We start from the raw sequence: 72,089 nt of genomic DNA, 5'->3' as shown, positions 1-72,089 counted from the left end.
ACCTCATCTGTGGGAAAAATATGTACACTTGTGTTTTCCTACTAATCTTATTTGTTGTGATCTCAAACACTCATTCAACTGTTGGGCTATGGTTAGTTAGTCTATGTGTCACTCTCACCCCACTTACAATTGATTCTTACCATTGTGTTTATCTTTATAAACTTATAGATGAAAGATGCCTCCTCGCAAATCTCCCAGGAATAACCCTGCACCTCCACCTCCTCCTCCTCCGGTTATCGATAGTGCAGCCCTAAATGTTGTCGTAGCTGCAGCAGTGGCAACTGCCATGGCTCAGTATCACTCTACTGATGCCAGCAGATGTGGAACCCCTGTTGACTCAATTCCTGCTGAAATCCCTGTGCGCTCGAGAGAGTGCTCCTACAAGGATTTCACCAACTGCAAGCCAAAGTCCTTTCAGGGAACCGGCGGAGTCATTGCCCTCTCACAATGGTTCAAGAATACTGAAACAGTCTTCGAAATTTGTTCGTGCCCTGCTGCGAGCAAATTCAAATATGCCGCATGCACCTTTGAAGGAAAAGCCCTGACGTGGTGGAACGGCCACGTAAAAGCACCAACTCTCGTAGTGGCGAATGACATGGGTTGGGAAACCATGAAAGACCTCATGATAGAGGAATATTGCTCGAGGGGCGAAATCCAGAAATTGGAGCAGGAGCTGTGGAGCCTAACCATGAAGGGCTCCAACATAGTCGCATATACCGCCAGATTCAGCGAACTGGTGGCCCTCTGCCCCAATATGGTTCCCACTGAAAGGAAAAAGATCGAGAGGTATATATGGGGGCTAGTGCCTCCATATCAGGGGAATCTCCTATCATCAAACCCTGCTACCTTCGACAGTGCCAAGCGACTGGCACAGCAACTCATTGACCATGGAGTCAAAACCCCTGCAGCAACAACAACTCTAGCCATCTCGAAACCCTCCAAACCCGCTGACACTAAGCGGAAGTTCTGGGAGGAGAAGAAGTAACAGCGAACTGCCAAAAAGCAACAAATTGCGGCAGTGCATGCCGCAATAACCCCTGATGTTGCTACTGCTCTGGTGGGACAGTATGCTGGAAGTTTGCCTAAGTGCAACAAATGCAACTACCACCACAACGGCCCCTGCTGTGAAATGCAGTGCTCTAACTGCAACAAGAAAGGACACACAGTCCGTTTATGTAAATCTCCGGCGAGGCCGATCACCCAAGTCCCCGGCTCTGGCGTGAGCCAGACCTACTGTGGATGTGGCGAGGCAGGCCACTATAAGAGGGACTGTCCCAATGCGAAGAATGCTGGCGGAGCAGGGTACTAGCAATAGGCCATCGAGAAGCAGTTGCTGACCCGACGGTGGTGACTGGTACGTTCCTCCTCGATAACTCCTATGCATGCATTTTGTTCGATAGTGGAGCGGAGCAAAGCTTCGTGAACCACAAATTTGCTCGCATGCTTAAACAACAATCCCACACACTTAAAGAACAATTCACAGTAGAAATGGCTAATGGAAAAACTGCAAGCACGAATAGCATATACTTAGGTTGTACCCTAACTCTAGATAACCATTCATTTCCAATCGACCTTATGCCGATCTCGATTAAAAACTTCGACGTTATCATCGGCATGGATTGGTTGAGTCTTCATTGCGCCGACATCATGTGCTACGAGAAAGCAGTCCGTCTAAACCTCCCGTCTAATGAAACTCTTATCGTCTACGGCGACAAACCCGGTGCGAGTCTTCGTATTATATCAAGTATTCAAGCACATAAGTATATATGTAAAGAATACCATGCATTCCTTGCTCACGTTGTCGATATGAGCCTCGAAACGAAAGAGTTGAAGAACATTCCAGTAGTGAACGACTTTCCTGACATCTTCCCAGAAGAACTACCAGGATTACCTCCGCAACGACAGGTCGAGTTCAGAATCGACTTAGTCCCAGGAGCTACCCCAGTAGCCAAGTTGCCCTACCGATTAGCACCAGTACAGATACAGGAACTATCTGTTCAACTTAACGAACTGCTCAGCAAGGGCTTTATAAGACCAAGTTTCTCGCCTTGGGGAGCACCGGTCTTGTTCGTTAAGAAGAAAAACGGATCATTCCGTATGTGCATCGACTACAGAGAACTCAACAAACTAACGGCCAAGAATCGTTACCCTCTGCCTCGCATAGACGATCTATTTGACCAACTGCAAGGGGCGAAATACTTTTCCAAAATCGATCTAAGATCCGGATATCACCAGTTATGAGTTCTAGAGGAGGATGTTCCAAAGACAGCCTTCCGAACTCGTTACGGACACTACGAGTTTGTGGTGATGCCATTCGGATTGACCAATGCGCCCGTAGTTTTCATGGATCTGATGAATAGAGTATGCCGACCTTACTTGGATCAGTTCGTCATTGTCTTCATCGATGACATCCTGATCTACTCCCGAAGTAAGGAAGAGCATGGTGATCACCTGCGACAAGTTCTAGGAACTTTACGAACGGAAAAGCTCTATGCGAAGTTCTCTAAATGTGAAATTTGGATCCGAAGAGTCGAATTGTTAGGACACGTGGTAAGCGAAGAGGGAATCCACGTGGACCCATCCAAAATTAAGGCCATTGAGAACTGGTCAGCACCGAAGACACCTACAGAAATTCGTCAATTTCTAGGTCTCGTTGGCTACTACAGCAGGTTCATACAGAACTTCTCCCGGATTGCAAAACCTCTTACAACACTGACCCAGAAAGGCGTGGCCTTTGACTGGGAAGAGAAACAGGAGAGAGCGTTCCAAACGCTCAAACGAGCTTTGTGCACTGCACAAATACTATCCCTCCCCGAAGGGATAGAAGACTTCGTAGTCTATTGCGATGCATCGAATCAAGGGCTCGAGTGTGTTTTGATGCAGCGAGGTAAGGTCATTGCCTACGCCTCGAGAAAGTTGAAGACACACGAAGTTAACTACAAGACCCACGATCTTGAACTAGGAGCAGTTGTGTTTGCTCTGAAGATCTGGAGACATTACTTGTACAGAACGAAAAGCACTATCTTTACCGACCACAAGAGTTTACAACACATATTCGATCAGAAGGAGTTCAACATGAGACAATGACGGTGGGTCGAGCTACTCAGTGACTAAGAATGCGAAATTCGTTATCATCCGGGTAAAGCCAACGTAGTAGCAGACGCCTTAAGTCGGAAGGAATATTCTGGTCGAAGAGTCAAGTCGTTGACAATGACTATCCATTCACACTTGTCTAAGAAAATTCAGGCGGCCTAGCTTGAAGCCATGAAACCTGAAAACGTGACGAGTGAATCCATTAGAGGAATGGATAAAAATTTAGAAGCCAAGGGTGGCGGAGCCTTATATTTCATGAACCGGATCTGGACACCGAAGCACGGTGGTTTCCGAGACTTGGTCATGACTGAGGTGCACAACACTTGGTATTCCGTCCACCCAGGTTCAGATAAGATGTATCTAGATCTTAAAAAGTTATACTGGTGGCCTAATATGAAAGCAGAGATTGTTACCTTCGTAAGTAAATGCCTTACTTACGCAAAGGTTAAGGTCGAGTACCAGAAGCCCTCCGGTTTACTACAACAACCAGTGATTCCAGAATGGAAGTGGGAGCGGATCACTATGGATTTCATAACCAAGTTGCCCAAGACAACGGGTGGACTTGATACCATATGGGTCATTGTCGATAGATTGACTAAGTCTGCACACTTCCTGCCTATCAAAGAAACTGACAAGATGGAGAAGCTTATGAGAACATACATTAGGGAAATCGTACGACTACATGGTGTACCTATATCCATTATCTCCGATAGAGATAGTAGGTTCACCTCAAGATTCTGGCAATCGCTACAACATTCCCAGGGAACAAGGCTGGACATGAGCACAGCCTACCATCTACAGACCGACGGATAAAGTGAGAGGACCATCCAAACACTGGAAGATATGTTGAGAGCCTGTGTGATTGACTTTGGAAAGGCATGGGATACTCATTTACCCCTTGTCGAGTTTTCCTACAATAACAGCTATCACACGAGCATCAAGGCTGCTCCATTTGAAGTCCTCTATGGCCGAAAGTGCAGATCCCCTCTGTGCTGGGCTGAAGTGGGTGATACCCAATTAGCTAGGGGGCAAGTTTCTAACAACACTCTCACAGGCCTGGAAATCATTCGGGAAACGACAGAGAAGATCGTTCAGATCCGTGAACGATTGAAAGCCTCTAAAGACCGACAGAAGAGCTACGCGGATAAGCGAAGGAAACCTTTAGAATTCCAGGTGGAAGACCGAGTCCTTCTTAAAGTCTCACCTTGGAAGGGCTTGATATTCTTCAGCAAGCGTGGGAAGCTTAATCCGAGATACATAGGGCCCTTCGAGATTCTCGAAAGAATCGGCCCTATAGCTTACGAACTCAACCTACCTGACGAACTTCGTAACATACATTCTACATTCCATGTATCTAACTTGAAAAAGTGTCTGTCCGACGAGACTCTTGTAATCCCACTCGACGAGATCGAGATCAACGAGAGCCTCAACTTCGTGGAAGAACCAGTAGAGATCATGGACCGAGAAGTTAAGCAGACTAAGCAAAGTCGTATCCCGATTGTGAAGGTTCGCTGGAATGCCAAGCGAGGACCAGAATTCACTTGGGAGCGTGAGGATCAGATGAAACTGAAATATCCTCATCTTTTTACTTAGTTATTAGTAACTACTTTATTTGTTTAGACTTTAATTTCGGGACGAAATTCCCTCTAACAGGGGGATGATGTGACAACCCGAAATTTCCATTCGGTCAAACCCTAAAGTTAACCACTTAGTATCATAAGTTAATGTCATTATTTCTTTTTTTTAAGAAATATAAAGTTTGTTTGATTATTTTAATATTATTTTTAAACGAAATGGTGAAAGAAAGTGTCGTCTCGGGTTTTGAATTTTAAAAACCGCAAACACTTCGCGTCTTAGAAATTCCCGACCAAACTTTTATGTTTGGGTTGAAAAATCACCCAAAAACCGTGAACTCATACCTATGTATGAGTTTACTCCCCAAAAGTCTAGCCATTTGTGTTTACTCCCCAATTTCACAAAAGAGTAAACTCCAAAAAGGCTTTCAAGTATCATCCTAGATTTTATTCCAAATCTTCAAAGTTGTAAGTGTTCTAACCATTTCAAGTTAGTAAAACACTTAATCTAGTGTTTGTGCCTCTATTCATCCATTCATTTATGTATTTTGTCTAGATTTCCAAAAACACCAAGAACACACACTAAGTGTTCTTGGCCTTTTAGCTCAAATCAAGCCTCCTAATAGTAAGTACTTCCATCATTGAGTGTTATTAAGCTAGTATTACCTTTAAACATCAAGAAATTATGCCAAGAACACAAGGTTAGAGGTGTTCATGGTCCAAGAAGGTGATTGGGCCGTAAACACCATAAAGGGCACCAAAGTGTGCCTAAGTCCCTTGTTTAGCCCTAGTTTGATGTTTAAGACTTACCATGACATGTTTAAACATTCCATTGATGTGTTTAAGCCTTGAAAAACACCAAAGACCAACATTTATAGGTGTTTACGGTTTGGGGATCTCCCAAAACCGTAAACACCCTAAAGTGTGTATAAATGGGTCATTTTCCTTCCTTAGGCCTAAAAACTAACTTAGACAATTACCTAGTTGTGTTAAGGACTTGAAAACATGGAAATACCCTTTTCCATAAGGGTTTACAGTAGTAAACCCAAAGGGAAATGACCATGAGGCCGTAAACTCCTCTAAGGAGTGTTTTTGTTGCCCTAGTCCATTCCAAAGGCCAAACCACTTAGTAGAAATGCTTCAAGAGGCTTGTTAAACCACAAAACAACACATGGTCATTAGGACTAGAGTTTACGACCGTAAACTCTAGATTTTACTGTCGTAAACTCCTTGGGTTATGACCATCAAAACCGTAAACTCCAACGGAGTTTATCCTTGAACTCCAAACACCCTAGCTTTGCCCTACCAACACTTGGATGCAATCCTTGTGATATTTAACACTTGAAACAAAGTGTTTTCAGGTTCTAGAGTGTCCCAACTTATTTTATTAGTTACAATTTGGCTAATTAGTTATATATATGTTCATTATATGACAACTAGGCTCGTGCGTGTGTACAAGTCTTCATTTGTCACCTAGCACAGTACCCGACACTTCAATCCAATCCACATACCACAAGTGAGTTCATACCCCTTAACTAACCATTGAAATACTTTGAAATGTTTTAAATGCTTTAATGGGGGGGAATACTAGTTGAATACTTATAGTTATTACATCAATCACATGTGATTAATAACTACAAAACCAATGATTTTATTACTGTTCAAACTGTTTATCAAACTGTTTTACTTCAAACTGCTTTACAAGCTCTTGTACTTATCAAATACTTTTACTTAAACTTTGTTATACTTATTATAAGTTGCATCCCCGTATATGTATAGTTATATAAGCAATGTTTAAAAGGCTTAGGAAGGCCGTCCGCCCTATTTCCTTTTCGCGTTTGAGATGTGGTCTGGTGGGATATCGGGTAGCCGTCCGAAGGTCGTTTCAATATTAATTATATATCATGTGTACATATATAGTCATAAAAGTTCTTCCATATTCATGCGTACTAGTTACATCATTAGTAAGTTACCATCGGGGTAGCACAGGATCATACTTATACTATTGCTAGATCAAAGAGTCAGTTCATTCATGATTCAGTACTTATTACTATGAGAACATACACATTACATTACTATGAGAACATATACAACTATACTAGAAGAAGAACATATACAACTATACTAGAAAGAGAACATATACAACTATACTAGAAAGAGAACATATACAACTATACTAGATAGACAACATATACAACGATACTAGAACGATTAACAATACATTACATATACATGAATACATTGACATAATTGTGATCCACTGTATTAGAGCATGCCTTAAATCTCATGGCCCGAGTTGTATCCAGAGTCTCTTGGAGGGAGAGCGTGAGTTTGCGTATAGATCTATACTGGATTGACTATCCTACACCTTGCTGCTAGCTACAGCCGGACCTGTAGGTCTGCGGGTGCCAAACGTCATACCTTTTCACGACCTACATTTGTCGTTGTTGCCTAGTCGATAGTATGGTACAGTTAATCACATGATACCTTAATATAAATTCAGTTTAAGGTAGTTAGTACAGCAATAGTTCCCATAATACAACACTACAGTACTATAATAATTTACCCTTACATAAATTTAGTGATCATTACACTTAAGCGTTAATGTACAAACTATATTTTGTTAATGATAGTTACACTTGGGAAAACTACACACTTTTATGATAAACGAACATAAAAAACAGTTACGCCTTGGTAGAAGGCTACTTTTAATAGAAAATATAGGTTTTTCTGAGAGATTCAAACTTTTACAAACATTTACATACTTTTATCACCAATGTTTACAAACTCATGCTTAAAACTACGTTCAAACGTTTTGATACAAACACCGACACTAAAATACTTATGAACTCACCAACTTAATGCTGATTAACTCTTTCAAAATAACTTGTATTCTCAGGTCGTCAGTAGATAGGTACCGAGGCCAGCTTTTGAGAAGATGGAGCGCATCCAAGACTCATCATATTGTTTTGATTTACTTTTTGGTGTCTATAACTGTACGGAACACACTTGTATTAAAATTATATATTTAATGCAATGGATGATGTTGTTTGCTTATTTACTATTATACTGTGTTGTGATACTTTACATGACGTCCTCCATCCCAGAACGTTTCCGCCATTCTTGGTTTTGGGGTGTGACAGTTACACCATAACACGAGTCTAGTTTGCCCATCCGGCCCACAACTTATTTTTGGATTGCTTTTGAGCCCACAACATAAGTATGGGTTACCTTTCTCACCCACAACTTATGTATGGCTTGCTCCCAGGATTTTGTTGGATTCTGCACAAAGTAGTATTTCCTTAACCCAACCACACTATGTCAACACATGCAACAGATAAACATATAACCGGCAAACAGATAATCATGTAGATTTAACAGATCACTCAGCATAGCATCATCCTAATTACCAAGAAACATAACCTAATGGGTTGGCAATGGTGACTTCGGCCCACAAGTACAGTGAGGAAAACTCACCTCATAGTCTAAAAATAGCCAAACATATCACTACTCCAAATATTGCCTCCATAGATCACTTATACAAATGATAGGGCCCAAATCTCAAACTACTATTCAGATTACCCAAAATGCCCTTAAGTCAAACTTGGTCAGGTCTATGGTCAAAATGTCAAAGTCAAAAAGTCAAGGAGTTAACACAGGCGGAGTACACACTGCATTCTCCAACTATACGCCCAACAAACTAGGGTGACTTCCATTTACGAGCCCTCCATTTAGTGTACATTGCGTACACACAAGATACACCCAACGTAGTCGGTCATCTTCAATTTTTCCATTGAGTGCTTATTCCCTAAATTTATTACGTCCAAAACTCAGATCTATTCCTCAAGTAACCTCTTTAACCATCAAGTTTCCAAATTAATGACTTTTCATGGGTAGGAAGTTCTAAAAATCCAAACCCTAACTTACTGCCCAAAACTCAAGCTTCATAACTCTTCCATAGATGGGAGAAAGGGACCAAGATCACATTTTTATGACTTTAAACACTCAAGAACGTCTGAAAGGACAGCTTATTTGGTCTAGAGTAAGCTAAACTTATATAGACTAGGATTATGGGATCAAATGGCACAAAAACTCAAGAACTAGCAAGATCTGATGAAGTATCCATCAAGTTCTAAACTTTATACCTTCCGGAGGTTGCTAGAGAGATGAAAGTTACAGATCCACAAAGCTTGAAGGTCCTCAAATTCTCACTGATGGACTCCTTCTCCTCAAGAACACACAAGAACCACACTAAGGCCTAAAACTCTCACAAATGGGGCTAGGGTTTTGAAATGGCTACTTTAGGACGTGGAGGCTGACGATAAGGAAGACCTTAAGGACTTAAGGTCCGTTAAATACAATCTAAACTCTAACAAATTAGGGTTTGAATGTTGTGGCTCTATGACTTGCATACTCCAGGTACACAATAACATCAAAACATATTCCTCACTTCTAACTTGATCATAACATCTCAATTCATCCAATTCATCACACATTGTTAGCTAGCAAGCAAGCTTACCCTAGGTATTTTATTCACAACAAGAAAACATGAATTTACAGTATATATTTTTCATACAAAATAGAGCATGACATATCATACACGATGCTGATTCAATCATCTATCATCTCCAGTCCGAAGATGATGATCTATATCCAAGTGAGAGACTGATTCGATCATCTGTCATACCTTTTGGAAGGATTTCACCCTTCCCAAACATTGGTTAAGTGTTCATGTTGTGTAATAATCCAACGATGATCTATTTCCAATTTTAAACCTAAGTATGAAAGAATATTGCATTTTGACCCTTAGGTTTGAGAAAGATTGCAAGATTGGTCCATAATGAAATTTTGTTGATTTTAGACAAAGGGTTAGTACGCTAGGCATACGTTGTGTACATTGAGCATACTGGGGCGGACCCTAGTATGCTGGGCGTACACTGCGTACGCAGGGCGTACGTGAGAAAACTTCAAATCCTAAAATTTACGGTTTGGTCCATATATAAGCATCATTATCACCTCATTTCTCATTCCCTCATCAACCTCCATCTAAAAAACGTTCCTCTAGCAAACCCTAAGTGAGAAAAGTGCATTTTGAGCTCATTTGTGTGCGTTAGTGTTGTTCTTGTAGAAAAAGTTGGTATAAGGACTTTGGAGATTGGAAGCAACATGGATAAGGGATTCTCTCCTTATTAGCAACCTCCAGGAGATAAAAAGCTCATAACTTGATCACCCTATCTTGTAGATCTAGCCATTTATTCATTTAGGGAAATTTTAGTCACAAATATGGTGATTCATGAGAATGGCATGCTCATAACCAAAGAATTCGTCCTTTCAGACCTTTTGAGAGGTCTTAAGTCATAAAAATGTGGTCTTGATGCTTAGTTTTTCTCTATGCATGCTCTAGAATGTCTTAAGGAATTAAGAAGTTGGGATTTTGTGTATTAAGAACTTAAGGGACATGCAAAGTCATAAAGTTGGAAAGTTTATGACTTTTAGTGGTATTTTGGCCTTGGATCAGGAATTTGGACATAAAAGCTTAATTCGCTCTTATTTAGAAAATGGAAATTTGAGTGTATTCCCTGCATAATCTGGAGTATGCAGCGCGTACGTGGTAAATCTCCCGAATTCGGTCAAAGCCGGAGTACACCCTGCGTACCTTCAAAGTATGCTCTGCGTACGAGCCCTGAGTTGACTCGACTGGGTTGACTAGGTTGACTTGTGGATATTGACCAGTTTTGACCAAGGGTATTTTAGGAAATGTTATTAATTTAGAATGGGAAATGATTTAACATTTAGGAGTTGGGTTGAGCTAGTTGTGGGAGATGGGAGTTTTTCAGATTGCATTCAGACTGTGAGGTGATTTTTCCTCACCGTATCCATGGGTCAAAGGCATCAATGTCGACCCACTAGATTATTTATCCTGTCAGGATGGTGATTTGATTGTGTCAGTTGTTCGGTTGATCCATATGAGTATTTGTATTTGTTGGCTATGTGTTTATGTTTGTTGTATAAGTCAACATGTTGTATTGGGTTGAGGCAGTCCTGCTTTATGCTATAGGCCAATCAAATCAGGCACGAACCGATAGGCTGTAGGCCCTATGAGGCAGTCCAGTCAATTCGGCGGCCCATGGAGCGGTTTAGATAAGTTATAGGCCATGTGAGGCGGTCCAATCAAGCCAAAGGTTCATAGAGAGGTCCAGATAGGTTGTAGGGCCTGTGTAGCGGTGCAGTCAGGCTGGCTACTCATGTTTGTATGCTTGGTTGTTATGTGGTGTGTTGGTACTTTGGGGGAACTCACTAAGCTTTGGCTTACAGTTTTAGTTGACGGTTTCAGGTACTTCCGATGCTTGTGGGAAGGCGAAGGCATGATCATACACAACTTCCACTTTTTATGTATTCGTGTCTTGGGAAAACTCTGATTTGAAATAATGCTTTTGAAAACAATGACTCCTTTTATAAACAATACTGATTCATGGTTCGTTTTAAAAAAATAAATTTATTATGATTTTTGGAGTGTTACATGTTGTCTAGAACACCTTTTAGGACCAAACCACGCCATTTACCATGGATTTTGTACAATCCACGACGAACACCCATAGTAGAACCCAAAGGAACAAAAGAAACTCAATGGAAGAAATTCATACCTTCAATAGAAACTGAGACAATATATATGTCGAGATAAAGGAAATCAACTCCAATGAACACCACTAAAACTCCACCACAAAAACAATAATCTTCACTTCAACAACTACAACTTCAAAGAAATCATGATCTCAAGACTCTCTCACTCTAGGGTTTGTTGGCTATAAACAAGATAGATTTTCCAGATTTTAGGGTTAGCTTAGCTTAAATACCCCCACAAACTTCAAACTAGGCCCTTAAAGTATTAGAAAATGACCCCTTAGTCCACACACATGACCAAGAATCATTTTCTTACACTTTGGCCTGCCAAAACTTGACAATAATTAATCAATATGAAAGGTTAACTTCACGAAAGAATGTAATAGAAACTAGCCTTGATGACAGAATGGAAAATTTTAGGTCGTTATAGAGCTGGCTAGGACCATATGCCTTATATAAGAAATTACATGATGGAAAATTATATAATGAATTATTTGATTATGACACAAAATTCAATCTTTTACATTCATCTTTATTTTGTAATAAGGGTGTGCACCGCCTCTTGCTTGTATTATAAGAACTAATATATATATATATATATATATATATATATATATATATATATATATATATATATATATATATTATGTGAGAGATGGTTAGAGTATGTGCCTATGATATAACAGATGGATGTTACGCTTAGTATTCTTTAAACCTAAATGACCTCCTTCCATGAGATTGAGGGTTTAAGTCATGTACAGGACATAAGTGGAATATAGGACTAGTTTTACAGTGTGTGGGTCATCATTGCAAAAGAACCTAAAGGGGTTCATAATTAATGTGTACCACACATAAACAAGCTCCAAACACTTACACTACATGCATTGTAAATTTTACAACATAACATGACAAATGTAGTAGATAAGGTCTATGTACATAAATAACCTAATCGGACCTATCTTGATGTTTTATTTTCTATTATAACATAGCTATGTCATAGGATAACACGCATGGCCTGATCAATCTCGTTTAAGGTTTTATGCCAACGCCTATACTTGTCTAAATAAAATTTCCATTTAAGTAACATTTGCAAAGAGACATGAATTCTTGATCGAAAAAGAGTTTTCACACAAACCATAAAGATGCTATACAAAAGGTTAGCACTTTGTTCTATAATATATCATACATGATGTGGATCCCATTAAAGGGGGGCATTTTGGTGTTGTATAGGGGTGGATATATATATATATATATATATATATATATATATATATATGTGTGTGTGTGTGTGTGTGTGTGTGTTTGTGTGTGTGTGTGTGTGTATATATATATATATATATATAAAAGGATATTCCCTTTACTTGATAAAATACAAATCTATAATCGGTGTATGTTATCATTTCTGTTAGACTTAAAAACATGCATAATATACCTCTATCTTGCTTTGGGGTTTATTGCTCTATTTTTCTTCATTGATATTTTATTATTAGATGCAAAATAAAGTATAATTCCATAAAACCATGTGTATCCTAAGGAATAAAACCACACTAACATGTGGCTTGGTATTTTTTGTTGTCCTGAATGTGATGTGATATTGATTATATATCGTTTTTTTAATAGATATTAAATAACTACTAAGCCAAGTGCAGATACTGGGAAACTGAAAGAATGCAAAATATTAAAGAGGGGGAGTGAGAGAGAGAGAGAGAGAGAGATGGAGGAGAATAGATGATAGATAATTCTTAAATATTGTGTGTAAAATATGGCTCTAGTAGATCGAGTCGTACATATACTTTCAAAAACCTTAGTAGATTCCAAAATATGTAGAACTATGATGAAGACAGCCTAAACATGGCTCACCATGTGTTAAATGGATTTGATTATGTTAAATCCTAGTGGTTTGACCTTGATTTCCAAGCAGTGCATTTTGCAGAGGCTTTTTGTTGTAACCCGATTATGATGACATGTACGGAATAGTAAAGATCAAGTGAATCAATCAATCATGTTAAACACCAAGAGTAAATAAAATCGTTTTAAGCTCCATTAGAATAGCAAGATTACAAGTGGGTAATGTAAATTCTCTCACCAAACTAATCTTTCACATGGGTTCCATTATGGTTCTTACATAAATAAGAGTCACCCACTTCCTAATTATAGGAAAGACCTAACCCATTACACATCACAAGTCGGTAAGCCACATTCGAGGAGAACTTTGCACTCTAACATTCTCCTCCTCAAAGCTAGGATTGGATGTCTCGGCTTCAAATTCCAAACAAGATCACGATTAAGACCAACTCCCATTCGAAGTAACATTGGTCTTCAAATCTGAAAAAGGAATATCCAATAATCTTCGAATAACCATTTCAACATTCTCCTCTTTTTTATAATCAACAAATGATTATAAAACTCACAAGGATATGAGAAGCGCTTGAGGAATAAACATGATGAAACTACCCTTGATGTGTGACAAAATGAAACCATGAAAATATTGCATGAAAAACAATCACGAAATATCGAGGAAAAATATTCAAAAGTTGTGAAGATTTCGACTTCTAGGTGAGAGTTGCAAGAAATTCAAATACTGGGTAATAATTGTCAATTTTTCAAATTTTGTAGGGACCAGTTGTGACAAATTACCTTCAAATGTGAAAGTTCACCCCAAATGAAAAACCTGGCATAAAGAGTCAGTTCGCATAAGCTTCAGGGACCAGTTCGAAACTTCTCCTTACTTCACAGAATAATATCCTTAATTCGAAACTGGTTATTTTCTGCCAAAGTGCTGAAACTATTAGGACTCGAATGTGAAATAATGTTTTCTTCCCCAATTCGATCCCAGTACGCAAACACCAGTAGTCTAATTTGACTCCAAAGAGCTACACGTCCGATTCCAAGTCGTTAGAATCCAAGGAACTCCATATACTTTCGGCTTATGTAGGTATCGACTACCGATTTCGACTCCAAGCTCTATTAATCGAACATGAAATTTAACTCTCGACTCGGAGGACTCAAAATAATCACAATCTAATTCGACTTTGACTCCAACGATGTTTGATATGAACGACAACAGTCGAATTCAAACATAAGCTTTTGACCCCAAACCATACCAGTCGAACTCGATACTAATCATCTCCAGTCAACTCCAACCCAATGACTTTTGATTTCGATTCATCAAAAACTCGTTCGACGTGGAATTAATCAACCAACACTAGTAAACTTCAACCCTTCGATTCACTAACGCATTTATCAAAATCTCGTCCTATGAACCACAATCGTATTAACAATTTCGACTTTAATTTAAAAACACAATGAAAGCGATTCCAAAGGAGCATAGATTCCAGTCGACATCGTAACATCAGTTGTTGGGTAATCATCAAAATTAAACCATCGATTAATCATTGAACACATTTCAATTTATGATACTCAAACCCATTTGTTCAACCCATCTGTTCATTTGATTTAAAGCTTACTACTCCTAAAGCAAATTTGTTTCGAAATTTGACAAAATTATGATTCGATTTTATCAATTTCCGTACTCTTCGATCTTGCATTCTTCAAAATCGAGACTTCAACACTCAATTCAAAATCAAAACTTTTATTTTCGACTTCAAACTTCAAAATACTTTCGATACAGTAAAGCTTTATCAATCAAAATTCAAGTGAGCTCAATTTCCTTAACAATTGAACCAAAGCATTGAACTTTCTTTTTTGACTTATGATCGTCATGAGTCTGGCGATTCAAGAAAATATCAAAGAAAGTTGATACTGAATTCACTTTCGATTCACACCTTCAACTAGTCTTGATTTCTAGTAAATCTTAACGTGCACATTCAACTCAATACATATGAAGTTTTGAACTCAGATGACGAAAAACAGAAAGAAGCATAAGGCAAAGCAATTAGAATTTGGGCTAGGAATTGGATGTCTACAGTAACACTTGGATTGTTTTAGGCTCAAGATGGATCAATGAACAGTAGTGCTCAAATCAAATGAATTTTAATGTTTGCTTTCAGTCAAATTGATTGAAAATCAAAAACTAAAAGCGCAAATTGAAAATATAATTGAATTCGAATTTCGAGAAAACCTAAATTGTTCATCATCGGATCTTCAAAAACAAGGTATCAATCTCAACATGAATGTTTCAAAATCTGTTTGAGGATTTGAGAAATCTTCTTGATAATCCTTTCTCCATTTGCATTACTCAAATCAATCATTGAAGATCTTGGTTCCTCGGTTGGAATTAGAAAATTACTCAATTACACATTGTACCACCCATGATGCACATAGTACAATCCATAGAACTTCACATTTTTCCAAGATCTAACTTAATCTTCATAACAATTTTGAGAATCTTCAACAATTTTGGGCTTAGAATTCGAATTCATTGCAACATTTGATGATTGACACTTTGGAACCTAAATTTGCTTCATTGATTTTGGCTTTAACACCATATTTTCATTCATCAAAACGAATTCCTTTAATGACTTCATCTTCTTTCTTTTTCCTCCTTATTTCATGATAAGTTATAATCAAACGATTAAGTAACACTTTATAATTATCATGATCAAGAGCATAACCAATCATCTTTACATGTTCATATTTTGCACCACAACAAAATAGTGAATTTTCTTTAAAATACCCAATTGTAAAACAATAAATCGATCCTTCAAAACTATCTGGATATGGATCATCTCCAAAAAATACAAACTATCTTTCACAAGATTCTTTTTCCATTTCAAATCAAACACGAAAAAATCACAAGAACTTGGATTTTTCTAGAGAGAAAAAATGATTTTGAATCAAATCTCTAGATAGAGAAAGCAAAATTTAAATGAATTCTAGAGAGAGAAAGTGAAAATCACATGAATTATAGAGAGAGAAAATTGAATTTGAATGAAGATCAAAGAACTACTTTGATTTCTAGAATCAAAAATCTCTAAAACAAGAAGAACTTACAATAATGAAGATTCACCGAATCAATATTGTCATCATGGATCAGCTCTCAAAAACATCAAGAACACCTTAAGAATACATGCTCTGATACCAATTGTTGTGACTCGATTATGATGACATGTGTGGAATAGTAAAGATCAAGTGAATCAATCAATCATGAAGAACACTAAGAGTAAATAAAATCGTTTTAAGCTCCATTAGAATAGCAAGATTACAAGTGGGTAATGTAAATTCTCTCACTAAACTAATCTTTCAAATGGGTTCCATTATGGTTCTTACATAAATGGGAGTCACTCACTTTCTATTTATAGAAAAGACTCAACTCATTTCACATCACAAGAGGATAAGTCACATCCAATGAGAACTTGCACCCTAACACTTTTATAATCTTTTATAAGCTTTACCCCAAAGGAAACGCATGGTCAACACGTTGACTGGGTCCATCCTACCTGATCCGCCCCAATACTTTAATAATAAAAGCTTATAATCTCCACACGACCAATGTAAGGTACAAAGTATGCCTAAATCATACCATTTCATAAAGCTCAAATCTCACGTCGTTTAGCTTGACAAGATTCACTCATCCCTTAACCTTCACTAAACCATTTAAAGGCTAAAGGCAATGATCCTTATAAGTCCACTCAAGGTTGTTCCCACCACTTAGATACGACAAATGAACTAGCAAACTTTGTAAGAATATTCAAAATTAAATATATAATATTTTAATTATTCTATATTAAGGTGGGTATTTATGCTTCTGATTTACATAAGGCTATTCATAATTAAATTAAATGTCATATAAAATATTATTATAGTGTTTAATGGGTAATCTAATGTTTTGGCTATAAAATATGGTTAGGCCCTAACATACAAAAAAACACAACAATTTCTTGTTTTCTCTTTGATCCCCATCATCAAAAAATATTTGAAAGAACCAAAGGGGCCTTTTTGAGGAAGACCATCATACACATGTTATTGTTCGTCGTTAAAGTTCTGCATTAAGAATACAACACATCAATATATTTATGGTATGAAGTTCTTTTACATCTTGATGATCTATAATATGGTCCGATCTTGGGTTTATATAGTATTTTATGCTAACAAGTATTATTGAAGCGGCATATTTTTGGGATCGCTAGATGAATACTATTCATTCTTTTCAATCTCGTATTTTTTTTCTGTTTAAGATCGCATTATGTGTATATTTTAAAATTAGCATCAATCGAAACATTTCAAAACATTTCAGTTCTTTTTAGCGGGAGAAGTTTAAGACATTATATCACTAAAATTATTAGAATATACATTTCAATGCATAAGAAAATCATATTCATTGCATTGTAGTTGTAATTAGTATATAGATCACTATGGGTTTTTTTTTGCTATAAATGATTTTTTTTAATTTGTCCTATGTAAGTACATCTATGGAGGTTTTTTTTAGTTGAACTTTCAAATCTATTTGAGATGGTCATGAGGTTTAAACGAGAATGGTTTGGACCTTTTCCTTTTTGAATAATGTATGAGGAGCTCTTTAATGTTTGTTGGTCATCTTTTCTCGAGTAATCGATTCCACAATATATATAGATTCGGTTTAAGAAATATATATAACGATAGTTGATTTTAGTTTAATACATATCGATTGAAGGCAAATGGGCAACAAGCTGCGCCGCTAGCCCTCTCTAGATGGCAAAAACAATTCTTTTGAAAACAACATTTGTGGATCTAGGAGATATGACATTAGAATACATGACCCGTTGGACTCTATTGTAGAGTTTTACCGCCTCTGGTGCAAGAAAACCAAATGTATCGAATGCAAAAGGTAAAAACACATGTTGATTTTCTATACATGCATTCTCGTGCTTTACCACTTTGCACGCAACGACTTTCAAAGCGGCATGCCCTGCTGTGAAACCCCCGCTCCCCAAACCAACAAGAGGAGAAACCCCAGTAAGATCCACGCACGTATGCTTCCCTCCTATCCATCCAAAAACAAAAATGCCAGTCGGTCTAAGTGTGGACCTTCCATTCTGCGGGTCTGTCAAAAAGTTCACTGGCGCTTCTTTCTTCACGGAAATACCAGCACGCCGACGAACATCAAAGACAACATCCCTAACCTCATCATGTTTGTACTTGAAACCAAGGAGCTCTCTATAATGAACCGTGTGTTCCCCAAAGGTATCCAAACATGCCTTGCGGCAAACTGGGCATATCTCATCAATTGGGAATATCGGAATCATGAGGCGGTAACGAAGGATAGTTCGGTACTCCACAGGAGACATATTGTAATGCTTGTGTTTCTGGGCTTGTCATTAATGTTGATATAATAGTCTAGGTTAACCTTTGTAACCCATTTTGAAATAATAGAAGTGTATTATTTAAGTATTATGTGTTTTGTACTTAATTGTGTGACTTAAATAAATTAAGGATAAAAATAAGCGACAAAATAAAATGTTAGATAATCCCGATATCTATGAAGGACGTGGTAGTGGTTGTGACTAGGTTTCCGAATATATAAAGAATGTCGAAATCCGAGTTATAACGAAGAAGTTATGACCTGTCGAAGTTTCGCGACAGAACCGGCACGACACGGAATGACGTAAAATACGAATTTAAGATAGAGCGATATTTAGCCTTAGCGATCTAAACAAAAGTCGTAGAGTTCGTTAAACCGAGAGCGTGCATAAAAAGAATGCCCAAATTTGACTTCGTATCGGGAAGTTATGATTTTTCCGAAGTTTCGACTTAGCAGTATGCAACCCGAATCCTCGATTTGAGATCGAATGATTTTTAGCCGAAACAATCTAAACGAGAATCGAAGACCTCGTTAATAGTAGTGAAACAATAAAAAGATAGGCGAAAGCGGACGTCTGATGAAGAAGTTATGAATTTATAACGGAGTTTTCCTGTCCCGGCCTACTAAAAATAATATAAAAGTAATATATTTATAATATATTAAAAATAAAGTCAAAATTAGCCAACGAAGTCTATATGAGAGTTGTAGAGCGTATTCTCACCTTCGCGTCGATATAAAGAACGTCGAAAACGAAATTCGTATGAGAACGTTATGAATTTCTGAAGTTCGGGCACGAAACCCTAAAACTGTCAGCCACCACGACGTGGTAAAAGTGCCACGACGTGGCAGGAGCTCTGGAGTCTGTCAGACCCACTTGCAATGACGCATGCAGTGACGACCCATCCACCACGATGTGGTAAACCGTACCACGATGTGGCAAAAGCAAATTTTGCCCTATAAATAGATTTGAAGGGACTGCCGAGTTTAGTTGCTCAAATTCTCTCCTCTCACTCATATTACCTCGATTTGCGTGCAAAGAAGTACCCCCGAAGCCTCGGTAACATCCCGATACCCGAAGCAAGTCTCGAAGCTCGAAGATCCCGCGAAGAAAAGAGTTTCCGAGCCGAAGCTCTACCCGTAAGAAGTCCGGTGAGTGAGTAAGAAGTCCGGTGTGTGAAGTGAACCCAGTTTCACCGAAGAATACTACTCTTAGAGCCGTAGTGTTGTCCGATCATCTTCTGATCAAGTGAGGGTGTGGTTACCTTCTTTTAACGCATAATTATGAAGTATTTTATACAAAATACGTGTTATGTGTATATTGTGTTGTTATATGTGTGAATGTATACTCACTTTCTTCTATCTCATAGATATGATTTATTCTCTATGAAATACACGTTATGTATATGTGTCTCATCTGTTGATTGGAATATGTATTGAATGAGAATGTTATATAGGTTTTAAACTATGTATAATAATATATATTGTTATCTACTAATATGTTGGGTAGAACATGGGTAGATAGTTGATGTATGATAAACAGATGAGAGGCCTCGATATTGTTGTTGATCTAGTTATTCAACGGAGTATGGATAACAACCACAGACTCTTTCTAGACAGTCCTGTGGAGCGCTAGTAGGCTCATAACCTGTAGGTGTTGTGAACGATGTGTTCACTGGTGTACTCTCCCCCTCATGGTTGCCTTTAGGACATCTACTGTTGAGGAAACCCCTTTGCATTAATGTCCGTCCCGATGAAAATCCTAGATTAGGTCGCTTGAGATAGATGTTGTTTTAGGGACGTAAGGTGAGGATAACAGGAATGGGTAATCGGGTTATTGTTGGTTGGTGAAATTAAAAATAATTATTTATTGTGGGTTGAAAACCTTATATGCTCACCAGGCTCCCAAGCCTGACCCACTCAGTTTATTTGTATTACAGGTAGTGGCATGAGGGCATAAGATGGATGACTTGCCAAGTTATTTTTGGATTATAGACCTATTGTTTCATATAACTGTTTTAAGGTCTGTAATGTAATGTTTATGCTTTTGGTTTGTTTATTGGAACATGACAATCCGAGTTTTGTTATACAATGAAATACATTTCTTTAAGAAATGCTTTGGTAAATCTTATTTTTATCATATTTCGTTTTGGGAACAAATTCCGCAACTCTTTTAATCAAAGGGTTAGTCTGAAATTGTTTTAAAAGCATAAATTAAACCGGTCTTTTATTGCCGTGATTTTGGGGATGTCACAGTTGGTATCAGAGCATTAGTTTAAGCGAACTAGGAATTTGTAGGATTTCTAGACTTAAACTTAGAATGCTTAGTGGAGATTGTGAGATGTGTGTTTGTTATATTATAGACACGACCACTAGTATATTTTTGGAAGCTGCCTAAAATGCTTTTATGTGTTAAATGTTATATGTTGCCATATATGATATTATTTGTTCGGATCTATGGTCTGTTGCCGACCAGATCTGGAAACCTTATGTGGGTAGGATTCTAAGCGTACGTCTACGGTATTAGAACTAACATGTAAACGTTTCAGAGTGATAAGGATGATTTAATTATCTACCATGGATGTGGATCTAACTTCACCTTATTCGGTGTGTAGATCAAAAATGGTAAGAACCAGGAGTGGCATTGGAAACACGGATGAAAACAGGAATCAACCACCAGTGATTGAGCAAATACCTGTTGTAGCAGCAGCACCGAAGCCAATAACAATGGCTGAGGTGCAAGCCATGGTTCGGGCTATGTTAGCCGAACAAAGGGAAGAAATGCAACAGATGTTACATGAAAATAGGGACGAACCAATCATACCTATTGAGGAACCCGAACTGATTCCCGAAAAATCAGAGGAAGGAAACAATAGTCGCAGTATGAGTCAAGTTGGGACTCAAGGAGAACGAAGGAACGACCCGGAATGGAGAAACAACAAGGATGGGCGAATGTCCAAGAATTTCTTGGGCACCAAGCCGCCAAGTCTTTCTGGGAGCCCGAAGCCTGTTGAGATTACAGATTGGATCTCCGAAATGGAGATGGTATTTGAAAGTTGCGACTGTAGCAACAAATAGAAGATTGTCTTTGCACTTAGACAATTGAAGACTGGAGTCTTGAGTTGGTGGACGTTGTTGGCAGATACTATGCCATGAGGAGAAGCCCTGAAAATGTCATGGGAGGAGTTCTTGGAACAATTAAGGGTGCAGTACTGTTCGGAGATAGATCTGATTGATCTGAACAATGAGTTCCAAAACTTAAAGAAGGGGAGAATGAGCATAGACGACTATGTTACTACATTCACTGAGAACATGAAGTTATTTCCGTACCTAGTGCCAACGGAACTCTCCAAGATTGAGAGGTTCACTAATGGACTGCCTGTCGACTTTGGCCCGACAGTCAAGATGGCAACCACTCTGAAAACAGTTGTTCGAGCAGCTAAGAATGTGGAGGCCCAGTAGAAGGAAAAGGGTCTAGAAAGGATAGATGTTGGTGAGAAAAGGAAGTTCGATGGACCTTCAGGGTCCAACAAGAAAAACAAGTTCTCGAAGTCTAGTTCGAGAGGAGGAGGAGGAGGCGAAGCGAAATGGTGCGACAAATGTAAGAAGAAGCATCATGGAAAATGTGAGGTAGTGGCCACATGTTTTAAATGTGGAAAGCCAGGGCACTATGCCAACAAATGCACTCTAACCAAGAAAGTTTGATATGGTTGTGGTGAGGAGGGACACATGTCGAGGGACTGCCTGAAAAAGAAGGAGGCAGCAAAACCCAATATTCTGCCAAATCCGAAGGCGAGAGCCTTCCAGATGACACTGGAAGCTGCTAAAGATGAAGCTGATGTCGCTTCAGGTACCTTTCTCGTTAACGAATTGCCTGCCCAAATTTTATTTGATTCTGGAGCCAACTACTCCTTTATTTCGCTTGAATTTGGTAGAAAACTAGCTTTGCATGTCGGTAGACTAGATAATGCTTTATTAGTCGAAGTTGCTAATGGCAAGTTTGTACCTGTTAGCCATCGTATAAAAAACATCTTAATCGATTTGAATGAGAATAAGTTTCACGAGAAATTATTGCCTATCGAACTTGACGGTTTCGACATCGTGCTTGGAATGGATTGGCTTAGCACCAATGACGCTGAGATATTGTGCAAGAAGAAGATATTCAAAGTAAACCCGCCTGGGAAAGAGTCATTTTTGGTGTATGGAGATAAACGCAGAGTAAATTCTAGAATCATTTCATTGATGACAGCCATAAAGTGTTTGGCCAAAGGATGTACATCATATCTAGCATTCGTGATCGATGCTAAGAAGGAGAAAAAGCAGATGCGGTGCATTCCTGTCATGTGTGACTATCTGGAAGTACTTCCCGAAGGTCTTCCCGGATTACCGCCTGATATACAAGTGGAGTTTAGAATAGACTTGTTACTAGGGACGACGCCAATAGCAAAAGCACCTTACCGATTAGCACCGACAGAGATGAAGGAGCTGATGATGCAACTTCAGGAGTTATTGGACAAAGGTTTCATTAGACCTAGTTCATCACCCTGGGGAGCTCCGGTGTTATTCGTAAAGAAGAAAGATGGAAGTATGAGAATTTGCATCGATTACAGAGAGTTGAACAAGGAAACAATAAAGAATAGATATCCGTTGTCGAGGATTGATGACCTGTTCGATTAACTACAAGGTTCAAGTTATTTTTCAAAGATCGACCTAAGGTCAGGATATCATTAGCTGAAGGTGAAAGAGCAGGATATAGAGAAGACTGCATTCAGAACACGATATGGACACTACGAGTTTTTTGGTTATGTCGTTTGGACTAACCAATGCTCCAGCAGCATTCATGGATTTAATGAACAGGGTTTGTAATCCGTTCCTAGATAAATCTGTGATAGTGTTCATAGATGAAATTTTGATTTATTCGAAAAGCCAAGAGGAGGATGGCAGACACTTGCGAGAATTGTTAGAAGTCTTGAAGAAGGAGAAGTTGTATGCTAAGTTCTCCAAATGTGATTTTTAGATTCGAGAAGTTCAATTCTTGGGTTACGTGGTCAACCAAGAAGGTATAATGGTTGATCCAGCAAAGATTGAAGCTGTATGAAGTGGGAACAACCGAAAAGTCCCATAGAGATCCGAAGCTTTCTTGGATTAGCTGGATATTACCGAAGGTTTATCCAAGGCTTTTCTTCGATCGCTACTCCATTAACAGATTTGACCCACAAAGGAGCTACTTATGCTTGGAGTGATAAGCATAAAGAAGCATTCGAGAAGCTAAATAAGAAGTTATGTGAGGCATCGATACTTTCTCTACCCAATGGAGTTGAAGACTCCGCTGTTTATAGCGATGCGTTTGGTGTTGGATTGGGTTGTGTTTTGACCCAAAGGGAAAAGGTGATCGCATATGCGTCTCGACAGTTGAAAGAGCATGAAAAGAACTACCTGACTCATGATTTGGAGTTGGCAGAGGTAGTTTTCGCTCTAAAGATATGGAGGCATTACCTCTATGGCACGAAGTGTAAACTTTTCACTGATCATAAGAGTCTCCAATATCTCTTTAATCAGAAGGAATTGAATATGAGGCAACGACGCTGGCTAGAGTTACTTAAGGACTATGATTGTGAGATACTTTACCACCCTGGTAAAGCAAATGTTGTTGCTGATGCTCTCAGTCCGAAAGTCAATCTTGAAAGGAAGAGGCCAAGAGCGTTGAGAATTGAAGTTGTCTCGATAATAGTGGAAAGTTTAAAGAAAGCTCAAGAGGAAGCTTATGAGAAGAATGACCGAAAGGGAGAACATTTGGGCAAAACGTTAATGTTCGGTGTAAACAGTCATGAACTGAAGGTGTTCCAAGATCGGATTTGGATACCTAAGATAAGAGTATTCAAAGAAATTCTGATGGAAGAAGCTCACAAAACCATGTACTCAATTCATCCCGGCAACACTAAGATGTATAGGGACCTGAAACCCTAATATATGTTGCCCACGATGAAGCTTGATGTTGCAAAGTATCTTGCTGAGTGTGTGACTTGTGCGAGAGTCAAGACACAACATCAGAAACCATACAGGAGTTTAGAACCTTTACATGTGCCTATGGGTAAATGGGAAGACATTGTTATGGATTTTGTCACTAAACTACCTAAAACAAAGAATGGTCACAACATGATTTGGGTGGTCATTGATCGATTCACTAAGAGTGCGCATTTCATAGCAGCCAAGGAGAAATGGTCTATGGATAAGCTTGTGAATTCTTACGTGAAGGAAATTGTGAGGCTTCACGGTGTTCCGTTAACGATTGTGTCAGATCGTGACAGCCGTTTCACCTCACGATTTTGGAAAAGTCTACAAGAGGAATTGGGTACCAAGTTGTGTTTAAGTACAACTTACCATCCACAGACTGATGGTCAGAGCGAACGAACAATACAAACACTTGAAGATATGTTGAGAGCATGTACCCTGGAATTCCAAGGTAATTGGTATGAACATTTACCTTTGGTAGAATTTTCCTACAATAATAGTTTCCACTCGAGCATAAAGATGGCACCTTATCAAGCTTTGTATGGATAGAAGTGTTGTACGCCGTCTTGTTGGCTTGAGGCTGGGGAAAAGCAGTTTATGGGACCATAGATAGTCCATCAAACTGCTGAAAAGTTGAAAATAATTAGGGATAGAATGTTAGCAGCTCTGGATCGTCAAAAGAGCTATGCTGACAACAAGCGAAGACCGATGACTTTTGAAGTTGGATATTTGGTTTTGCTTAAAGTCTCACAGTGGAAGGGACTTATAAGATTTGGAAAAAGGGGAAAGTTAAGTCCAAGGTTTATTGGACCGTTTAAAGTTCTTCAGAGGATTAGGAACCAAGCTTACAAGCTCGAACTACCAAAAGAACTGAATGGAATTCATAACACTTTTCATGTGTGTTATTTGAAGAAGTTCACGGGAGAAGTTCCCGACATGATTCCACTTTCGGAGTTGAGAATCGATGACAACAAAAGGTTGATTGAAGAACCAGAGGCAATCGTTGACCAAAAGACTAAGAATTTGCGACGCAAGATGGTCGAATTAGTGCTTGTCCGATGGAAACACACGAATGGGCCAAATCTCACCTGGGAGACGGAGAGTGACATGATGAGTCGCTACCCGCATTAGTTTGTCGATGTGTGATTCCGAGGACAGAATCATTCTAAGGTGGAGAGAATTGTAACGCCTGTGTTTCTGGGCTTGTCATTAATGTTGATATAATAGTCTAGGTTAACCTTTGTAACCCGTTTTGAAATAATAGAAGTGTATTATTTGAGTATTATGTGATTTGTGCTTAACTGTGTGACATAAATAAATTACGGATAAAAATAAGCGTCAAAATAAAATGTTAGATAATCCTGATATCTACGAAGGACGTGGTAGTGGTCGTGACTACGTTTCTGAATATATAAAGAATGCCAAAATCCGAGTTATAACGAAGAAGTTATGACCTGTCAAAGTTTCGCGACATAACCTACACGACACAGAATGACATAAAATACGAATTTAAGATAGAGCGATATTTAGCCTTAGCGATCTATACGAAAGTCGTAGAGTTCGTTAAACCGAGAGCGTGCATAAAAAGAATGCCCAAATCTGACTTCGTATCGGGAAGTTATGATTTTTCTGAAGTTTCGACTTAGCAGTATGCAACCCGAATCCTCGATTTGAGATCGAGTGATTTTTAGCCGAAACAATCTAAAAGAGAATCGGAGATCTCGTTAATGGTAGTGAAACAACAAAAAGATAGGCGAAAGCGGATGTCAGATGAAGAAGTTATAAATTTATAACGGAGTTTTCTTGTCCCGGCCTACTAAAAATAATATAAAAGTAATATATTTATAATATATTAAAAATAAAGTCAAAATTAGCCAATGTAGTCTATATGAGAGTTGTAGAGCGTATTCTCACCTTCGTGTCGATATAAAGAACGTCGAAAACGAAGTTCGTATGAGAAAGTTATGAATTTCTGAAGTTCGGGCGCGAAACCCCAAAACTGTCAGCCACCACGACATAGCAGGAGCTCTGGAGTCTGTCAGACCCACTTGCAATGACGCATGCAGTGACGACCCAACCACCACGACGTGGCAAAGGCAAATTTTTCCCTATAAATAGATTCGAAGGGCCTGCCGAGTTTGGTTGCTCAAATTCTCTCCTCTCACTCATATTACCTCGATTTGTGTGCAAAGAAGTACCCCCGAAGCCTCGGTATCATCCCGAAACCCGAAGCAAGTCTAGAAGCTCGAAGATCCCGCAAAGAAAATAGTTTCCGAGCCGAAGCTCTGCCCGTAAGAAGCCCGGTGAGTGAAGTGAACCCAGTTTCACCCGAGAATACTACTCTTAGAGCCATAGTGCTGTCCGAACATCTTCTGATCAAGTGAGTGTGTAGTTACCTTCTTCTAACGCATAATTATGAAGTATTTTATACAAAATACATGTTATGTGTATATTGTGTTGTTATATGTGTGAATGTATATTCACTTTCTTCTATCTCATAAATATGATTTATTCTCTATGAAATACGTGTTATGTGTATGTGTCTCATCTGTTGATTGGAATATGTATTGAATGAGAATGCTATATAGGTTTTAAACTATGTATACAAATATATATTTTTATCTACTAATATGTTGGGTAGAACATGGGTAGATAGTTGATGTGTGATAAACAGATTAGAGGCCTCGATATTATTGTTGTTGATCTAGTTATTCAGCGGAGTATGGATAACGACCACAGACTCTTTCTAGACAGTCCTGTGGAGCGCTAGTAGGCTCATAACCTGTAGGTGTTGTGAACGATGTGTTCACTGGTGTACTCTATCCCCCTCATGGTTGCCTTTAAGACATCTACTGTTGAGGAAACCCCTTTGCAGTAATATCCGTCCCGATGAAAATCCTAGATTAGGTCCCTTGAGATAGATGTTGTTTTAGGGACGTAAAGTGAGGATAACGGGAATGGGTAATCGGGTTATTGTTGGTTGGTGAAATTAAATATAATTATTTATTGCGGGTTGAAAACCCTATATGCTCACCAGGCTCCCAAGCCTGACCCACTCAGTTTATTTGTATTACAGGTAGTGGCGCGAGGGCGTAAGATGGATGACTTGCCAAGTTATTTTTGGATTATAGACCTATTGTTTTATATAACTGTTGTAAGGTCTGTAATGTAATGTTTATGCTTTTCGTCTGTTTATCGGAACATGACATCCTGAGTTTTGTTATACAATGAAATACATTTCTTTAAGAAATGCTTTGGTAAATCTTATTTTTATCATATTTCGTTTTGGGAACAAATTCGGCAACTCTTTTAATCAAATGATTACTCTGAAATTGTTTTAAAAACATAAATTAAACCGGTCTTTTCTGCCTGTGATTTTGGGGATGTCAGACATATGCTGGCCAAGACCATCAATAGGGATAGTTAACAGAAAATCCTGAGCATGAGGTGCGCGCAAACACTCAAAGACTGTTTTTTGTCTGACAGTCATGTCGAAGTCGACTTCCATATCTTGGACGATTTTGCTAAAAAGGGCACACGCCAATGCTTTTTAGGATTTAGGGGGGCGATGTCCTTATTAGTGAAACCGCTACAGTCAAATCCCGGAATCGTATCGCGAAGACGAGTCATAGCACATAGGTAATCCAAGTTCATACCACATACGCCACTATCACATAAGATGTGGTCTTGTAATGCCCAAGATTAGGCCCTAAAGGCTACAAATACGTAGGAGGAAACCTCGTATGCCGGGTACAAACCCAAACCACCGAAACGAATAGGTAAGGAGGTCAGGCGCCACTGGATGTCTTCAAAGAATGGGCCTCCACATACCACCATATCCTCGATAGACGTGCACAATCCTTTGTCAAAGAACAAAGTTGCCTCTTCTATGTGTACCGGCTGGCATGTCCTTAAACCAAAGAAAAGTTTTGCAATGCCCAAACATGATCGAAGCAAAAGTAGCTCACTCTGCGGGTCACATAGTTGTGGAAGAAGACCCATCAAATCAACAACATTGACCGCTCTCTTAATGGCTAGCCCGCTAATAAACCCTGGGTCTCTGCTAATAGCCTCCCCAAGGAGCTTCACCCCCAAAGAAGGTCTCCTTATATCCGTTGGGAATAAATCGGCACGAAACTTCCTACCATCACAGGAGGGCCAAAAAATCTCTGTTTTCTTGATCTCTCTATATTCGGTTTATTTTATTAATTTATTTTTGGATAAAAGATTGTATGATAATCCTACCTCTATATGTTAGTTATATGAAATTTTCATTATACGCAAAAGGATACACAATTTATGAGTCCTCGTGCATTGTTGTTATTATTTAGATAGACTAATTAACTTGTGATACTTGATTAATTAATTAGAATAAATCGCCTTAAACAACATTTAATTCAAGAAAATTTGTGTGCGTTTCTTTTTTTTTAATATATATGTATTTCATACAAAATTTTATGTGTAAGATAGATTTTATAGGAATTAAAAGCCTCACAAATCAAACTACATAAGAGAACTGTTACATATTATATGTGGTTTGAAGAAATAGTTTGGCTTTAGAAACTCTATCATTTTAGTAATTTCAATGCGATTTGCTATGATTTCATGTGTATACGATTTGATAAAATAATAGCGTTCATAAAATAAACGATCATTGCTTTTATTATATTTATTACAATTATTATATTTAAATGTTATGTGAAGCTTAATAAAATGGAACAAAAACCATAAAAGAACATATGAAAAAAGTTTAATTTAACATACAGGAAAACAAAAGGTTTTGCTTTAGAAAATAGGATAGCTACAGAATACTACCAAATAGAGACAAATTTATTATTATTATTATTATTATTATTGTATATATTATTAATTGCTAAAAATATGGTGAACAGGAACTTTTTTTCTCTTTCTTATTTTGCCACGGAACTTCTTTCTTTTCATTCTAACCCCACGATTTCCTTCTTTCATTCTTCTTTTCTCTTCTTATCTACTCCTTGCCGCCTTCTTCTCATCCCTATGACACCGCCTTCTTTACCCAATTAAAACGCCACTGCCATTCACCTACGTCCTCTTCTTCAACAAAAAAAGCCCAGATGTTACATTCTTCCGCTTTCTCTGATAACATATGCCTCCTCCGCTGCTTCTCGAGCGGTAGTCGTCTCTGGCGGAACTGGAATTCCAGTCCTCCTCCGCTGAGGTCGGCGTCTTCGTCTCCCAAGAACCGACAAAGATACTACCGTACTCCAAACCCAACGCCTGAAGGAATCTCTCAATGACAACAACAGAAACACGAAGACGGGAATGGGAGAAAGAGAAAGAGGAAGCTAGAATTCGACTTTAGGTGACCAAAATTACTTCATCTTCTTTTCAATTTTTTCTAAACCGATTTGTTGTTCAAGTATGGAATATTTGGGATATTTGATGTTTTTTCTAGATCTTCAACTACCATGCCTTTGTGTTGATACCACGTTATAGAAATAAAATACCTTTCCCCACCGCCACCCTCTCCCCCACAAGACAACCAATTAGGTAAATTGTAGATTGAGGTCAAGCAAAGATGGATATACACATGTTTTGCAGCCGGAAGCTAGGGCTGTTTTTTTCTGTCACAAAAAATCCTACTAATATTAGTTCAAACATTCAACAGGCTGTTATCAGTTGTTTCAATAGCTTCGCGGTTGATGTTTTCAAACCTGAGGTACACTTATTATATATCATGTGGGTTTTATTTTGTTAATTCGTATCTTAATTAGTTTTGTAATTTTTGTAAGTTAAAGTTTAATTAAGGTTGGATTTCCTATTAAGGAAACCGTTTCTACGAATGTTCTTCAAGATGCTTTGACTGGAAATGTTACAATCAAACCCCTGCCATTAGGATCACCAGTTAGTGGAAAGGTGCACGCATGTCTATTTTCAACATATTCGAGATTTTTAACATTGTCTTTTACCTACTCAATTAACTTAACTGAGTTTCACTACAATGACATGGATTTTAGATGAATACTCCAAATTCCATGGATACTCCCCTGTTGTTGTTACTGGAAAACCTATTGTATGCCATGTTTCCTTTTTTCCTTGAATTCCAAAACTACCCTTTTTATCTGGAATTTCAATTACATACATTTTACATTTTTACTTTCCAAAATTGATTGAATCATTCTGTGTGAAACTTATGTTGCCACAATACGATCGACATACATGAGATGCACCTACACTATACACAAAGACATGTAATAAGATAAACAAAATGATGGGTATTACAATGTGGCTAAATGTAATCTTTCTTTTCTTTTACATGAAATTTTCTCCCTCATGTGAAAAATATGGCACCATTATATCGATCGAGGTGATCCATGGGATGAAACAATTATTTAGCTATGTTATCCCTTCAGCTGTCATGATTTGGTTGCTAATCTTCTCTCTTTCTACAAAAACTATATATTTGATTATATTTGCAAATTCACTTTATATTTAACATTTTTAAACATTAAAATATTTGCAAACTTGAATGGTGATCATATGAGATCCTAATATTGTTATATGGTCTTCTCCCAAATCCAGAGCTTGAAACTTCCGTTCTTTCTGTATGGTTCGTATTGACCATTAGGAATTACCCCTTTGACCATTTCATCGCCACATGGACATACTTTGATTCTAATTAAATGTCTAAGTAGGCTGAGAAAAGAAACATGCTCGGTTCTTACATCCTCATGCATTACCGATAATTGCAGGTCTACACAAAATTAATTGTATGTATAATTGTTCTTTCTTATGTTTTAGAGTGATTATGGATGCTTGATTTAGCTATATATTATCAGTTGGATTAATTGTTCTCATAGTGATGTTCTTATAACTTTCTTTATAGTTGCAGACTTTGTATCTTCATTTGTCTTTTTCTTTTTTCTATCCTGTAGGTATATTTGTATGGAGCCCATGTGACATCTTGGAAAAATGAGCATGGAGAAGAGTTGTTGTTTGTCAGTAGTAAGGTGTCAAGTATGGCAAATACTATAACACTTATTTCTTTTTGACTTAAATGCATACAACATGTTTTAGTGGGTTAAGTCAGACCTCACTTTTACAATATTACCCTTGTGTTTGCTTCTCCCTTCATCCATAAATAATTTTTTTCTGTAGGAGATCTTCAAGCTTCTAAAGCCTATATGCGGAAGCATTCCTATATGTTTCCCTCACGTGAGTGACTCCTTTGTCTTTTGTTTCTATTTCTTGAATTTAGTTCTTTCTCTTAATCTGGGAAACTTGAGTTCTTGATGCAGTTCCCAAATCTAGGTCCTCTTGAAGCACATGGATTTGCTAGAAATAGATTATGGAGGTTTGATGATGATCCACCTCCTTTCCGAACTGATGCCACCAATAAAGTTTTTACCGTTTTGATTCTCAGGCCCACTAAAGAGGATTTGAAAATATGGCCCCACAGGTACATTTTATACAACTTCTCAACTTTCTTCAATGTAAGAAAAGTTTCCTTTTAAATAATATCTTTCTTCTTATTATTATTATTATTTTTATTAAGCTTTGAGTATCAGTTGAGGATTGCTTTGGGACCTGGAACAAACTTGATGTTGACTTTACGTATCAGAAATACAAACACTAATGGAAAGCAATTCACATTCACATTTGCATATCATACATATTTTTCTGTTTCTGATATAAGGTACACCTTTTTTTTAATCTTTTAGAGATAAAGTTAACTAGAAATAGAAATAGAAAGATATAAATTATAATACATGAACATATGAAAGTAGATTGGTATTTTTGTTTGTCCAGTGAAGTCCGTGTCGAAGGATTGGAAACTTTGGATTACCTTGACAACTGTCAAATAAGAGAACGCTTCACAGAACAAGGAGACTCAATAACATTTGAATAAGAAGTAACTTTTTCTTATTCTTCCTGAAACCTTGATCTTCATTACTTAACCTAACCATGGGTATTTATGTCTTTTTAACCAGGTTGACAAGATCTATCTCAGCACACCAATCAAAATTGCAGTCATGGATCATGAAAAGAAACGAACATTTGTCATCCGCAAAGACGGACTTCCAGATGCTGGTCAGATTATTATTTTATTTCCATATTTTATATAATTAAATGAAATGATGTATAATTAATTATTATTTATGCCAATATACATAAAAATTAGCCGCTATATTTTCACATTTTTTTTCATTGCTTATCCTGCCTTTCATGAGCTTTACACCAAAGGTATCTCTTGAGTTAAATGCAAAAAATAACAAATGACCTTTCATTGATCTATTTATTATAGTATCCTACTTTCATTTTTTCTATAACAACATTGTACTTTGAAAAATCTATCAAGTTGTAGCAATGTCATTCCTACACAATAATTTTCACTCTTATAATTGGATAAAATTTCCCATTTTCCAAAAGTAATTGAATATGGTTATTTTTCAAAGTATTATGGTGTAATAAAAAGAAATGAAACTATGGCGGAATAACCATACTAGCTCCACTCTATTTTTTTTCCTTTTTTGAATACCCCTCAACCTCAAAGTCTGAAATTGGTTGAGGAAGATGATGTTACATTTTTTTTTGTTTTCCTTTTAATGTTAATCACAAGAGTTAAACTGAATTCATTAATACCCTTCAACCAATGTGGTTATGAGGTTTTTCTTAAAGGGTATTTTAGAATTTGGTGGGATATACAGATTAAGAGTTTCCCGAAGAAGACTACTTATGAGGTTTTTACTAAAGGGTATTTTATTATTTGTTGGGATATAAAAAAAACCAACGATTGAAAAGCAAAATGGGTTTTATTTACTATCTTTGTTGATGGTAATTATTCTACAAGAAGCTACATTGTTGAAGTCCACTGCCTGGAGGCTGATTGCAAACATTATTCTAATCAAAGGATGTAGGGGTATTTTTGCCTTATGTTATGCATGTAGACCCTCTCTTCTTTCGACTATCTTTAGGTTCCTGAAATGAACGTATCTTTCGGTTCCAGTAGAGATTGTTTCATCCATGCAGTTGTAATGAACGTGAATATAAATTAAGTTCATAGTGTTTACTATCAAAATAAATGACTCTTGTACACAAAAGAAAACCATTGTTTACTTAACACAACCCCATTTTTAAATTGAAGTGAACCAAATACAAAATAAAAATTCATCAACTTTTAGGTAAACTTCATCCAATCCAGCGCCAACGGCGCATCTAATTCCTACTAGTTATTATTAATAATAAGAGAATAGCTACATAATAACTACGAAATAACGACAAATTTATTATTATTATTATTATTATTATTATTATTATTGATATTACTATTATTATTGTTGTTGTTATTATTATTATTCCCATTATTATAATTTTTCAATATTTGAGTCTTAAAACTTTTTTTGAATCGTTTTGTTTTTACAAATTTAAAACACAAACAATTAAAAATCATATTAATAGTACTAATAATAGTAATATTTATAAACATAACGATAATATATAATAATTGTAATGATTGTGTTTAACGCATAAACAAACAAACAAACGAAAAAAAAAAAACTACGTTTAACACATCAATAAGGTGAAATATAGTATGTTTAATGTATAAATAACGAAAAATGAAGATAATTAGGGGAAATATGTATATTTGTATAAGTATGTATGTATGTATGTATGTATTTATGTATGCATGTAAGTATATGTATCTATATGTATGTGTTTATGTATGTGTATGTGTGTATATGTGTTCTTATGTATATGTATGTATGTATGTATGTATGTATTTATGTATGTGTGTATACTTGTCTGTTTATGTGTGTATTTGAATGTGTATGTGTATTTGTATGCGTATGTTTATGTGTTTATGTGTATATGTATGTATGTGTATGTGTATGTGTATGTATTTAAAAGAAACAAAGTAGCTTGTTAGTGAAAGTGTAAGCATTACAACATTAAACAATGAAACGAGTAATGAACTCCGAAGGTGCACTTGCCTTTATGAACGATATTAATAGTTATAAGTTTGTGAAGTATAGATAATAAAGTATAATATAGCTCTGAAAAAAAAAACAAAGCGGAAAAAACGATGGTCGGTGCAAAAAATACAATAATAAGAAAAAAAAATTAGCTGAGCCGTAACTATTTTTTTTTGTTTTTTCTTTTTGGATTTGATCTATGTGTCTTATCTAATTTGTATGTAAGCTTCGACCTGATCAACATGTGTGTGTATAATCAGATATGTATGTGTTTATGTATATGTATATGTCATTTGATTTGTATGTGTATGCCTTAGCCTTATTATGGTTGTTTCCAATTGTAGGACCAAATTACATAAAAATTTAAGTAAATAGGTCCATGTTGTTATAATATCAAGATGACAATGGAGTTTTGAGACCTTGAATGGTACCAATATTGTTTTAACATTATTACCCTTTGTAGAAAAGGATCTAGCTACTTACTAGATTGGTGATATTTATATTTGAAGCTAAATGATGTCAAGTTTATTGTAAATTGTTATTTCATGTTGTTATGGAAATTTATGTCATTACATCAAAATGATAAAACAACAAAAAAAATTTGTAACATCCCGGAATATCAGAAGTTGAGTTGAAGGGCTCAAAGTGTAAGTATGAAATGGCAACTCGGTGAGTCCACGAGTGGACTCGACGACTAGGGTCGCAACTCTGGTCGCGTGTTAAGTGACCAACTCGGCGAGTAGCATGGGTGGACTAGGCGAGTTGGTGCTGAGTGGAGAAAATCCTAATTTCGGAGGATGAGCCCTATATAAAGAACATAACACTTCTTCCCCAGCCTCTTTACCTTCCCTTTGAGTTCCAGATACCCTAAATTCGTGTGAGCCTTCCTTGGTGAGAGATTAGAGCCTTGGAGGATCGAGGTAATCTTGGAAGGAAATTGAAGAGCAAGAAGAGTGGAGCAAGGGGCTTTGCAGAGAATTGGTTCATTCATCAGTAGGAGCCTTCATTTGAGTGTTTTGGTGGTTGGCCAGTGGTGGAGATCGTATCAGTGGTCGGAGTAGCTTGGGTTTCTCTGTTCAGTCGGCAGTTTCGAGGTGAGTTATCCTCACTATATCGACAGGGTCTACGGCACCAAGGCCGACCCTTTATCGGATTGTGATCCGGGTATCGTTGTCATGTTATTGCTTTGTTGTGTTGCATCCTGGTAGTTAGGATGGTATATGCTAGTGACCGGTTAGGTCGGTATCCTGGTTAGGATGATGTTATGCTATGTGATCTGTTAAATCGGCTTGATTGGATGTGATTCGTTATATGATTGAATGTTTATGTGCACATGGTTGTTGGACTGGGGTTGGGTTGAGGAGGGACCTGCTTTGTGCTGTAGGCCAACATACCCAGGGCAGACCGGTTATTCCGAAGTCCCAGCAAGCGGTTCGGATAGGCTGTAGGCCCCAAGAGGGCGGACCAGACGTGTCGAGGCTTGGAGAGTGGACCAGGCCGACTGAAGGCCCAGTACGGGCGGACCAGTCATACTGTAGACTCAGGGAATGGACCAGGTGGATTGAAGGCCCGGTGCGGGCGGACCAATCACATTGTAGACTCGATATATGTGGTTAGACTCGGAGGGTGGACCAGGTGGACTGAAGGCCGGTGCGGCGGACCAGTCACCCAGTAGACCCGAAGTGCATGGCTGTTCTGTGTTCTGTTGTGTTATGGCATGTTATGCGTGTATGGTATATGTGGTTGGTATTTTAGGGATATCTCATTAAGCTTTCGGGCTTACAGTTGTGGTTTAATGTTTTTCAGGTTCTTCAGGAGACCGTGGCAAGGCAAAGGTGTGATCGTACCGCTCCTCATGATTATGTTTTATGATGTGGTTCTGGGAAGACTGATAATAATTGTGTTGAAAACCTTTTTGTAATAACTTAATGAAACTGGGTTGTTTTTGAAAAGTTCAAATTGGTTGGAATTTTATGGTCGTTACAAGTTGGTATCAGAGCCTTGGTTTGAGCGAATTGGAGGAACATTCATGTGAATCCAGTCTCAAGTCAAGGGGAGTTTTTCAAAAGAGAATTTAAAATGGTTTTCAAAATGAGTAAAGGAGGATGCGGGGGTACGATCAGCCGGAGCCAGTAAGTAACCCCAAAATACCATACATGATATTTGTTTTTGAGCTTTGATAGAACAGCATGCTACTACTAGGCTAGGGATCTTCAGGATTTCATGATAATGTTGCCTGATTTATGATGCCTGTTAGCCTAGCGTTTCCTATATGGGAGACTTCCAGTGTTCCTCTAGGAGTGAGGGTTGAGTGCTTGTTATGTATGTTCTTCACTAGGGTGTTGTGGTATACTTGATACAAATATGAGTAGGTGTGGAAGGTAGTATGGGCCCGTACTACTGAAAGCACAGGACCCATACGCATATCAAAGAAACCATGACCTCTAGGGATGGGTTGGGGGTTGGTTCCCGGGTTAGTGGGAAGTATCTGAGATCTTGTTGTGTTTTTCAGTATGGAGGTTTCGAGGCATGCTGGGAGTAGATCCGGATCAGGATCAGGAGCAGGAGAGGGCGGTCAGGGTGGGTCGGTACCGCCCGAGGTTATTGGTCAGATGAGCACATGCTAGATTGGGAGATCAGAGTAGCCACAATTGTGGAAAGTGTGGGAAGGGTCACACAGGAGTTTGTAGGTCCGGTGGTGCATGTCGCAAGTGCGGAAAGGAGGGGCACTATGGGAGGGATTGTCGGCAGGCAGCCCCGGGTCGGGATTTGAGGATTTGTTATCATTTTCATCAGGTTGGACACTTGAGGGTCAAATGTCCACAGCTTGCTACGGGACCGGTGCAGGCTCCAGCACCGACCACTTTGAGGATTACGGGTGGAGTGGAGCCTCCAAGGGCTCAGGGTCGTGCTTTTCAGCTTACAGCAGAGGAGGTCAGGGCAGTGCCGGATGCAGCTGTGGGTATGTTCTTCCTTGATGTCTTGTTATTTTGTGATTATTTTGGAGTGTTGTATATCTTCTAGTCTCGTTGTGTGGTTTCTAGTATTGTATTCATTGTTCTTTGAGGGTCATGGTATGGTTAAGGCTTTGGTGCTGGGAATTTCGTTGGTTATCATTCATGAGAATTGTTAGTGGGAAATCTAGCTTTTGGTCTGAATGTCGGGTAACATCTACAGTCTGAGAAATGGTTAGCTGAAGGTCGGGTTTCTTTCAAACCGAGATGATCCGTGTTGATATGTGATTTTGTGAAGGTTGCTCGTTCTAGTGGGAATCGGTTCGCGTGTAAGGGATTGTGCTATGTATGGTTGTTTCGGGAGGTCGGTGATGACGGCCAGTGGTTGATAGTCAGTGCTCTAAGTGGGGGAGAATTGGAGAATTCTCCGAAAGATCGATAAGCATGAGAGGTTGTTTAGCTGTTGGGATTCAACAGTGGTTCTGTCAGCCGAGCGTAGGCTAGTTTGATGCAAGTGTCAGTCAGACGGGGCGGGATGCAGACCATGGGTGATTGATTGTGGAAGGCCTGGGATTGGGCCGGGATTGAGTATGTAGGATGGAGATAGAGTTCGGAACCCCTAGAGGGCTAGAACGGTACGCATGGGAGAGTTTCCTGGAGGGATAACTCGGGATGAAGAATGCTAGTTGAGCGGTCCGGATAGACTGAAGGCCGGTGGGCGTACCAGTCAGGCCGAAGGCTCGGAGAACGGTCCAGTCAGACTGAAGGCCCTGAAGGGCGGTCCAGACCTGCTGAAGGTTCTGAGAGTGGTCCAGATAGGCTGAAGGCCTGGTAAGGTGGTCCAGTCATGTTGAAGACTCTGCATGTGTTGATAAATCTGTATGAGAATATGGAATGAGTATGTCACGATATGATAGCATCAGAAGGTCTGGCCCTGGATATTAATCATGATTAGTGGAGGTAGTGCATGGACTCGAGAGTCCCTACGAGCGGATTCAGAGTATGTGTGGTGCATGGGATAGCGGTTATGCTATAAGGAAATGGTGTAGTATTGGGTGGGCACCGTGGCACTTGTGGTAGTGTCAAGGCAGCCAAGTGGATTCCCTTGGTAACGAAAGGGAAAGCAATGTAGCTCCGAGAGGGAGTGTAATTTCACGGAAGTGAAAGCAGTAGTGCGGAGTTATGATTGGAGTGTTCCAATTATGGTTATTGCGCAGCGTGTGCGGCGACGGTATGGAATCACATCTAGGTTGGATGTTTGCTAAGGCCACGGAGGGAATTTCCTAGGGTAGAGCCAAAAGGCTCGGAAGGAATGCAGAGATGGAATCTTGGATTTCCAGTTTGATTTTGATCAAGGATTTATGTATGTGGTGGAAATTCATCCTGAGGGATGTTTGGAGGTATCGCCAGCGTACCGGGTTTTCCCAACCCGAAGATGTTAGAGCCAGTTCATCATGGGTATGAGACTACGGTGGAGAACTCATGGGAGTTGCTCTGAGGCTGAAGGATGTGTCATCCTGTCAACATGGAGTGGATAAAGTTGGGCTCAGGCCGGGAATTCCGGTGGTTCATGGTTATTTCTAGCTCGTATGAGTCGAGTGATTGTTGTGATTTGGAGCGAGCGATGCATCATGGGGTGGTACTCAGTTGATAAGTGTGGTTATTAGAGGGCGGGGCCGGTGGCCGGATTGAAGCGGTGGTCAGAACACCGTGAGAAGGAAAATTGGGTTTTGGGTTTCGGTGGTTGTGTTTTGAGGAACCAGGTCTGGTTAATGCCAGGTGGTGCATTGCAAGAGTAGTCCTGGAGATGTGTTGTCGCAGGCTTCGAGGACAAAGCCTAATTTAAGTGGGGGAGAATTGTAACATCCCAGAATATTAGAAGTTAAGTTGAAGGGCTAAAAGTGTAAGTGTTAAAGGGCAACTCGGCGAGTCCACGAGTGGACTCGGCGAGTAAGGTCGCGACTCTGGTCGCGTGTTAAGTGACCAACTCGGCGAGTAGCATGGGTGGACTCGGCGAGTTGGTGCTGAGTGGAGAAAACCCTAATTCCGAGGGATGAGCCCTATATAAAGAACATAACACTTCTTCCCCAGCCTCTTTACCTTCCCTTTGAGTTCCAGAAACCCTAAATTCGTGTGAGCCTTCCTTGGTGAGAGATTAGAGCCTTGGAGGAGGTAATATTGGAAGGAAATTGAAGAGAAAGAAGAGTGGAGCAAGGGGCTTTGCAGAGAATTGGTTCATTCATCAGTGGGATCCTTCATTTAAGTGTTTTGGTGGTTGGCCAATGGTGGAGATCGTATCAATGGTCGGGGCAGCCTGGGTTTATCTGCTCAGTCGGCAGTTTCGAGGTGAGTTATCCTCACTATATCGACAGGGTCTACGGCACCAAGGTCGGCCCTTTATCGGATTGTGATCCGGGTATCGTTGTTATGTTATTGCTTTGTTGTGTTGCATCCTGGTAGTTAGGATGGTATATGCTAGTGACCGGTTAGGTCGGTATCCTGGTTAGGATGATGTTATGCTATGTGATCTGTTACATCGGCTTGATTGGATGTGATTTGTTATATGATTGAATGTTTATGTGCACATGGTTGTTAGACTGGGTTGGGTTGAGGAGGGACCTGCTTTGTGCTGTAGGCCAACATACCCAGGGCGGACCAGTTATTCCGAAGGCCCAACGAGCGATCCGGATAGGCTGTAGGCCCCAAGAGGGCGGACCAGACGTGCCGAGGCTCGGAGAGTGGACCAGGCCGACTGAAGGCCTAGTACGGGCAGACCAGTCATATTGTAGACTCAGGGAATGGACCAAGTGGATTGAAGTCCCGGTGCGGGCGGACCAATCACACTGTAGATTCGATGTATGTGGTTAGACTCGGAGGGTGGACCAGGTGGACTGAAGGCCGGTGCGGCAGACCAGTCACCCAGTAGACCCGAAGTGCATGGTTGTTCTGTGTTCTGTTGTGTTATGGCATGTTATGCGTGTATGGTATGTGGTTGGTATTTTGGAGATATCTCACTAAGCTTTCGGGCTTACAGTTGTGGTTTAATGTTTTTCAGGTTCTTCAGGAGACTGTGGCAAGGCAAATGCGTGATTGTACCGCTCCTCATGATTATGTTTTATGATGTGGTTCTAGGAAGACTCTGATAACAATTCTGTTGAAAACGTTTTTGTAATAACTTAATGAAACTGGGTTGTTTTTGAAAAGTTCAAATTGGTTGGAATTTTATGGTCGTTACAAAATTGACCCGTGCATAGCACAGGCTTTCTTTACAAGTTTAATGTATTATTTGGCAATGTTCATTACTAATATGTATATGTATTTGATACTTTTTTAGGGTTATTAGTTTTATTGTAATGTTATTTGTTTTGTGGTTGAAATTCAATATGATTATTAGTTTAATATAATGGATCGATAGAAAAAAACTAGATTTTTTATAATTTTTTGTTGTGTTTTTTTATAAATAAAAAGTAATTGCATATGGATTACTTACGGAAAATCCGTAGGTAATGTGAGCCTTAGGAAATTCGTAGGTATAAAGCCAATGTAAGTAAAAGTGGGTCCCATCGGTAATCTGTAGGAAATTTGTAGCTATCTATTTCCATAACTGTTCCATAAGAAAATAGTCAACTTTAGTCAACCTTGACTCCGTTGGTAATCCGTAGGCATTTCGTAGCTATTACGTAGGTGTTTTACCCACTGAAAAAAAATCGTAGGTATTCTGCAGCTAGTCCGTAGCAATTTCGTAGGTATAAATTTCCCACGAGCGTTTATTGTAACATCCAAAAATATGATACCAAAAATTTCATTTTTAATAATAGATAAAATAGCATTTTCCAGTATCATCCAAACATTTCAAATAAAAACCAATGTATCAATTGCTATAAAATCAGAGTAAAACTTCATATGCGGAATCCCAGTTGTGTGTGCGATGCAATCAACCCGAGCTCTTCCCTTTGCAACCGGAAGTACCTGAAACATAAACTGAAAACAGTAAGCACAAAGCTTAGTGAGTTCCCCAAACTACCACATACCATACATTTCATGCAATAATGAGACACATGCCCCAACCACACTCCGAATCTCCGATAAAAGTGAGATACGGGCCCCACCCACTCTCGAATAATTGGCCCACCCAATGAGATACATGCCCCGCCCACACTCAGATAATAATGAGATACGGGCCCTGTCCACATTCACATAATGGGCCCAGCCCAACAGACATACATATACATGCACATACAAGTATCACACAGACAACATATATAATAACCTAACTAAACGAGGGTCGGCCTTGGTGCCTTAAACCTGTTAAACTTGTGAGGAAACTCACCTCGAATACATAACGATATTTGAATAGGTCCCGACTTCGAATATCAGCTTTACTTAACCCCTAAACAGAAACAATCCCTTAAAGGCAACTCAAAATGCCTTAAAACCCCTTATAGGTCATACTTTGTCAAAGACTAAAGTCAAAAGTCAAGGTCAACGGTCCTATTTGACCCAACACGCCGTGTCGTTCTTCAATATGCCGTGTTTCTACATCCGTTGCAAGATCTGGAAAAACCAAACCAACTCGCTATGTTTGCTAATGAACACGCCGAGTTCGCCAGAAATCTGACAACTTAATGCATTAAGTTGTCTTCAACAAATCTAAGAGCTCCAAAACTCAGATCTTCACCAAAATGATATCTAGAAGAGCTCCAACTTTACCCTTAGGAACCACCAAAATGGGTCAAAACCCAAACCTTAGGCTCATTTGAGTGAGGGCTTAACCCATTAAGCTCTTAATCTCCAAAGACATAGTCCTGATGGGCAGATCTGACACCTAAAGGACGGAAAATCACGTGAAGTTGCCAACTTTACTTTCAACCATGCCAAAAAGAAGCTCTAGAGCTTAAGAAGGGCTTAATAAAGGACTTAATACATGAATGAGACCTAGAACCTAATAAAGTTTGCAAGTTTATGCCAAATGAGGCCATAAAATGGCCGGATCTAACATAACAACCCATGAAACACTCAACTCCTTGGACAAACCATCAATGAGCCCAAAAGTCATGATAAAGCCCCATAAGAAGATATCTAAACAATAACAAAGCAAGGTATAAACTTGATACCTCAAAGAGACCGCAACAAGTAGGGAGATTCTGGATCTATAGCCTTCCCTCTAAGCTAGACACCTTCAAACTTCAAGGCTCCTTCAAACGAGTACAAAGTCAACAATCAAGGCTCTCCACAAGCTTACACACTCAACTATGGAAGATGATACTCGACTTTAGGGTTTCTGGACAGAGGAGGCTGGTAAGGAGGCCAACCAAGGGACTTAAAGCCTTTAAATAAGGTGTAACAACCTAAAAATTTGGTTTTCCTTCCTAGTTGCCAGCACGCCGAGTTGAGGCACCTCGACTCGCCGTGTTGGTTCATTAATCTCCGCGGCCAAAGTCATCTCGACACGCCGTGTTGAGGCTTCCAACACACCGTGTCCCAAGGAAAAATATAACCAATTTGAAAATAAGCTCATATCGGAAACCAAGCGCTACATTAATGCTATAAGCCTTTTTCTATAGCAATTCCGTAAGTATTGTTTGATACCTACGAAATACCTGCGGATTGTGGCGTAAGTATTGCCCTTGTTTTCTAGTGGTGTAAAACAATCATATAATGACATGTAGCAAAATAAGTAAGAATATAACAAATGACAAAAAATATTTTTATTTATTAAATTAATAAAGTAAATAAATATTAAAAAGAAAATATTTTATGGTAATTGATGTTATGATGATTATATATAGATGTTGTTTAAATCTCAAGGGTAATAATTATATTGGATTTAAATCGTCATTTAGACGTTGATGATGATATATGGAAACTAAATCATATCTAGTTTTATACTTCATCATATTTACATAATTATATACGTTGACTATGATATATGGAAACTAAATCATATCTAGTTTTATACTTCGTCATATTTAAATAATTACTTGCTTCACAGAAATCTATATTATCCGGTTCAGGAAGAAAAGAATAAAAGTAAATTTAGTCAAATATTAATCATATTAAAGCAACATTAATACGAGAGAAAAGATCTTTATTTTTTGTATTCTTCCCTTGTACATTACAACTTAATACAACTGTTTCCAACACAATCCGAGTAAGAACGTAAGATCACACTGTATATTTTCTGCCATCCTAGAAAAAAAAAACACTACATATTTTTCTCAATTACCATATTAAAGCATAAATAACATATATATATATATATATATATATATATATATATATATATATATATATATATATATATATATATATATATATATATATATATATATATATATATATTTTTGCCTATATTTAAGGGCTTTGGTTTATTTTCCTAATCCCCAATTAAAACGCTCTTTTCCAACCCCGCTCCTCCTTGTCCGAGTGTTACTACTTACTGCTGCTGCGCTTCTAGGGTTTTCCGGAGCAACCCCTTATCGAGGTTGTAGTTAACTTATTCCTTCCTTGCATTTCATTGATTTTTTTAACTGGTTTTCATATTGATTTTGATATTCGAATAATATGTTTCACGTCACTTGTCATTACTTTTTGTTACGTCTGTTCCGATAACATTTATTTTTCCATAGATATGTAAATTTACAAGCTAGTGCATTAATTCATGGATAAGATAAATCGAGGATATAATATAAAGGAAAATCTGATGCCGGCTCGCGGTAGAAAAAATTTGGACAAATTAAGAGTGCTTGTTCCATATGGGAGAAAAAAATTGCACCCATCTTTTCCTATATCCTTGATGTTAATTTCTCGTTCTCGTTACAAATTTAGTTGAAGAAGATTCAGATTTACAACGATACATAAACTCGCAGGGATTAATTTATATATTCCTTTTTCTTCAAGCTTTATTTTTGTGGTGTACGTAGTGTTATAACTACAGATTTCATGTCGGATATGCAATGGGAATTGATTTATTTGTTATTTAACAATAACAATATGTGGTGACATGCTAGACCATCAGTTACGTACCTAGCTAGTTTAGTCATATTAGAAGGCATACTAGCTAGAAAAATACTTCATTAACTTTCCGGATGAATTCTTACCCATCTTTAATTATCAGTTAAAATGAAAATCATATTAATATTAGCAACTTAGGTCATATTGATCCTGCTATTTTGCTAATTAGATACTGAAGTTCGTATCATAAAAATATTGGCGCTTATATATATTTGTTTTTTTTTTTAATTTCAACCATTTTTACTGGTTAATTTCAGAACAAAGAAGATGAAAGACTGTAAAAACGGGAGCATGTGCTTTTCTATCGTAATGGTTTTTGGGCTTCTGTTTGTTTGTGCCCTCGCTTGCTTTGTCATACGTAGGTACCTACTGAAAGAGAAAAAAATGGGCCCAGACGTTAGCGGAAGTATTGTTGAACCGGAAGGTTGATGAAGCTATATAGAAGAGCAATTAGCGTGCATGTAGTGATCAATGGATTTATTAAATAAGTAGGTGTGACATCTATATATTACATGAGTTTATTTAAAAAAATTAATTATGAAATTTTAACAATTTGAAAATTTTAAATTTATAAGAAAAATGAGAAATTTTTTGAATTAATAAAATTAATGAGGCTTTAATATATTAAATACATTACATATATAAACTATTTTTAATAAATATTTTACATATATATTACCTTACATATTAAATGAAGAATTTTAATTAAATAAAATGAAAAATATAATAAAATGACAAGTGGAAAATAGAAAATTTAAAAATTTTAGAAAATGATATGTGTCCAAATAAAGAAGAAAATGACATGTGGCAAAAAAATTTCTATTTATTAGAGAGGATATATGATGTATGAGAACTTTTCTCAATGAAGTTAATTACTTTCCTTGGATATATAGCTTCCATACTTCCTTTAGCAGGAACACTAGTAATTAGGACTAGTATATATAACATCCGACAAAACGTTAATTAATTCTCCATCGGTCATCGTTATTATGATGACTTCATGCTTTGCTGGTTTTTTTAATCTAGTTGCATAATTTTACATCTTCAATTCGATATTGTCATTGTCAGTGTCCTTATCTTTCTTTCAACAAAATTGTGATAATCTAGTTGTATATCTTTGTAAATTTTAATTTTCTAGATCAAGACAAGTTCTAATATAAGTTGCAAGTTCTTCACCTTGAACAGGAGTCATCAATGGATGAGAAGCCAATGTGAAAATGGCCCATAAAAGAGTCCATTAAGTGACAAATTAATATGTATTAAATGAAAAGAAAGTCGCCTAATTGTATAAATAGAGTAAAAGAGAAGCCCCTTAGAAACACTACTTTGTTCCTATTGGCTGTTTTTTTTTTCTTTTTTTAATCGTCACCGGTTGATTCCTATTGATACGTGTTGTTCCATCGTTTTCTTGACCAATCCCTCAAATCCACATTTACTACCTCCATCGATCGATACCTTCTCGATTCTTTTGATTTTTCTTTATCTGATTTCTTCTGCTTCATTCTGCCACCCATACCTTCACCATCGCCATCCATACCCTTCACCGCCTCTCTCTTCTTGTTGCTTCACACCGCTTTGGAAATACCCCTCATCCATGTTTTATTCGTCTTCTACATCTACCGAAAAGGGGTGTTGGCTAACCCACTTAGGTTGGTCGTCTTTTACTATTTACTATTGGAGTTGATTCCCAACAAAAGCCCTAAGTTGAAGAGGGGGTAGTTCAGATAAACCTCAACCCGCTGCCCTAAATCCAATGATCGCCTCAAATCTCTCTCTAATCGACCATCAGATTTCCTCACCCCCACCGCCACTATTCATGCCCTAAATGATTTCATTTGATACACAAACCTTTTAAAGCAGTCGTGATAAGAGTCAACGCACACGTTTTCTTGGGTTGTGCGTCTGAGCTTTTCCACCTACCCTGCCTCTTCATCGCTTCTTGCATCGATTTTTATATGTAGAAAACCTTTTCTTCATCTCTTTTGCTCTATCTCTCCACACTCACATCTTAGTGACTTTTCGAAATCAATTGAACCCTCCATTTTCCATTGGAGGTCGTCAACATCTCCTTTTTGTTGCAATCAGGAAATGGAGAGAAGCAAAGCTACCAAAATGTATCATCTCCATCTACGCACACTAACCCACCTCGATTCCTCCTGGTTTTGAGTCGGATTTTCTCAGGGTACCGCTATTACCCACCAATACTCTATTGCCCCCGCTTATTGCGCACCACTGGTCATTGTAAGTCGAGAAGAAGATAAGGAATCTCAACTTTCTTGAGAAGAAGCTATTTAAAAAAGGTTAATTTCAGGTTTTGGTTAATGTGGGTCCTTTGGCGATGAAGAAACCACCTTATATTTTGTGGTGCCCGAGTTGATTCCTTTTTTATACTTTATGAAACTGAGACACTAATGAAAATAGATATTCATTATTTAACAAAGCATCTGATTTATTATATAAATCTAAGCTACATCTGCTAAAAACCTCTTTTATTTATTTCAATTACTCACATAGAGTTTACGCTTTCTAGCTGATTGTCGTATATATTTTTCATCTAATCAAGTAATCATTGCGTTTGTACTTTGATTTTTAAGTTTGTCTGTGGGATGTCATCTGTATATGTGTATGTGTAATTTGATATGTATGTGTGTATGATCTAATTTATATGTACGTATTTGTGTTAGTTCATTAGTATATTAACTACCGAGTGAAAACCTTCTTCATAATTTTTTTTAAATTTTGTTGACTAATTGTATGATTGACTTTGCTTTTAGGTCAATGATGTTCACTCTTCAGATTCAACAATGGCACCCACGACATCTCTTGGTTATCTAAATTACTCCCCATCGGTTGTATGTATGGGAAACATATATTCCATTGATTGTCTAAGTTTAGTTGCTGACCTTCCCTTGATGCACGTATCTGTTTTATGTTCTTAACAAGTGAGTGGGTGACACCAAAATTATCAAAGAAGATGGATAGATATATGTTTTACCTGTTAACCGCTACCAAGAATGATCTTAGACATGTAGGGATAACTGAGGATCAAATGAAAGAATTAGATAGAATCATATGTGGGGTTCTGATTGTTTCTGTTGTGGGGGTATGAAGGTAAATTTACAAAATAACATATTCCTTTCACTAATATATATGTATATATATATATATATATATATATATATATATATATATATATATATATATATATATATATATATATATATATATATATATATATATATATATATATATATATATATTAATTCGTAATAGTTACTAGATTCTTTGTTTTATATTATTTATGTTTTCAATGATGTTATAGAAGCTTTGAGGGTTTCATATACCCAAATGAATCTTTTCATGTACCCTTTGCATACTACACAGTTTAGTAATTATGTATTTGGTCTAAATGATCATATATTCAATTTGCAGGTCAAACTACATAAAAACCACTATATTTCCCGGTTGTTATGATAATAAAGGAAACATGGTTCTTATGTTAAGGTTCAAAGAAGGTAGTTCAGCAACCACCTTGAAAATGAGAAAATCTAAGGTAAATGATGTATGAACAATGGTATAAACAATGATATGTTTCTTATATGGTTAATGATGCCGATGTATGGGTTAGTTTTGGTGTAAATGGTTCAACCTAGAAATTAATCTTATGAAAAAACTTAGCTTTTACATAAAAAATTGGTCGAGGTTTCATATGATCAACCATTATGGAATTATTGCATCGTTCTCTGGATTGTAATGTTTCTTAGAGATCTTAAACTCATTGTGGGATCGAATTTCTCCAATATTTTGACAATCTTTGGCATCCATTTAAGGAATATACATTGGTGATGGTATACAATCGTGATGGTATACTCTTTGAAAATGTCTAATCCAATACGCAAACCGACCTTTGTACACATTCTATCTTTAATAACATGTAATCATGAGAAAGCACTCATTTTAATGACTATTTAAGAATTGCGATGTGATACAATGTTTAAAATTGGTTTTCTGCTCCAGATGAAACCATTTATTCATGAACATGTTGTTCATTATGATGAAATGTTCCATTGGGATTGGGTAAAGATGAGAGCGACAACGGTTTTAGTAGGAGAGGCCGAACGAGATCTAGAAGGAAAGCATAGAATATAGATAGTGTCTGATCTTTTCCCTTCTACGTTTCAAGATACATGACGTATGTCTACTTAAAAACATTAGTTTGTAGTCTATATATGTTATATTCCTAAGATAGTACATAAATATTATTTGAAAATACATAAAGCGTCAAATTTTTGTGAGTGTGCAATATGTGTAATTACTTATACTATTATCATTTACTGGTCTAAGCCTGCCACTCCTATGTATTTAACCTTTTTTCATTTCTTAGTTTCCTATTTACGCGACTAAATTGCATTACTTACCTATTATTTTGATCTAGAATAATCACAAATTCTACTAAAATGGGAGGGTCTTCAAAACTAATTAGAATCAGTTAAGATAAGGATAATAGTATGTGGGATTTGGTTGGAACTGGCATCCAATTCCATTCCATTCCATAAAGCGTTTGGTTGTTGATATGGATAAAATTCGAAACATGCATATGTCACATCAAGGGCATTCTTATTGTAACAACCCCAAAACAGGATAAAATCTTTCATTTTTGAACAAGTACTACAAGTATAAAAATTGTTCCAAAACCATCACAGTGTATAAATATCACATCCTCAGAGTACAATATCAAAATGCGGAAATAACCGGAGAGAATGATGTACCATCACGATGGGCCCTTCCCCTTAGTTCCGGAAGTACCTGAAACCATAAACAAAATCACTAAGCAAATGCCTAGTAAGTTTTCCCTGAAAGTACTATTGGATTAGGTGTCTAAGCTCATAACTATAATTGGTATATACTTAAATTGATAGTAGCACAGTCCTTCTGGGTTGCCATCAAGACTAGCAACTGGGAAGGATGATTTTGGAGAAACAGGTCGATTAATTATTTGATTAATAAATTGAAATAAGCAATCTGTTAATATACTATGAGAATAATATATTAATTAGAAATAGTAACATTTGATTAGTATTTAATCAGAAATTAATTGGAATTAATTTTGGGATTAAAGGAATTAATTAAAAGTGCAGAGACTGAATTGTAATTGTTCAATAGTTGAGCAAGAGGAAATCTAGAACCATATATCAGCTATGGACGGTTTCATAAGGGTTAGGGGATTCTATAATGATCCCTAATGGATAATCAAGAAAGTTGATAACTACCCGGTTTAAGATAATCTTGGATTTGGGATTATCTAGGGTTTCCTATTTGTACTATAAATAGGGTCATAACCCTGTAATTTTTGGCTACTTTTTTCCCATGAGATTCAGCCAAAAATTTGAAGCGTTCCTCCTCCTTCTCAATCATCTTCCATTGCTAGTGTTGGGTGTGAACCACTAGAGGCGTGACAACTATGACACTTGTTCTTAAAGCTTCAACAACACTAAGGATTTGCATTATTGTTGATATATAACAATTATGGTATGTTTCAATAGCCTAATTGTGTATTTTGATTATGTACTAGTGTTCTAAGGTTTCTACATTGTTGTTCATATTGTATGTTCGATTACAGAAAACGTAGATCAAAATTATTTAGGGTTGCATGCACACATAGGATTATATGTTTTTGCATAATTCTCATCAATGGTATCAGAGCATAGGTTTAGTTTTCTATTGAATTGATACAATGGTTGAACTTGGACAAGAAGGAGTAAACATAATCGTCATTATGTACCGTAAACATGACATGGTGTTCTTCCAACACGGCGTGTTGGCTTGAGAAATCGTCCTTACACAGAATGGTGCTTGTTTACCACGACGTGTTGGACTATCAGATCCACATATTTCGGTTTTAAAATATATCATGAATTGATTAGAATAATTACCTTTAATAATGTTTTTTAATTGTATAAAACTGAATATTTTTAAAATGTAATGTGATATCCTTATCTTTAATTCATGATTGGTTTTATTTTTAATTTAATTAATTGAATATTAATTTTGAAAACTAAAACTATAACCTCAGTGTTTTTGAAAAGTTTTAAAAATACTCCATTATATTATATGTAACATTAAAGGTCTAATATTACTATATATATAGGACAAGTCAGTTGAACCGCTAGTACGCCTCATTCGTCAAGCCGATTTATAAGGGGGGTATAAGGAATTTTCCTACAAAATGACTACTAAATGGGTGTCCACTCTTTAAACACTCCTATCTTGCCATGGCCACCGCCCATGGTCATACCGCTCATCTATCAATCCATCCATACTCATCCTGAGTCGAACACGCACCAGACCAAGCGCCCAATCTGCGGCTCAAATCAAGCTTGGAACCCTAACCTAGGTCCATCAAAAGCCTGCTATCCATCACCAAGAAGGCATTAACCAAATGTTGGGAAGTTTCATGAACTCCCAACTCACATAATCATCAATCCATACGGCTACTTGGGCCGACTTCCTCCCCGACGGAGATGTGAAACTCATCCTAGTTTCACGCCTGATTCCGCTCCCAAAAATTTGAACGACTCTCCCCCACATTTTGATTCAATGAATCTCTCCCAACACACAAGGTTTGAAGGATTCTCAATTCATATTACCCCTTATGATTGAACTGCTGACAACATGCACTTACAAATGCTAGTGCTCCATTACTAGCTAAACCCAAAGACCGCACAGCTCTTGAACACCGAATGAATACTCCCCGAAATTCCAGCAGATCTAATAACTCCAGACGCTTTCAATGATACAACAACCAAATCTTGAAGTCGTTTATGCTGGTGACACATACCGAAACCCTATCCATAGACCACTTCCCTTGGCACTCCTAGTGGCCAACCAAGCTCAAATGCTAAAACCAATGAACCCCAACAATACTAGATAACTACCCCGCTGAACCTGGCATGCAAATGGCAGATAAAAATTCTTGATGATACAACTCAAATAATAACATAGAATTAAACCAAGGATAACACTTACCTAAACCGATACAAAATCCCAAGCAATATAAATACTGATAACAACCAAAGATAAAGCAAAATATACATACCCGTAATATTACATGCTAGAGTCCTGGCCTCCGTTATCTGACATTGCAACGCTCGGCTCATCCCTGCTGGGGATCCTGCCCTTCTCTCATGACCATCAATGATCCTTAAAGTAACTTGAGCAAGTGCACTCACTGCTCCTCCCTCCATCATCTGACAGTCGGCCTTCTTGTGGCCCACTTGGTTGTAGTGAAAACATTACGGGCTTGCCCCTTGAGGACAATACCTGCTGACATGACCAACCCTGCCACACTTGTAGCAGCCCACACCCCTAGAACGAAAAACCCCATCATGTAGTTTCCCACATGTGTTACACTAAACCCGGCCCTGGTGGCCCCTTAATCGTTGATATGAAGTCTTGGGTCTCTTCCCGGGACCCTCCACTACCCGCACCTAATCTGGCCCCCTCATCCCTAGGCGCTCCAAATTGACCTCCCGCTCTCGGTGTCTGGAAATCATATCATTCAGGTTCTTGAACCCTGATATACTCACAAACTCCCTGATGTCATCCCTCATCATATCATGATACCTTACCTTCTTCATCTCCTCATTCTCCGCATACTGCACAACTAATAAATCCCTCTCCGAGAACTTGGCAGTGATTTCTGTCACAGTCTCAGTAGTCTGGCGGAGATCCTGAAACTCTCGCGCCAACTGTTGCACCTCAATCACCGGTGCAAACTCAGCTCGGAACCTAGTCGAAAAATCACCCCACATCATAGCATCAATAATATCATCACCCACCTCACGTCCTACCTCTTCCCTTTAATCGCGTGCCCTGTCATTCAAAAGGCAGGAAGCAATTTAGACCTACGACTCCTCAGGGAAGAAACTCGTCATGAACGCGTTGGCCATATCCGTTAACCATCTCCTACTGGCAATGGGGTCCTTCTCCCCAGAGAATGTGGCAGCTCCACAAGCATGAATCTCATAGAAAGAAAGAGTGCGAGCTCCAACGATAGCCATAACCTCACACGAAACGCGCCCAAGCGCTCATCTAAAATCTCCAGAATTCCCTCTTTGATCGAACCAAATATCACAGGAGCCTGGTCCAAAATACTGCGGGTAATATCCGATGAGATGAACTCCCACATCTTCTCGCTAATCGGCTAAGTACTTGCACCTAAGCCGGAACCAGAACTAGAACCTCTTTCTTGAGTGCTCATCACCAAACTGAAATACAACATATAGATGATCATAACATACCCAAGAATACTCCTCCCACAAGCTTCATAGATTCTCCAAGACTCTACCCGATTCGAGTATGGATCTTGTGCTTTAAGTAGTATGGGCCCAATACTACCTTCTACACATATTCATACTTTCCTCAAGAATCATCTTGAATCCACTAAGTCCCCTTCTCAAATTGATGCACAAAATACTCACTAAACACCGCAACTAAACCTACTAAAGCACTTCTTAGGCTCTCCTAGGTTTCCGAACTCACCCTGCCCTCAGCTGCTGCAAGGCTCCCACCAATGTCAACTAACTACCTCATGAATAGAGTCACATGCAATAGAGATCAGATAATCCTTCGAGTAAAAGACTCAACCCTAGAATGGTTGGACTCAAACGAGAGTTGCGCAATAGGGTCAGATCTATCAATCTGAGATTATTTAACTTGTGCTACATGTGACTTAGCATATTCACTTAGTAGTCGATTCACATCACTAAGAGTCCTACAAAGCACAAAACAAGCAACATTCATGCAACGAAAAATCTAACCAGAATACACTAATCAAGCCATTCTATCCACTTATCTGAAAATCATACTAGCATGCAATTCTAAAAGCTCGTACAATTAGGCAGATAAAGGCATCTCTTCTACCATAAAATCCTGAGCAGATCCTTAGCCCTAATCTAGCATGCAATTCTCATAATCATATCATTTATCATAATGAACATGTATTGGTATTTTGGGAACCACTGACTTAAGCTCTATTGAATCCAGACATACTTGGGAGTATAGGTGTAAGCGTTGCGATAAAGTCGGGCCCTTCCCTTTCGAACCGGAAGTACCTGAAATCATAAACAAAAACTTTAAGCACAATGCTTAGTGAGTTCCCCAAATACCACATACCATACATAGCATATGATTCATACATATCAAACATGCAATGGCAGGTGCTATGTGCCAACCTGATCTTGTCATTATGCCACGAGCTATGTCTTTTCTTGCCAGGCCAGGGACCAAAACCATGGGTCTTATAGACAAGTGACAGGAGCCACCTCCTGGTCTTCGATGCAAGAATCACAAATACAACTAGCATACAATCTATAGCTACTTAGCTACTTATCTGCCAGAGTCTAAACTCTGGTCTTACATACAAATCTGCTAGGAGCCACCTCTTTGTCTTTCATACAAATTCCAAGGGCCACCCCCTGTTCTTCATATAATACATAAACCAAATGGGTCAGCATTGGTGCCTTCGACCCATAGTATAGTGAGGAGACTCACCTCGACAGCTGAACCCACGAATAAATCTATGACTGTAGATTCGCTAGAATCCCACGCTATCAAACATGAATAACATTCAATTAACATTTGGGTTCCAATGCAAATTCAATAATCCATATATGGGGTAAAAATACTTTTTTACCTCTCACCTAGTTTGGTCCAATACTAAGGTCCAAACTCACAATAAAGAAGGCCCACAAACCAAATAATCATTCAAAGCCCACTTATGGCCCAATTTTCCAAATTAGGCCCAAACCCTTACATGGGCCTTTGTAACATTCCAAAATTCAAGCCCAAAAATTTCATTTTTGATTAATTAATTCATAAACATTCATTGGAAAATATTGTATAAACACATCATCTCAAAACCAAGTATCATATTTGAACCCACAATCATAAACAAATGTCATATCAGAGTACAATCCCAGAAAACACCGTGCGGAAAATCATATGTGTATGTGTGATGCCATGCTATGCCGCCAGCTCCTTCCCCTTAGATGAAGAGGTACCTGAAACCAAAAGCTGAAACCGTAAGCACAAAGCTTAGTGAGTTCCCCCATCATACCACATACCATACAATACCATCGGTATCTTTCAACCGGTAATCATCATCGGTAACTTTCAACCGGTAATCATCATCGGTATCTTTCAACCGGTAATCGTCATCGGTATCTTTCAACCGGTAACTGGGGACTATTCCACCCCTACCACTAGCATACAATAGCAAAATATAAGCACACAGTCAGACATATCCGGGTACTGACCTACCCCTTGGTCCAAAGGACCACTATCAGGGAAACTATCCCTATCATCTAACATATCATACAGATATAACTCATAACCAAACGCATACCAGACCAAGATAAATTATCACAAAGACAATTATCTTCTAAATACTCCTCAATGGTGGGTTGGCATTGTGGCCTTAGACCCACCCCTACTGGAAGGTAACTCACCTAGTATCCGTTGCATATGTGCGGGAATCCTCTGACTGCTGCCGCTGCTGCTCCGGAAATCCTCCGGCTATAATTCCCACAAAACACTTAGTCAGAAACTGACATCTACCCTTAGGGTAAAATGACCATTTTACCCCTTGACCAAGTCAAAGTCAAAGTCAACTTTCAGTTGACCTGACTCGCCGAGTTGACTCACCAACTCGCCGAGTCCCTATCCTTCCATCAGACCTCATACCCGTCTCTACTCGTCGAGTTAGGCGATGACTCGACGAGTTTTCCTTCTAAATGAACACCGGCTGAATCCACATCCGACTCGCCGAGTTGTATGAACAACTCGTCGAGTTCATCATTAATTAATACTCATGTCCTGTCTTGACTCGCCGAGTTGTATGAACAACTCGTCGAGTTACTCTTCATCCTATGAACACGTTTTGTCCTCGACTCGCCGAGTTGATGAACAACTCGCCGAGTACCATGAAGGTTGTCTTGGACTCGCCGAGTCCGTTCATGCACTCGCCGAGTACCATGAATTCCCAGAACAGTTTGCTTAGTCCAGAACGTTGGGTCACTCCCCGGGACTCCTAAAATCCTTCCACACTCAACTGGTCCTTATGACCCTCACTGATATGGGACCAAAACCCTTGGACTCGCCGAGTCCAGGAATGGACTCGCCGAGTCTATCACATCCCTTACTAAGAACTTCGATTTCTGATATACAACACTTAACCAAATGATAGATCCAGGACCCTAAACTCGATCTAGCACGTAAAGTTACAAACTTTACGTGCATGCATGGGACATTAGAGCTTAAAAGGCTCTAAATTGGTTCTTTTGTTGCATGGGGCCTTCCTTGGTGCAAAAGCAACCAAGATCTGACTTGTGACTCATAAAATGACATGATACAGAAGCCCAAACCCCCAACCATGTTTGCAAACATGGTTGGCCATCAAAAATGGCTCATAAAAGCCCTAAATCACCTCAAAGAGGGATCTAACAAATGAATGAGCAAGGTTCAGACTTTATACCTTCTAAAGACTACAAATGATGAACTCAACTCGAATCCTTCAGTCCCCACTTGATCCTTCTATGCTCTTCCTTCTTCCTTGAGGTCAAAACTATCACTCAAAAAGCCTTAGATCTTCTCAAAAACGGCTAGGGTTTGCTATGAGGAGTGTTTGGGAGCATAAAGGGGGAAAGGAGGCTGCATAAGGTCGTTTAAATAGGGTGCAAACCCCTGGATTAGGGTTTTTGCCCAAACAGCGGCTACTCGCCGAGTCCGCAGCTTAAACCCCGCGCCTCATCCCGCTTCTACTCGGCGAGTCAGTCCTTCGAATCGTCGAGTCCAAGGCTAAAATGCAAAAATAAATGAAGATTTAATAACAGAATACATACCAAGAACCAGTTGCTACAGCCTTACCTTAATGCCCATTAACTTTTCCCCTATTCCAAAGCTCTTGTTCTTAGATGGCCCAAAAATGCCCCAAGAAACCAAGCCCAAAAGATATCCCAAACATGCAAGGCCCAACTGACCGAGTATGTGGGGCGTACTTAGCACGTACGCACATCGTCCTCGCTTGGAGTCTTGTATGCTAAGTGTACTTGCTTGTATGCCCAATATACTCACCTTCATTAGTCCAAAACTTGATTTAACACTTAAACCCTTAAGAAAAAGCTCCAAAACATAGATCTGACTTCCTTGAGCTAGATTATCACGTAAAGTTGCTAAATTTACATTCATGCATGGATAAATGAAGCTCATAAGCTTAAAAATGACTTAATGCATGCATGTAACCAAAAATCCCATAAAGCTTACTCCTTTATGCTTAAGGAGTCCAATATAAACTCAGATCTAAAAGGAAAAGCCCTCAAAATGTCTTAACTTTTTCATCAACCCAAAAGGACCGAAAGCATAACAAAATAAGTTATAAGGAGATCTAAACATCTACAAGACAAGTTTTAAACTTGATACATCAGAAAGCTTGCCGAAAAGATGATGATTCTGGATCCAAAACCTTTCAACAAAGCAAGGCAACTTCAAGCTTCTATATTTCCTTCACTAAGGAAAAAATGGGCACCAAAGTCTTCTTAATAACTCAAGAACACCACCAAGAGGATAAGGGGTCGATTTAGGGTTTTAAGAGGTTCGGGGGTTGGTAAAGAGGCTAACCCTAAAGACTTAAGTTGCTTAAATAGGGTATACTTACTAAAAAAATTAGGGTTTTAGCACCCCATGTACGCCCAATGTACTCCTCATTCGCCCAACATACGAGGCCGAGGTTCATGATCCTTCTTTCTGGGTATGCTAAGCGTAGATCAATGTACGTGCAACGTACTACCCTTCACACTAGTATGCCCTATGTACTTCATATGTATGCCCTGCGTACTAGGGTATCCTCTTAAACCCTAAAATACGCCGTAAGCCATAACTTCTTCGTTATAAATCCAATTTCGATGATCCTTATATCCATAAAAAGGTAACAAGAAGCTCTAAAATTTAATTACCTCATACTTGCCATAAATTTTCCGAATAAAAATCCAATTTCCATAAAAGCCCGCTGCCATTTTACCAAAATACCCATTGGCTCCTAAAACCAAATCCGAACACCCGAATCATCGACAATACATCACCCACACTCTGGGAGTTTGGAGGAACTTGGTGTTCCAACAAGAAAAGCAAATTTTCTAAGTCCAAGAAGTTTGGAGGAGGAGGAGGTGAAGTGAAATGGTGTGAGAAGTGCAAGAGAAAACACTCTGGGAGATGTAGTGAGGAGGTGACTTGCTTCAAATGTGGTAAGACTGGGCATTATGCCAACGTGTGTCCGTCCGACAAGAGGGTATGTTTTGAGTGCCATGAAGTAGGGCATGTTCTTAAAGACTGTCCAAAGAGGAAGAATGCCGCAAAGCCCAATCTACCACCAAAGCCAAAGGCGAGAGCCTTTCAGATGACACTTGAAGCTGCAAAAGAAGAAGTCGATGTCGCTTCAGGTACCTTTCTCGTAAACGAATTGCCTGCCCAAATTTTGTTTGATTCTGGAGCCAATTACTCCTTTATATCGCATGAATTTGGTAGAAAGCTAGCTTTGCCTGTAGATAGGCTAGTTAATGCCTTATTAGTCGAGATTGCTAGTGGCAAGTTTGTACCTGTTAGCCATCGTATGAAAAACATCCTCATTGACTTGGATGGGAATAAGTTCCAAGAGGAATTATTGCCTATTGAGTTAAATGGATTCGACATAGTTTTAGGAATGGATTGGCTTAGCGCCAATGATGCAGAAATACTATGTAGAAAGAAGATAGTAAAAGTAAACCCGCCAGGGAAAGAGTCGTTTATGGTGTACGGAGACAAACGCAGAGTAAACTCTGGAATCATTTCCCTAATGAAAGCCAGAAAGTGTTTGGCCAAGGGATGTACATCATATCTAGCATTCGTGATCGATGCCAAGATGGAAAAGAAGGAGGTGCAGAATATTCCGGTGGTGTGCGATTATCCGGATGTCTTTCCCGAAGATCTTCCCGGATTGCCCCCTGATCGACAAGTAGAATTTCGTATCGACTTGTTACCAGGAACGACGCCGATAGCGAAAGCACCTTATCGATTAGCGCCAACCGAAATGAAAGAACTTATGACACAACTTCAGGAGTTATTGGACAAAGGTTTCATTCGACCTAGTTCATCACCCTGGGGAGCCCCTGTGTTATTTGTAAAGAAGAAAGACGGAAGCATGAGAATGTGCATCGATTACAGAGAGATGAACAAAGTGACGATAAAGAACAAGTACCCGTTGCCAAGGATCGATGACTTGTTCGACCAGTTGCAGGGTTCGAGCTATTTCTCGAAGATCGATCTTAGGTCGGGATACCATCAACTAAAGGTGAGAGAGCAGGACATCGAAATGCTTTTAGAACGAGATATGGACACTATGAATTTTTGGTTATGTCGCTCGGACTAACCAATGCCCCAACAGCTTTCATGGATTTGATGAATAGGGTTTGTAAACCATTCTTAGATAAATCCGTGATAGTATTCATAGATGATATCTTGATTTATTCGAAAAGCAAGAAGGAGCATGAAAAGCATCTGCATGAAGTGCTAGAAGTCCTGAAAAAGGAGAAGCTGTATGCAAAGTTCTCCAAGTGTGAATTTTGGATTCAAGAAGTCCAATTTTTAGGTCATGTGGTTAACCAAGAAGGGATAATGGTCGGCCCAGCAAAGATTGAAGCTGTAATGAAGTGGGAACAACCAAAAAGTCCTACGGAGATTCGAAGCTTTTTAGGATTAGCTGGATATTACCGAAGGTTTATCCAAGGCTTTTCTTCGATTGCTACTCCATTAACAGCTTTGACCCACAAAGGAGCTACTTATGCTTGGAATGAGAAGCATAAGGAAGCCTTTGAGAAGTTGAAGAAGAGATTGTGTGAAGCACCGATTCTTTCATTGCCTGAAGGAGTTGATGACTTTGCAGTTTATAGCGATGCATTTGGAGTTGGGTTAGGTTGTGTTCTGATCCAAAGGGATAAAGTGATCGCGTATGCATCGAGGCAATTGAAGGAATATGAAAAGAACTACCCTACTCATGATCTGGAGTTGGCAGCGGTAGTATTTGCCTTGAAGATATGGAGGCATTATCTTTATGGCACCAAGTGTAAACTTTTCACTGATCATAAGAGTCTCCAATATCTCTTTGATCAGAAGGAATTGAACATGAGGCAACGACGCTGGCTAGAGTTACTCAAGGACTACGACTGTGAGATACTTTACCACCCTGGTAAAGCAAATGTTGTTGCCGATGCTCTCAGTCGGAAGGTAAACCTTGAAAAGAAAAGGCCAAGAGCGTTGAGAATTGAAGTTGTCTCGACAATTCTGGAAAGTATAAAGAAAGCTCAAGAGGAAGCTTTAGAGAAAAATGACCGAAAGGAAGAACGTTTAGGCAAAACGTTAGTGTTCGGTACAAACAACCAAGGGTTGAAGGTATTTCAAGATAGAATTTGGGTACCTAAGATGGGCGGAATAAGAGATCTTCTGATGGAAGAAGCTCACAAGACCATGTACTCGATTCATCCCGGCAGTACGAAAATGTATAGGGATCTAAAACCCTATTATTGGTGGCCGACGATGAAGCTCGATGTTGCTAAGTATGTGGCCGAGTGTGTAACTTGTGCTAGGGTTAAGGCACAACATCAGAAACCGTATGGGAGTTTAGAACCTTTACCCGTACCCATGGGTAAATGGGAAGACATCACCATGGATTTTGTGACTAAACTGCCCAGAACAAGGAATGGTCACGACATGATTTGGGTGGTCGTTGATCGCTTCACTAAGAGTGCGCATTTCATAGCGGCCAAAGAGAAATGGTCTATGGATAAACTTGCGAATTCTTACGTGAAAGAAATTGTGAGGCTTCACGGTGTTCCATTAACGATTGTGTCCGATCGTGATAGTCGTTTTACCTCAAGGTTTTGGAGGAGTCTACAAGAGGAATTGGGTACCAAGTTGTGTTTGAGTACAGCTTACCATCCGCAAACCGATGGTCAGAGCGAGCGAACAATTCAAACATTGGAGGATATGCTGAGAGCATGTACCCTAGAATTCCAAGGTAACTGGGATGAACACTTACCTTTAGTAGAATTCTCCTATAATAATAGTTTCCACTCAAGCATTAAGATGGCACCTTATCACGCTTTGTATGGGGAGAAGTGTCGAACGCCATCATGTTGGCTGGAAGCTGGGGAAAAGCAGTTTATGGGACCTGAAATAGTCCATGAGACTGCTGAAAAGTTGAAAGTGATAAGGGAAAGGATGTTAGCTGCTCAAGATCGACAAAAGAGTTATGCTGACAAGAAAAGACAACCGATATCCTTCGATGTTGGAGATTCGGTTTTACTTAAAGTCTCACCGTGGAAAGGACTTATAAGATTTGGTAAGAGAGGGAAGTTGAGTCCAAGGTTTATTGGACCATTTAAAGTTCTTCAGAGAATCGGAAATCAAGCTTACAAGCTAGAGTTACCGGAAGAACTAGAGGGTATTCATAACACCTTTCATGTGTGTTATTTGAGAAAGTTCACAGGAGATGTGCCCGACATAATTCCGATTTCTGAGTTAAGGTTGGACGAAAACAAGAGGTTGATCGAAGAACCTGAGGCAATCGTTGACCGTAAGACTATGAAGTTACGACGCAAGATGGTCGATTTAGTGCTTGTGCGCTGGAAACATACGAATGGACCAAATCTCACTTGGGAAACGGAGAGTGACATGATGAGTCGCCACCCGCATTTGTTTGGTGATATATGATTCCGGGGACGGAATCATCCTAAGGGGGAGAGAATTGTAACACTCGTGTTTCTAGCCTAGGCATTTATATCGAGTTGATAGTCTAGGCTAACCTTTGTAACTCATTTTGAAGAAATGAAAAGGAGTTATGTGAATATTATGTGAATAATGTGTTTTATGCTTAATTATTAGGGCTTAATTAATTAAGAATAAAAATAAGCGTCAAAAATTTAAGTGTGAGATAAGCCCGATATCTTTACATAAAGTTGTAGTGGTCGAAACAAGGATTTCGGGGATATAAAGAATACCAAAATCCGAGTTATAACGAAGAAGTTATGACCTGTCGAAGTTTCGCGACAAAACCGGCACGGTGCTGAATGTCGTAAAAAGTGAGTTTTTGATAAACTACTTTTTAGCCTTAGTAATCTAAACGAAAGTTGTAGTATTCGTTAAACCGAGAAGTTCGATAAAAAGAACGCCCAAATCTGACTTCGTATGAGGAAGTTATGATTTTTCGAAGTTTCAGCGTAACAGTAGACAGCTAAAAACTCGAATTTTAGATCGAGCGATTTTTAGCCGACACAACCTAAACGAGAATTGAAGGTCTCGTTATTAGGAGCACAACGGTAAAAAGTCTGACGAAAACGGACGTCGGATGAAGAAGTTATGAATTTTTAACGGATTTCCTGTCCCGGTCTGTTAAAAATAATAATATAAAATTTAAAGTCAAAATTAGCCGACGAAGTCTAAACGGAAGTTGTAGATCGTAATTTTAGCTACGCGTGCATATAAAGAACGTCAAAAACGGAGCTCGTATGCGAAAGTTATGGATTTTAGAAGTTTTGGCGTGAAAACCGAGAAATTTCGCATAGTCACACTTTGCCACGTCACCCTTGCCTCGCATGTGACACGTGTCCTGCTGAGTCACCGAAGCTGCTGAGTCACCGAAGCTGCTGAGTCACCAAGCTGCTGAGTCACGAAGCCACCTGGCGAGGCGTGTCATGTCCTTCCGAGTCCGAGCTGCGGTCCAATCCGCTGACTACACGTAGAAGCCTCGGTGGCGAGCCTCGCATCCGACGCGTGTGTAGTGACTCATGAGTCCGAACCCTCGCAGGCGCCACGAACCCCCTACTTCGGACCCTAGACCTCGGTCCAATCACAAGCCGCCAGAGAGCCCTTCGCACGCGCAGCCCTCATGCGAGCCTCCCCCTCTGCGAGCCTTCTCAGCCGTCGGATCAGAAGCCTCCTGGCCGTCCGATCAGAAGCTTCCCCCTATAAATAGGAGGGTGCGAGACCTCCCGGGTATTTTTGGAATTTTGCCATATTTAGCCCCTAAACCCATATTTTCTTCATATTAACATTCCGCAAAGCCCCGGTATCGATTGTAAAGCCCGGAATACCCCACGAAGTGCCCGAGAAGCCCGGAAAATTTATCTTTTCGGTTTCGAAGCCCGACTTTTACAAAGCCCGGTTTCTCAATAAAACTCCCGGTTTTATTAGAAACGGTCGTTTTAGGAAACGAATTGCTGCCCGATTATCATCAAATCATGTGAGTGTATAGTCACTTTCATTTTACACATAGATATGAAGTATTTACCTTATAATATGTGCTATGTGTAAATATATTAATTATTTATTTGAGGTGATTGTTGTGTTGACGTTTTATACAAGTTTTAAACTGTATAAGTATTTTTATCTACAAATATGTTGGGTAGAACATGGGTAGATTGTGATGTGTGATAAAATAAAATTGATGAGAGGCCTCGATGTGTTTTGAGATCCAGTCATCTAGCGGAGTTTGGATGACGACCACGGACTTTCTAGACAGTCCAGTGGGAAACATTAGCAGGTCCGCAACCTGTAGGTGTTAATGAACTAAGAGTGTTCATTCGCTGTACTCCATCCCCCTCATGGTTGCCTTTAGGACATGTATGGCTGAGGAAACCCCTTAGCAGTAGTGTCCATCCCGGTGATATTCTTTAGGCTAGGTCCCTTGTGACAAGTGTTTAGGGACATAAAGTGAGGATAACGGGAACGGGTAATCAGGGTTATTGTTGATTGATGAACTTAGTAAGTTTATTATTATTGTGGGTTGAAAACCCTATATGCTCACCAGGCTCCCAAGCCTGACCCACTCAGCTTTTTATGTTACAGGTAGTGGACCCCGAGCATAGTCGGAGGACAACGAGAGATTTTTGGATTATAGGCCAGTAGTTGTAAATAACTGTTGAAAGGCTTATAATGTCTTGTTTATGCTTTTGGATCTGTATCGGAACATGACATCCCGAGGTTTTGATATATATATATATGGAAAACATATACCTTCTTAATGAAGGGTTTTGATAAACTTTTATCATATTTTGTTTGGGGACTAATTCCGCAACATCTTTTAAAAAGATTTCTCTGATTTTATTTTAAAAAGCATAAATTAAATCGGTCTTTTCTGGCCGAGAAATTAGGGGATGTCACAATACTTCATATCTATGTGTAAATTGAAAGTAACTACACACTCACATATTTTGGTGAAAATCGGGCAGCAATTCGTTTCCTAAAACGATCGTTTCTAATAAAACCGGGAGTTTTATTGAGAAACCGGGCTCTGCGAAAGGTCGGGCTTCGAAATCGAAAAGATAAATTTTTCGGGCTTCTTGGGCACTTCGTGGGGTATTCCGGGCTTTACAATCGATACCGGGGCTTTGGGGGATTCTAAGATGAAGAAAATATGAAGAGAGGGGCTAAAAATGGCAAAATTCCAAAAGTCCCCGGGAGCCTTCGCAGGTACCCTTCTATTTATAGGGTCCGAAGTTCTGATCGAAGGGCTGAGAAGTCTCCTGATCCGACGGCTAAGAGGCTTCGCAGGGGGGGATGGCTCGCACATGGCTCACACATGCAAGGGCTCGCTGGCGGCTTCTAAGTGGACCGCGGCTTATTGGCGCACCTGCGAGGCTCGGAGTTAGGCTATACGAGGTTCGGAGCTGGGTGCGAGGCACGGACAGAAGGCTGGCAGCTTCGGATTGGGCCTCCTCCTCGGTCGAATCAGAAGATGACACGTGGCTTCGCATGACTCAGTAGCCTCGGTGACTCAGCAGCCAGGTGACTCAGCAGGACACGTGTCACATTCTAAGCGAGGGTGACGTGGCAAAGTGTGACTATGCGAAATTTCTCGGTTTTCGCGCCAAAACTTCTAAAATCCATAACTTTCGCATACGAGCTCCGTTTTTGACGTTCTTTATATGAACGCGTGGCTAAAATTACGATCTACAACTTCCGTTTAGACTTCGTCGGCTAATTTTGACTTTAAATTTTATATTATTATTTTTAAAAGACCGGGACAGGAAATCCGTTAAAAATTCATAACTTCTTCATCCGACGTCCGTTTTCGTCAGACTTTTTACCGTTGTGCTCCTAATGACGAGACCTTCAATTCTCGTTTAGGTTGTGTCGGCTAAAAATCGCTCGATCTAAAATTCGAGTTTTTAGCTGTCTACTGCTACGCTAAAACTTCGAAAAGTCATAACTTCCTCATACGAAGTCAGATTTGGGCGTTCTTTTTATCGAACTTCTCGGTTTAACGAATAGTACGACTTTCGTTTAGACTACTAAGGCTAAAAAGTAGTTTATCGAAAAGTCACTTTTTACGACATTCAGCACCGTGCCGGTTTTGTCGCGAAACTTCGACAGGTCATAACTTCTTCGTTATAACTCGGATTTTGGTATTCTTTATATCCCCGAAATCCTTGTTTCGACCACTAAAACTTTATGTAAAGATATCAGGCTTATCTCACACTTTAATTTTGATGCTTATTTTTATTCTTAATTAATTAAGCCCTAATAATTAAGCATAAAACACATAATTCACATAATATTCACATAACTCCTTTTCATTTCTTGAAAATGAGTTACAAAGGTTAACCTAGACTATCAACTCAATATAAATGCCTAGGCTAGAAACACGAGTGTTACAATTCTCTCCCCCTTAGGATGATTCTGTCCCCGGAATCATATATCACCAAACAAATGCGGGTAGCGACTCATCATGTCACTCTCCATTTCCCAAGTGAGATTTGGTCCATTCGTATGTTTCCAGCGCACAAGCACTAAATCGACCATCTTGCGTCGTAACTTCATAGTCTTACGGTCAACGATTGCCTCAGGTTCTTCGATCAACCTCTTGTTTTCATCCAACCTTAACTCAGAAATCGGAATTATGTCGAGCACATCTCCTGTGAACTTTCTCAAATAACACACATGAAAGGTGTTATGAATACCCTCTAGTTCTTCCGGTAACTCTAGCTTGTAAGCTTGATTCCCGATCTTCTGAAGAACTTTAAATGGTCCAATAAACCTTGGACTCAACTTCCCTCTCTTACCAAATCTTATAAGTCCCTTCCATGGCGAGACTTTAAGTAAAACCGAATCTCCAACTTCAAAGGTTATCGGTTGTCTTTTCTTGTTAGCATAACTCTTTTGTCAATCTTGAGCAGCTAACATCCTTTCCCTTATCACTTTCAACTTTTCGGCAGTCTGATGGACTATTTTAGGTCCTATAAACTGCTTTTCCCCAGCTTCCATCCAACATGATGGCGTTCGACACTTTTCCCCATACAAAGCGTGATAAGGTTCCATCTTAATGCTTGAGTGGAAACTATTATTATATGAGAATTCTACTAAAGGTAAGTGTTCATCCCAGTTACCTTGGAATTCTAGGGTACATGATCTCAGCATATCCTCCAATGTTTGAATCGTTCGCTCGCTCTGACAATCGGTTTGCGGATGGTAAGCTGTACTCAAACACAACTTGGTACCCAATTCCTCTTGTAGACTCCTCCAAAACCTTGAGGTAAAACGACTATCACGATTGGAAACAATCGTTAACGGAACACTGTGAAGCCTCACAATTTCCTTCACATAAGAATTCGCAAGTTTATCCATAGACCATTTCTCTTTGGCCGCTATGAAATGCGCACTCTTAGTGAAGCGATCAACGACCACCCAAATCATGTCGTGACCGTTCCTTGTTCTGGGTAGTTTAGTCACAAAATCCATGGTGATGTCTTCTCATTTACCCATGGGTACAGGTAAAGGTTCTAAACTCCCATACGGTTTCTGATGTTGTGCCTTAACCCTAGCACAAGTTACACACTCGGCCACATACTTAGCAACATCGAGCTTCATCGTCGGCCACCAATAATAGGGTTTTAGATCCCTATACATTTTTGTACTGCCGGGATGAATCGAGTACATGGTCTTGTGAGCTTCTTCCATTAGAAGATCCCTTATTCCGCCCGTCTTAGGTACCCAAATTCTATCTTGGAATACCTTCAACCCTTGGTTGTTTGTACCGAACACTAACGTTTTGCCCAAACGTTCTTCCTTTCGGTCATTTTTCTCTAAAGCTTCCGCTTGAGCTTTATTTATACTTTCCATAATTGTCGAGACAACTTCAATTCTCAACGCTCTTGGCCTTTTCTTTTCAAGTTTTACCTTCCGACTGAGAGCATCGGTAACAACATTTGCTTTACCAGGGTGGTAAAGTATCTCACAGTCGTAGTCCTTGAGTAACTCTAGCCAGCGTCGTTGCCTCATGTTCAATTCCTTCTGATCAAAGAGATATTGGAGACTCTTATGATCAGTGAAAAGTTTACACTTGGTGCCATAAAGATAATGCCTCCATATCTTCAAGGCAAATACTACCGCTGCCAACTCCAGATCATGAGTAGGGTAGTTCTTTTCATATTCCTTCAATTGCCTCGATGCATACGCGATCACTTTATCCCTTTGGATCAGAACACAACCTAACCCAACTCCAAATGCATCGCTATAAACTGCAAAGTCATCAACTCCTTCAGGCAATGAAAGAATCGGTGCTTCACACAATCTCTTCTTCAACTTCTCAAAGGCTTCCTTATGCTTCTCATTCCAAGCATAAGTAGCTCCTTTGTGGGTCAAAGCTGTTAATGGAGTAGCAATCGAAGAAAAGCCTTGGATAAACCTTCGGTAATATCCAGCTAATCCTAAAAAGCTTCGAATCTCCGTAGGACTTTTTGGTTGTTCCCACTTCATTACAGCTTCAATCTTTGCTGGGCCGACCATTATCCCTTCTTGGTTAACCACATGACCTAAAAATTGGACTTCTTGAATCCAAAATTCACACTTGGAGAACTTTGCATACAGCTTCTCCTTTTTCAGGACTTCTAGCACTTCATGCAGATGCTTTTCATGCTCCTTCTTGCTTTTCGAATAAATCAAGATATCATCTATGAATACTATCACGGATTTATCTAAGAATGGTTTACAAACCCTATTCATCAAATCCATGAAAGCTGTTGGGGCATTGGTTAGTCCGAGCGACATAACCAAAAATTCATAGTGTCCATATCTCGTTCTAAAAGCATTTCGATGTCCTGCTCTCTCACCTTTAGTTGATGGTATCCCGACCTAAGATCGATCTTCGAGAAATAGCTCGAACCCTGCAACTGGTCGAACAAGTCATCGATCCTTGGCAACGGGTACTTGTTCTTTATCGTCACTTTCTTCAACTCTCTATAATCGATGCACATTCTCATGCTTCCATCTTTCTTCTTTACAAATAACACAGGGGCTCCCCAGGGCGATGAACTAGGTCGAATAAAACCTTTGTCCAATAACTCCTGAATTTGTGTCATAAGTTCTTTCATTTCGGTTGGCGCTAATCGATAAGGTGCTTTCTCTATCGGCGTCGTTCCTGGTAACAAGTCGATACGAAATTCTACTTGTCGATCAGGGGGCAATCCGGGAAGATCTTCGGGAAAGACTTTCGGATAATCACACACCACCGGAATATTCTGCACCTCCTTCTTTTCCATCTTAGCATCGATCACAAACGCTAGATATGATGTACATCCCTTGGCCAAACACTTTCTGGCTTTCATTAAGGAAATGATTCCAGAGTTTACTCTGCGTTTGTCTCCGTACACCATAAACAACTCTTTCCCTGGCGGGTTTACTTTTACTATCTTCTTTCTACATAGTATTTCTGCATCATTGGCGCTAAGCCAATCCATTCCTAAAACTATGTCGAATCCATTTAACTCGATAGGCAATAATTCCTCTTGGAACTTATTCCCATCCAAGTCAATGAGGATGTTTTTCATACGATGGCTAACATGTACAAACTTGCCACTAGCAATCTCGACTATTATAGCATTAACTAGCATATCTACAGGCAAAGCTAGCTTTCTACCAAATTCATGCGATATAAAGGAGTAATTGGCTCCAGAATCAAACAAAATTTGGGCAAGCAATTCGTTTACGAGAAAGGTACCTGAAGCGACATCGGCTTCTTCTTTCGCAGCTTCGAGCGTCATCTAGAAGGCTCTCGCCTTCGGCTTTAGTGGTATATTGGGCCTTCCCGCATCTTTCTTCTTTGGGCAATCCTTAGCAATATGCCCTTCTTCACGGCACTCGTAGCACACCCTCTTGTTGGTGGTGCACTCATTGGCATAGTGCCCTGGCTTTCCACATTTGTAACAAGTGACTTCCACGCTGCACTTCCCAGCATGTTTCTTCTTACACTTGTCACACCACTTGGCTTCGGCTCCTCCTCCAAACTTTCTCGAACCAGACTTCGAGAACTTGTTCTTTTTATTGGAACCTGAAGTTCCTTCAAACTTTCTCTTTTCGCCAACTTCAACCTTGCTGGCGGTTCTTCCCTTAATCATGTCCTCCACAAACTTGGCAGCCTAGATAGCTGCCTCCAAAGTAAGTGCCTGACGTACTGGCACCGCGTACTCCCATGGAAGTCCCTTTGCGTACCTGTCTATTTTTGCTAACTCATCTGGGACAATACGCAAAGCAAACTCCATTTTGTCTGTGAAGTTATTCGTATATTCATCAACGGTCATACTCCCCTTCTGCAACGTTAGAAATTGGTTTTCTAACTCAAGTACGTTTTGGGCCGAGCAGTACTTGCACTTGAAGTGCACCAAGAACTCTGCCCAAGTTAATTGCAGTGGCTCATTAGGGCTTAGGGTTTTCCCCAAAGTGCTCCACCAACGAGCAGCACTACCCCTGAACTGACATACTGCAAACGTAGTTTTTAACTTGCCTTGGTAATCACAAGTCATGAAAGCCAACTCCATTTCCGAGATCCAGTCCATTACTCCGACAGGATCTTCTTTTCCATTGAAGGTCGATGGCTTTCAAGTCATAAAGTCCTTATACTTGCACCTATTTCTCTCCATTCTACCCTCGTGGTTATTCCTCCCAACCACAAGCGGTTCACTATGACCAACCGATCTACTGTTGTTCCCTTCTTCAGATCGATCGTCATTTAGTTCACGTTGTTCAACAGGAACTGAAGGTTCATCCCTGTCGTTCAGCAACATTTGCCTCAATTCCTCCCTCTGTTCAGCCAACATGGTCTGAATCATGGTTCGTACTCCAGCCATGGTGATGGGTTCGGGTGCAGCTCCTACTATAGGCACCTGTTCCACCACTTGAGGTTGAGGTTGTTGGTTTCTATTTGCATTTCCATCTCCACTCCGAGTTCTTGCCATTACAATCTATATACCGAATAAGGCGAATTTAGGTCTTTATCCTTGTTAGACATGTCAATTTCCTTATCACTCTGAAACGTTTACATGTTAGTTCTAATCTCGTATTCAAACGCTTAGAATCCTACACACATAAGGTTTCCAGATCCGGTCGGCAACAGACCATAGATCCGAACAAATAATGGCACACATGGCAAACACATAGCATTTAGCACATAAGGGCATTTTAGGCATCTTCCCTAAAATAAACTAGTGCTCGTGTCTAAAATATGGTAGACACTCATCTCACAATCGTCACTTAGCATTCTAAGTTCAAGTCTAGAAATTCTACAATTTCTTAGTTCGCTTAAACTAATGCTCTGATACCAACTGTGACATCCCCTCATTTCTCGGTCAGAAAAGACCGATTTAATTTATGCTTTTTAAACTAAAATCAGAGAAATCTTTTTATAAGATATTGCGGAATTGGTCCCCAAACAATATATGATAAAAGTTTATCAAAATCCTTCATTAAGAAGGTATATATTTTCCATATATATATATATATATATATATATATATATATATATATATATATATATATATATATATATATATATATATATATAAACCTCGGGATGTCATGTTCCGATACAGATCAAAAGCATAAACAAGACATTATAAGCCTTTCAACAGTTATTTACAACTACTAGCCTATAATCTAAAAATCTCACGTCATCCTCCGACTATGCTCGGGGTTCACTACCTGTAATCATAAAACTGAGTGGGTCAGGCTTGGGAGCCTGGTGAGCATATAAGGTTTTTCAACCTACAATAATAATATACTTATTAAGTTCACCAATCAACAATAACCCTGATTACCCATTCCCGTTGTCCTCACTTTACGTCCCTAAACACCTATCACAAGGGACCTAGCCTAAGGATTATCATCGGGATGGACACTACTGCTAAGGGGATTCCTCAGCAATAAATGTCCTAAAGGCAACCATGTGGGGGATGGAGTACATCTGGTGAGCACACAGTTCAAATAAACACACAGTTCGAATAAACACCTACAGGTTGCTAGCCTGCTAGTGTTCCACTGGACTATCTAGAAAGTCTGTGGTCGTCATCTATAATCCGCTAGATGACTAGATCATCAATAACATCTATAACGAGGCCTCTCATTATTTCATTTTATCACACAACAACTATTATATCTACCCATGTTCTACCCAACACATTTTGTAGATAAAAGCATATACAATTTAAAACTTATATAAAACATCAATTCAACAGTCAACTCGAATAAACAATTAGCATATTTACACATAACACATATTTCAAGGTAAATACTTCATATCTATGTGTAAATTGAAAGTAACTACACACTCACATATTTTGGTGAAAATCGGGCAGCAATTCGTTTCCTAAAACGATCATTTCTAATAAAACCGGGAGTTTTATTGAGAAACCGGGCCCTACGAAAGGTCGGGCTTCGAAACCAAAAAGATAATTTTTCCGGGCTTCTTGGGCACTTCGTGGGGTATTCCGGGCTTTACAATCGATACCGGGGCTTTGGGGGATTCTAAGATGAAGAAAATATGAAGAGAGGGGCTAAAAATGGCAAAATTCCAAAAGTACCCGGGAGCCTTCGCAGGTACCCTTCTATTTATAGGGTCCGAAGTTCTGATCGAAGGGCTGAGAAGTCTCCTGATCCGACGGCTAAGAGGCTTCGCAGGGGGGGATGGCTCGCACATGGCTCGCACATGCAAGGGCTCGCTGGCGGCTTCTAAGTGGACCGCGGCTTATTAGCGCACCTGCGAGGCTCGGAGCTAGGCTATACGAGGTTCGGAGCTGGGTGCGAGGCTCGGACAGAAGGCTGGCAACTTCGGATTGGGCCTCCTCCTCGGTCGAATCAGAAGATGACACGTGGCTTCACATGACTCAGCAGCCTCGGTGACTCAGCAGCCAGGTGACTCAGCAGGACACGTGTCACATTCTAAGCGAGGGTGACGTGGCAAAGTGTGACTATGCGAAATTTCTCGGTTTTCGCGCCAAAACTTCTAAAATCCATAACTTTCGCATACGAGCTCCATTTTTGACGTTCTTTATATGAACGCGTGGCTAAAATTACGATCTACAACTTCCGTTTAGACTTCGTCGGCTAATTTTGACTTTAAATTTTATATTATTATTTTTAAAAGACCGGGACAGGAAATCCGTTAAAAATTCATAACTTCTTCATCCGACGTCCGTTTTCGTCAGACTTTTTACCGTTGTGCTCCTAATGACGAGACCTTCAATTCTCGTTTAGGTTGTGTCGGCTAAAAATCGCTCGA

At 39.1% G+C, this 72,089-nt stretch overlaps 1 long non-coding RNA gene and 1 pseudogene across 2 annotated transcripts; both read left to right on the top strand.

Moving 5' to 3' along the window:
* The first annotated feature begins 30,094 nt into the window (after window positions 1-30,094).
* LOC111885004 (putative glucose-6-phosphate 1-epimerase) lies at window positions 30,095-32,642 on the top strand (annotated as a pseudogene).
* A 13,489-nt stretch (window positions 32,643-46,131) lies between these two features.
* On the top strand, window positions 46,132-48,748 carry LOC111885000 (uncharacterized). Of its 2 annotated transcripts, XR_006186401.2 has the most exons (4): window positions 46,132-46,758; window positions 47,233-47,569; window positions 47,891-48,011; window positions 48,476-48,748. It is a non-coding gene; the product is annotated as an uncharacterized LOC111885000 (long non-coding RNA). The 2 variants fall into 2 exon arrangements; XR_002847971.3 differs by lacking the exon at window positions 48,476-48,748 and having other exon boundaries at window positions 47,891-48,467.
* The last annotated feature ends 23,341 nt before the right edge of the window (window positions 48,749-72,089 follow it).

The sequence above is a fragment of the Lactuca sativa genome, chromosome 8, assembly GCF_002870075.4.
Source record: "Lactuca sativa cultivar Salinas chromosome 8, Lsat_Salinas_v11, whole genome shotgun sequence".
Classification (NCBI taxonomy): Eukaryota; Viridiplantae; Streptophyta; class Magnoliopsida; order Asterales; family Asteraceae; genus Lactuca; species Lactuca sativa.
Note: the sequence above shows the minus strand (reverse complement) of the source record. Positions and strands in the feature narration are given on the sequence as shown.